The 72,089-nt window shown below is 31.1% G+C and overlaps 2 protein-coding genes and 1 long non-coding RNA gene across 4 annotated transcripts; 2 read left to right on the top strand and 1 right to left on the bottom strand.

The window, feature by feature from the left end:
• Nucleotides 1-8,922: 8,922 nt before the first annotated feature.
• On the top strand, nucleotides 8,923-11,802 carry LOC139907355 (uncharacterized). Its single transcript, XR_011783905.1, has 4 exons — nucleotides 8,923-9,031; nucleotides 9,174-9,479; nucleotides 9,533-10,290; nucleotides 10,421-11,802. It is a non-coding gene; the product is annotated as an uncharacterized lncRNA (long non-coding RNA).
• Nucleotides 11,803-25,257: 13,455 nt separating this feature from the next.
• On the top strand, nucleotides 25,258-34,784 carry LOC121130228 (uncharacterized). Its single transcript, XM_040725981.2, has 3 exons — nucleotides 25,258-25,581; nucleotides 30,379-30,749; nucleotides 33,650-34,784. The coding sequence occupies exons 2-3, from the start codon at nucleotides 30,388-30,390 to the stop codon at nucleotides 34,491-34,493; spliced, it is 1,206 nt and encodes a 401-aa protein (XP_040581915.1). The 5' UTR covers nucleotides 25,258-25,581; nucleotides 30,379-30,387; the 3' UTR covers nucleotides 34,494-34,784.
• LOC121130229 (uncharacterized) lies at nucleotides 27,714-41,263 on the bottom strand. 2 transcript variants are annotated; one of them, XM_071893694.1, is made up of 4 exons: nucleotides 41,095-41,263; nucleotides 40,959-41,010; nucleotides 37,096-37,357; nucleotides 27,714-28,013 (listed from the first exon to the last, which is right to left on the bottom strand). In XM_071893694.1, exons 1-4 carry the CDS (start codon nucleotides 41,240-41,242, stop codon nucleotides 27,966-27,968), a joined length of 510 nt encoding a protein of 169 aa, XP_071749795.1. In that variant the 5' UTR covers nucleotides 41,243-41,263; the 3' UTR covers nucleotides 27,714-27,965. The 2 variants fall into 2 exon arrangements, with proteins under 2 accessions (XP_071749795.1, XP_040581917.1); XM_040725983.2 differs by lacking the exon at nucleotides 27,714-28,013 and adding an exon at nucleotides 34,698-35,259.
• Nucleotides 41,264-72,089: the final 30,826 nt, after the last annotated feature.

Genomic DNA, 72,089 nt, shown 5'->3' with positions numbered 1-72,089 from the left:
TCTTTGATACGACTACATTGTTATTTCTTAGCAGTCTAAAAATATTTATGATATTCCTACATGGGAGAGCACTATATTTCAACTTTTTTTTCAAATTTCGGAAAAGTTGTCATATGGTCGGAAAATTACCCTTGCAAACTTGTTTTATCCTTTGAGCTAATCTTTTGGTCGCACATCTTCATCAAATGAGGAAAAAAAAACAAGGTAAAAACTATTAACATAGTGAACATAGAAACCAAGAAAACTTTTGTAGTTCTTTTGCATAGTCTAATTTTAAGAGAGATTTTTGAACCAATTAAAAGTAAGTAAAAAAAATTTCTAAAATTTTCCTATGGCGAAAAAGTTTGATCCTTAGAGTTTGCTTACTATAATAAACATGAGGAGTCACTTTATACAGTGACTCCTCGTTGATTTGTTGTCATACAAACAGATAAAGTTTGCTTTATTAATCAAATTAGAATTATGGAAATTTGTAATTCTCTAGCTTTTTTATGTTTGAAAAGAGGTCTTCCCTACATTTCACATCATTATTATATTAAAAATTTGTGAATGGAAATAAAATAATTGTAGTACGTAGTGGGGGCATTCAATAGTAACGTGTTCTTTGATCGTTGATGGTACTACATTATAAATACACATACATACCATACATACATTTCTTCAAATCCTCGGTTTTAAAAATTATATATATTTTTCAAAAATATGAAAAAGCCATGAAAGGCCTATTATTTATTTATATTTTCTTTCATTTTCATATTACACACATATAAGTATATTATATTTATTTAATAAAAAGGATCAAAGCCATATATGAAAACATTTAATTATGTTACTTCATCACAGTGGTATCATATAATGGTACTCGTATTGGTTGACAAAGCTATGTATTAACTCGTTTATGTATGGTTCTAATCAAATTACTCCCAGGAATATTTCTCTCTGGAATATTGTCATTACAATATTTATCAGTAGGAAAATTGGAACAATGGAAAATTGCTTGCAATTTTCAATATATCTTGTGATTTATCTTCCCCATCTGTCCCATCTACAAATGGGACTGGCCCATCCCAGGATCCGTCTGCAGAAAAACTAATTTACGAAAGATGTGATTTTTGTAAAGTAAAAACACAAAAAAAACAAAAAAACTCAAAAACCAACTTGTGATATTTTTTAATTAGTGTTGCGTTGGTACTTATTTGTTGGGTCAAGTCCAGACTTAGGATTGGTCCTTGGGACTGTCTATCATTAGGATCGGTCCTTGGACTTTTTCATAAAAATATTGATGGATGATTAAGCCAAATAATATATATGAAATATGTATTAAGATTATTAAACATATCTTGCAAAAAATAATTTTTTTTTCCATTATAATACGAAAATATAACATCATTAGTTACTTATTATATAATTTATTCTATTATTGGAGTTAATAATTAAAATAGGAAAAACCCACTAACTGACGTCCAGAGGGATCGATTTTACTTTCTTTAAGGACCGACAAAATTGACTGGACTTGACCGCAGTCCAAGGTCCTAAATAAGGACCAACACAACACTATAGGCCTACTAGAAGGTGCTGAGGTTCACCATACTGCCATGGCTCAAGGCCAGCTACCCATAAGACAACTATGTGTGGACCCAAAATGGTGCACTCTCACACACATCGGCCAAATGCCAGAAGTTCTGCGCCGACAACATGGGGGATTTTTAGCCCAAGGACATGTGGCCATCTTCTTCACTGGAATTGAACCCATTGGACTTTGCTGTGTGGGGCGCTTTGGAGAGGAAGACATCTCACCCGAACGTGGACTCCCTGAAGGCCGCCATTGTGAAGGAGTGGAGCAACTTGTCCGATAAGTTCATTTTCAACTCCTGCAAGGCTTTCCGCCACCGTGTGGAGGCTGTGATTGCTTCTGAGGGCGGCCATATTGAGTGAACATGTTTACAAAGGTCGTGTCTCAATGTTTTGTTTTAAAAAAGTTTAAGATTATTTTTCAAAAAGTAAAATTAGTGACATTTTTCTAAAATCCGTCATTCAGTCCACGTTTTGCTTCCGAACCCAGGAAGTTTTAATACTATATTTAGCTATATCTTTTCTTCACAATATCTTACTTCACAATCAATAATAACCTCGACACGTGTGCATACAGTAGGGAAGCGATTGACGATAAAGGTCGTATTTAAGGGGTACCAGACTGTTATGAAGGCAACTCAGAATCCACATTTGGATGAGAGGTCCAAAATACATTATTCTCTCAACTGCAAAGTCCAGGGAGTTGATGCCAGGGCTAGAGGAGGCCCAGAAGTCATATTATTGCTGCAACAGTTTTTTTTTATGTCGTAGGGTGTCCGGTCTCTCCTATCTCCTCCAGAGAGCAATTTTCCTGCTGCCAATCCTCCAAGCACAATTATACATTGTTATTTGTTTGTATAAAAAATAAATCAAAATGAAAATCGCCGAACTGTAAGGATCTACAAAATCATTTTTAAAATAAATAGTATTAACAAATAACAACAATATTGGCATTGCAAAACAGAAAAGAAAAATATTTTGTAAATGGTTCTGCGTTGTATTTTTAAGATAATTGTTAAAATTTGCTGTATAGATCTTTAAAAATTATTTTCCGATTCTCCTCTCTCAACAAAAAATGAAGCTAGACTTTTTTTTCCTCAAAACTCCGTTAGACGGATTTGACTGTATGTATACATATATCTTTATTTAAGGGAAAAATTCCGCCAAAATTTGCCTAGAATTCTTCTTTCAATACCATTCTTCTTTTTTTCCTTTTCGAATCGGTAGACTGTGTTCTTTTTCTACAAAAATCCCATACCGAGAAATATGACCAAAATGACTTCAAAATAAACAAGCAAACAAATTATTTTGATAGTAATGTTTTTGTTTGACTCTATGTAAGGTCAGAGTGTTGTTCCTTTTTAATGTTGATCAGATAAGATAGGTTATTTTTGATAAGATGGACCTTTTTTTATTTTTCAAAATAATACGAATACAAAACACATAGTTGGTAACCATTAAAAATGTACCATTTTTATTCTGTTCTTTCTTTTTAAAACACATTAATCTATTTTTATGTTTCATATATGTACATTTGTGTATACTGTAGTATATATGAAATAATATATAACTTTTACGAAGGGTTATTATTTAAAAAAACGAACAGAAAAGTTACATACGAGAACATTGGTATTTATAAATGCTGGTTTACTTTATATATAATTTGAATGTACATTATTAGACTGTCCCGAATTTGAGGAGGGGGGAAGGTTAACTTTATTTATCTGTCCAAAACTTTTCTGCAGGAAATCATTCAAAACTGGCTTGGCAAAGTTTGAAAGTCATTTTAACTTGAAAAAAACAAACAAACAGGACTTGGTCATTTTTAAGGTAAGGTGTTAATTCATAAGAATGAAAGAATGAAATAGCCCAACTGTTTGGATCCAAAAATATCTTGTAAGCATTCCAGAAAATAACAATAATAATTTCTGCCCAGCCCCACCCCAAAAATTACTTCTTCACCCATGAATGCTAATTTTGTTTAATTAAAAATAGTAATTAGAAACTCGCGAATGCTGAGATCATTTTAAGATTAGATCAATTGTTATATAACATTATAGGCTTATAAAGTATAGTTTTAAGGTCACAAAACAGATCAAAGGTCACAAAAAGGTCAACTTTTCTCCATCTTTCTATTTTAGGGCGTGTACTATGATATCAATTTTTAGGGTGACCTGTTCATTCTATCTCCTGTTGTAGGTATTTTAATTAAAAAGTTATGTTTGTAAAGTTTTATTATTCAGAAGGCGTTTTTTGACCTCCAGAGCCATTTTTTTTAAAAACCTTAAAACTTGTAAGATTGTAAAAACTCTATTTGTAAATGGATTCAGAAATTTAAATTTTACAGTGATGGGTAATTTCAAAATTCTTTTTCTCAATTAATACATAAATTTTTAAACATTATTTATAATTTTGAAGAAAAAAAATTGTACCCCAAAGAAATACTTTGGATACTGAAACAATCAGAACTGATTGGCCGGAAATTAAAAATTATTTTTTTTAAGGTACTTAAAATATGTTTTTGTATCCGAAAAGTAGGGCTAAAATAGAAATTGATTTTAACACCTCCCCCCCCTATTTTAGGGCCTCTTGTACCATTTTAAATATGATGTTATTTAGGCCGGTGCTCGAATTTTTCTGAATGATATCTCTTTTTTTTACTTTGATATCAAGTTACATTTTTGAAAATAAGATTTTTTTTTTCATTTTTAATAAATATTTTAGGTCATTTTTAATCAATAACTTACTAAGATTTTTTAATGATCTTCTTCTGACTTTTTTGAGTAGAAATGGAGATTTTTAAGCTCCTTCTACGGTCCAACAAATGATATGCTGGGATTTTTCTTTGGGATAAATTTACTATGTCTTTTAAAACTTTTAGAAAGACATTTTATTTTCCCGATGGGGTTAATTAAATACAAAAAAAAAAAAAACCCACACATTTGGCGCTATTTAATATTTCTACAATAATAATAAAAAGTCCTATTTGATATATAATTTGGTACATTTTTTTGATCGAAGGATGTTTTTTTAGGAAGTAATGTTTTTAACAGATTTTTTTTTGTCCTTTTAGAGTAGAAATTGGGGATTTTGTAATATTCCAAAATTGATGTTATGCAAGGCAGTGCTTTGATTTTTCTTTGGAAGGGAGAAGTGGGTGAATATTTGCTTCAAATTATTCAACTGACATCTTGTTTTCCCCAAATAATACTTTACTTTTCTAGGATGAGATTGTGTTTTTTTTATTCTTTCCTAAAAATAATAATGTGGCCTTTCAATAAATAATTTAGTGCATTTATTAATTGAAAAACGTTTTATAAAAAGTAAGATTTTTTATGCATATTTTCTTTAGATTATTTAAAGTTAAAATTAGATCTCTTATTTCACCCCGCTGACACTTTGAAAATGAGATTGGGTCTTTGATTTTTTTAATCAAATTAACATCCAAGCATTTATTAAAAGAGAATTAACATTCTCTTATAATAAATGCTTGGAAACATTTTTGATCGTTTTTTTTTATAGTAAGATTTAAAAAAAATACTTTTTATCAATATTCTTGAGTCAAAATGAGCCATTTTTAAGCTTACTGTAATGTACAAAATATGATGCTATAAGATTACTAAGATTTTTCTTAGTCGGAGTTGAATACTAGTTTTAAATTTTCCCATGAACTTTTAATTTTTTCCAACATTGATATGCGGTTAATTCATGAAAAAATGTGATTGGGTCTCATATATTTTTTTTCTAAAAGTAATATAAGACCCTTTTGATAATTAATTGGCTACATTTTTGATCTATTTACGTTTTTTAATGACCTTTTCTTGATTTTTTTTAAAGTCCGGATTCGAGATTTTTAAGCTTCTTGTGCCGTTTCAAAAATAATAAAATACCCCTTGGTACATTTTTGATGAAATATTTTTTCTGATTTTTTTGTGTCCATTTGTCACATACCACCCGTTAGAACGGCTCTGACGCTATGAGACAAAAATGGTATTCTAGATTATTTAGTATTTTGTTTATTAGTCACCAAACCCCAAAATCTGTTCTAATCAAATTAGAAAGGCCTGTTTTATAATAAAAATAGCCTTAGGGCATCAACCTTTGCATAGTTACTCTTCCATTGTTTCCAGCAGAAATGATTTTTAACGTAGGTGAAAAAAAATATAACCCCAAAAAACGTGACAATCTAATGTATACAAATGAAAATTACCCAAAACCATTTTATTCCCCTATTATATTTCTTCGTAAGGCTTAAACCCATCATCTCTTTAATCATATTTTATTGCATTAAAACCTTACATATACGTAAGTCCAAAAGTTTTATGGTTTGAAAAGAGAAGAACACATTCCAGTAATTTTTCATTCAAACTGCTCTAGGGGATAAATTTTATGACCTTAAATGAATTAAAAAAAGTTATTTTATTGTAAGTTTCATAGGTGATACCCGACTTTAACTGGAGTGATTAGGCGCGTCGACAAACAGACACACTTTGCTTAAATAAGATAAAAGTAAACTCCTCGAGAAATTGTCGGTCTTACTCTCCATTTTTAATGAGCTCACTCACACGTAGTTACTCAATATTTATATGTTCTCTCGTCTAAAATAAAAGAATGATAATAACAGCTGGATATTTTTCTAATATCCCCTGATGAGCCATAAAGTACTTTATTCTAGTGACTAAAATACTTCTTGGTCGAGCTTTAGCTACATGTGCGTGTTGCTAAGCCTCTTCTATAGTCAAATTCAGAAAAACACCATATAATGTACTTCTCTATTTTTTCCTTTTTTAAATGAACTTTTGCTCAACACATTCGCTGTTAAAAATGAGTCCTCAACTCATATTTTATAGTATGAAGCTGTATGAGATGAGTGACAAGATTTCATTCATTTTTATACAACTCTTTATATATTAAACTGCACTAAAATGGCTTAAGTTAGGAATTTGGTATCCCTAGATATTTTTATATTGTATTTTATTCCTCTAAACAAGAAAATAACCATCAAAGGTCCATAATTAAAAAGAATATCTTGATCCGGAGAATCTGCTCATTGGTAAGCGATCATTCCAAACCATATTCCCGGAATTCTTTCATCCATACACGGATTCAATCCATATCATAAAAATCCAGAGCACCTGCTCGTTGAAACTTGAGGAACAACACCTTTTGAGTTTTTTCATCCATAGGAATCTGGAGCATACACCTCATCGTTGGGAGATGACTTCTCTCCTCATCAACACGGATGAATGGAGGTAGCACACACAGTTCGATCCAAAATGGCATAGTTATCCCTAAGCAGAGAACCAACCTCATCCACAGCTTCATCCTCCACAAGACCCAGCTCTAGGCAAAACCATTTCACATCCTTAAATAGATACGTCTCTGCTGTTGGACAACTCCATCAATAAAGATACCACAGACGATCCAATACCAGAGAGGCCACGATGATCGGATCCCATCCTCGTTGAAAATGTTGTGTCCTGACGAGGATGCTAGACACAATCTTTATAAATAGCAGGATTCCAGTAGGACAAAGAGATACTCCCGTAGATGGTGCATACAATCTTTCGCTACCTTGACTCAGGATATGAGTATTTTTGTTCCAAACACTTGAAATTCTCAAAATAACCATGCCACACACAAAATTGTGAACGTGCAGAAAAAGAAGTAACCCACCCATCAGCTAAAATTATGAGCTATATCAGAGTAAAATTAAAATTGCGTTTAATTTTCCCTATCAATGAAAAAGAAAAGGATTGAGGTCAGGGCTCTCCAGTGCCCATGAACTCTTGTCCCAGAATTGCATGTTGTTTTTAATTTTTAAATGTTTTTTTTTCAAATGGGCCTCTGTGAGGAGAGGCTGCAAACGAGCTTGTAAGGAAGTTCCACCCTCATTCTTGATGGACCTGGACACTGTAGAGTGGCCGATAACCTTGTCCTTGGCAATCTTGGGATTGGCCTGAAAAGCTTTCTTGACCACTTACGGGATTTGTGATTGTATCGTGGCCATACTTCAGGCATTTCTGGACTCGAAAAACAGAAGCCTTGATGACATCAGTGAAGGGGAGTCCGACGCATACTAGACCTTAATCCTCATCTGTGTATCAGCCATGGTCATTGACTTGATTAAAAAAGTTTTTATCACAAATAAATGATGACAGTATAAGCTATCTGGAACCATCGGAATTTTTTATCGACAATCTCCGAGCTATAAGTGATTAAATTTGAGTATCAAATCATTTGCACGGACCGGTATATATTGGAGGAAAAGTTGATTTGTTTTCGTTTGGATTTACGTGAGGCTGCATTCGAATATAAATTTCACAATTGTTCAGGAGGGACCAAAGAATTAAATCTTTTAAAACTATGTCATTACCTTTTAATAAAACATTGATAATAACTACAATAATAAAAGTGTAGAGCGTTTTCACACGACGTCAGCATTGATAATATTGGCCATTTTGAAGGCTAAACAGCTAATTTTTATTAGAATGTAAACTATTGGTTGTCAAAATGTTGACACATATAAAAGGACTTAAGCCTTACTGTCTATCAAAAATGTATCCCTCTAATGCCTTGTTATAGACCCTAAAAGGTATCAAAATAAGTTATTACATCGTTATACAATCTTATTTTCATGTTGTAAATAAAAACTAACCCTTATAGTTACAGAAAAATACGTTGTTTTTCTGTAATTATCCTACTTTAAATATTTATTGGGATTTTCAGAATATATTACTTTGATCCTCTTCAAGGATCATTGTTTCTTATTAGCAGTATTCCAGGGAAATGATTAATCTTTTACTTTGATACATTAAAGCCACTTGATGAGATTACATCAAGATTTATTGGAAATTTATCCATGTTATGTAAGTTGTAAATAAATCAATATAAGCCACCACGACGGCGTCTCCTCAAGATTATGACGTCAGTGGATACTTTCCATTAACAATTATTTTTTCATTCTATTCATGATAAACTGAACATCAACACAGGAGTGATAATTAAAGTTTTAAGCAAAGGCAACGAAAAGGTGGCTTCACTGATATGAGCCAAGTATATAATTACACGCAAATCTTCTTCCTTTTTTTTAAGTTTTTCTGGCGTTCTTTACAATAACTGCCCTTCGAAGTTGCCTGGAACTTTTAACGCACATAATTTTGATGGGAAGAAAATGAGAACGTACGCAGAATCGTGAGGAAGTTGTTTCAACTGTGAATTTGGATGTGCCCAAAGGAGTCTGGAAGTATTTGAAAGTATAGCTGAAAAAAGTTCGATCCATATCAAAAAAACACCATATCACTACTTTTTGAATCCGACATATTCAAATGTAAACATTGAATGATATTGGTTTTGATTAATGATTGCTTTTTGTAGGGTGGGTCATTGGACTTTTCTTGGAGGATTGCAAAGAAAGGAGCATTTCGTCATAGGATATCAGTTACTTAAGTTAATTGAGGTAAATAATAATTAATTATCACGTAGAGTCCGGAGCCGAATCCAACAATGGTAATTAAAACAATTTGACTTGCACTGTCTGTTAGTATTTTATTTGTTGAAATTTGGTTTTATTTCCATGAATATATTTTCTTGCTTTATAGGAGAAGTGGGAATAATTCCATATACAGATTGCAAAGCCACGTCATTGCTCAACATTTTCATAAATCCTTCAAATTATGAGACAATTGGTTAAAAACAGTCTAAAGTCCATTAAAGCCTGGAGGTTTACCATTCAAATCCCATTAATTACAAGATCAATTGAGTCATACATTTTCAAAATATGGACTCAAATCCGAGTCGCAAGTAGCGAGTCCAAGGATGCACTTTAGGAGTGACGATTATGTATCGGAATAATATTTTACATATTTACAATTAATGAATTACTTATGCTTCATCATATAATTAAGGTAGTCATGTCACTCATGAATATAATTTGTTATAATTCATCTTTCAACTATAGGCATTTTAGGCTAAATATTGATATGATATTAATCTACTCCAGATTAATAGGGATATGATAACCTTTGGATACGTCTAAAAGTCTTCCCAATCCTGATGTACATAATCAAATACTCTTCTATGTATGACTCTAATATCTATGAAAGGATTTCATATTTTTTTAAAGGTATCATTGTATTTTTAGAATTTTGTCACCGAATTAGAGGAATTGAGATACAAGAAATACTTTATTTTGATAAAAAATATTTTTTGGATTAAACATGGTGAATAAACGTCGTAAATACGGAAGATGTCAAAAATATATTGCAAACTTAAATATCTTTTGTGATTCATATTCGGATGCAATCACTCACCGCGAAGAAGCTGCAGATTTATTATTATCATGTCCTGATTGTCAGTGATTATCCAATTCTTATGAAGGGCTTTGTGTAGCTTCAACAATACTTTTAAATCAAAAAATTACATAAAAAAAACACTCTCACCGCTCCGTAAATTACTGAAAAGTTAAAGACACCCCTCATGCATTATAGTAAATATAATCATGCTTGAATCGTCAAGACTGAAAGCTCTATCAAAGTAGTCCTTGTTCTTAAAGACGTTAAAAACTACTTACTAGCTACTCTCATGATTTAGGAAAAATATTTAGCATATCCCCTTAATAATGAAAGACGCTAAAAAGATTTCAGCTCATTATAGGTTATACTGCGAAATTGGTTCACAGAAGAAACCCGCCTTCTTTAATAGAATTGGTACAATGAGGTGAATAGTTAAATTTGTTAATATTCTCATATAATTTTGTATCTATATAGTTTATGAGTTAAATTCCATTCTTGCTGTAATATATATTTCATAATACTCATGAATATACGTAGTCTAATTTTAATTCTAGGTGAGCATTACCCCAAAATCATCTACTACAATGTTCTTTATCTCATTAATTACTACGTAAATGGTTATGACTTGGAAGAAATAGTTGAAATATTAAATAAATGCAGCAATAAGATCTCACATGTCAAAAGAAGTTGGTCATATCTACAAGTGTAAATCTTACAGGAAACTGTTGGTAATGTCAGGCGAACGATAAACATTTATGGCTCAATCAATCATATCGTTTTATTGATCGAAACCCAAGGATACAGGGATATTCTTGCTCATTTTTTGGTTGAAGCTCGATATATTCATTATCTCAGTGCAGACTAAAATCTACTTTTACAGAAGAAGATCGTTATCATTTGGTGACGAATATTTAAGATTATCTCTAGAAAAAATTAACTTTAGTTTAAATCCTTCAATCAATGCAATTGGAGCTGATTTCTGGAGAGGAGACGAGAATTGAGGTATCTCGTACTAGATGCGTGTAATTTAACTAAACTAGAAAGTGTCTCATGCATGAACTTAACAAAGTCCTCAAGTATGAGCCTCTAAATATTTCTTGTGTTCCCCTTTATATACCAAAGTTGAAACAGCCCATTACAGAGGAGATAACCTCAGAGTATCGATCGAATAGCACAATATGCCGAAACTAAATGTGTCTAGTAGTTGGCTTTCAATCTCTGATGTGCAACCGTCTCCTTAAATGAAAGTACTTTTTTTTTTCATATCACTTTCGAGCTTTTTAAGTCGACTAACATAAATGGGATCATGTACACTGGTTGTTGACTTGGAGACATAAATATTTAATTTTAGTATCAAGAAATTATTTAGTGGAACAATATAAATTCAAGTATATATTTAAAATGAGCTGAAATAAAATAAAAAAATTATTTATTTAAATAAAATTACATTGAAAAATTAGATGTAAATTATATGGATATAAAATGTAATTTATGGTTCCTATAAACTCAAAAATATTTATACTGAAGTTTATTATTATTATTTGTAAGGGTAAATTGATAAACTCCTGAAGTAGAAGGGCTTGACTCCAACATATTTTAATTTATATTAATTTCAATAATTGTATATTAATTCAAATAAATTAAGTAATATAAGTCTATATTTACAGTCCTGATTCGATCCCGTTTATCAAATTATGAGCTAAGTTAATTTAAGTATTCAATGCAAAATTTGAATGATTACTATTAAGGAAATTTTATATAAATTTACTTATATTCTCAGCTATATACCTGTTGTGCCTCAATTGGCTTTAAAAAAATATAGATTTGTCAAATAATGTAATCCACTGAATAGCTTGCACTCACTCCTAAGCTTCAGTTCTTTAAATATTTTGTCTTAAAGGTATATCTATTTATTTATTTCATCTACATTGCATTTCGTTTGTAGTCAGAAATGGAACCTTTTAAACAATATATGTATCACACTTTTCATAAATATAATCATAGAAATTTCTTGGCAGAAAATGTTTTTAATAAATTTATCTTTATAAAGTAGACTAATAACATAATCTTTACTCCTAAAGTGCATCCTTGGACTCGCTACTTGCGACTCGGATTTGAGTCCATATTTTGAAAATGTATGACTCAATTGATCTTGTAATTAATGGGATTTGAATGCTAAACCTCCAGGCTTTAATGGACTTTAGACTGTTTTTAACCAATTGTCTCATAATTTGAAGGATTTATGAAAATGTTGAGCAATGACGTGGCTTTGCAATCTGTATATGGAATTATTCCCACTTCTCCTATAAAGCAAGAAAATATATCCATGGAAATAAAACGAAATTTCAACAAATAAAATACTAACAGACAGTGCAAGTCAAATTGTTTTCATTAGCGTTGTTAGATCCGGCTCCGGACTTTACATGATAATTAATTATGATTTACCTTTGAGCGACGGATATCCTATGATGACGAAATACTCCTTTGAGTTCTTTGCAACTCTCCAGGAAATATGAGACGACCCACACTACAAAAAGGTAAAAATAAATGAAAATAAAAATCATCTAATGTTAACATTTGAATATGTCCAAATCAAAAGTTATGATATGAGGTTTTTTGGATAAGGATCGCAGCCTCTCTATTCGAAGTATTTTTGTTTTAATTCAATAAGTTATATAAACCTTATCTTTTATCGTCAATTATTAATAAATAAATATTATTTTGCTTAGTAATTGATTATTCTTTCTAGAAGTGAAACATGCCTTCAAAGTGTGTTGTTCCTAGTTGCCACAATTGTAAACATTATTATTTTATCCGTTGATAGTTCTAAAAACGTTGTTTTTCTCCTCATTTTAAAAATGAAGATGTTGAAATAGAAACTAAGTTAAAAAATGGAGAACTAAATAAGACGTAACTTTAGGAAAAGTGCTATAGGATCTTTTGGATTAAAGACAGAAGTGACAATTAAACAAAGGAACAGTATAATGTCAATGGCCCAGGTGAGGTGTATACGGAAAAGTGATGAAATATGATTAAAACTGCATAAGTTTTTAAGAGAAGATGATTAATTGGAGCTCAAACAAAAATTAGATATCAATTGTGTCCCTACAAAGATAAGAGTAGATTGAATGGAAGATGAAGATCAATTACCGTAATTAACAAATTAATGTATTTTGCGCAACACACAAAATTAGTGAATTGATAATTCTCTTTTTGAGAAGATAATCAATTATTATTTTGATTTAATAAATATATTTTTATTTTATTAATGATTTATAACTAGTTTTAATTCATTTTAGGTTGTCCAGTTATTGGATTTAGTGTAATCATTCAAAGAGACTTGAAATATCAAATGTGGAATATTACAAAATAGATTTTAATCAATAAAATAAGTCATTGGTGGCTACAGAGTGAATAAATGTATGTAGCAAAGTTTTAAATTTACTTGCTTTTCTGAAGACTAAGAATGATGACGTTACAGAACAAGATGCAATTATTAGAATAAACAGCTTCAATCAAACTATTTCTGATCTGGGTTAATTAATTTCCTATGAAAAAATATCATTTATTCCGAGCAATACATGATAGGAATTTCCAATATAAATAATGATTATAGAACGGAACAAGAAATAAGTTTATTTGTTACTTTATAGGTGAATTACTCTAGATCGTGTTATAAATGTACTCATAAGTTATTCCCAATTAAAGATCCATAGGATTCATATCTAAATATTGTGTAATACATAAATATACGGGAGTAAAAGTTGAACTTGCTGTCACAATAAATTATCAGAATCAATTTGAAATGAAATAAATATCAACCCAAATTCATTAGATCTTCGGTTTGAGTAGTTGCGATAATAACGATTAGCTGCTTTAAATATAGGCAAAATATAGACTAATTCATGCTTAACATGTTGAATAATCCACACTGAGGTTTTGTACCCATAATATAAGTTAAAAATTTCTGAGGTTTAAGGTACATGTTAAAACAGATATCGTCTATATATGTGTATGCACGGGGGAGAATGAGGCATCCTTGATAATAAACTCTTCCAAAATGAGCCCCAAAGATATCACAATCTAGGAAATCAAATGAGACAAACTATTTTCAACACTTTTAATCAATTAGAAAATGGGAGATCAAATGCAAAAAAAAAAAAAAAAGAAGCTAGACATGAATTACTTAATGTGAAGTGATTTATAGATGAAAACAGGTTCATCAAGAGACACTTTTCTCGAATACAAGATAAATAAGATGAACTACGAAGGAACTGACAGTCTCCTAATTATGTTATGGATATTACCTTAAGAAATGTCTTCCTTCGATGTGATTTAATAAGAGGTCCTTCCACCATACTAAATAATAAAGGCAATCTCTAATTTAAATTTAGATCTAAAAAGAATAAAAAGAAATCCCAAATGAGGGGTTTCAATGGGCAATCGGATAAATCCCTATCTCTGCGTGTAGTATTGATTAATCACTCTTTATCCTTATAAAAACGAATTTCTTTCAAAAACGGAGACAGATACAGACTTTATAGATAAAATAAAAGTTGTTTAGTTACGTACGTAAGGCTATGTTTAATTCTGATCAGACCAAATTCCTGGGGTTTGTAGATAAGTTGACTTTTCCATAAAAAAGATGGATTCCCCGAGTCCCAATTTTTTTTTAAAGTATGAGTTGTCGATTCGAATATGAACAAATAAGGAGAATTAAAAATCCAAAAATACGAATTATCGTAGTAAGAGAACAAGGAAGAACGTTTATTAAATACGAATTAAAAAAGAAATTTGGAAGAAGATGAGCGAGTTAATATTTTAATATGAACTCTTCAATCTTCACATTGGTTGAAGAAAGAACATGACAAGTTATCAATGGGAATGCCAGTAAATGAAGGGGGAAACATTTTAAATCATTGTTATATATTTACCCCAAATCAGTATTTTCACATGGTCAATTATATGTTGTTTTTTCTAAAGTGACAAAAGAAAGTGCGGGATTTACTTTATATTTACATTAAAATGGAAAGAAACAACAAAAAATGTTAAAAATAAAGAGGCTTTACAAAATATATTTACCTATTATATCATTATAGTTTATCGTATTTCGTTTTAGTTTATAAACAAAGTAGAGGTTAATAGTCTTTTTAATTTCATTTACATTGTCAGGTGATAGGATTGTGGGTAATTTGATTATTAAACATTTCATTACGAAGCAATGGGATCATTATGGATTTGATTTTTATACAATTTCATTACAATCAATTTGATACTCTTGTTTATTTCCATTGAAATTTATATTGTATTCATACAATATACATTATTATGTGATAATAAATTGTCACGAGCGACTCAATTCTATTTTGCAAACTATTCCTCAGTCAATAAGTTTTACAGGAGGACAGCTGGCCCCTAAGGGGATCAAAACCTATCGCCACCACTATCTTGAGGAGTGTCAAGGATCCCTTCTAGTATATTATAATACATCCCGACCAACAGGTTACAAAAGTGAACCACTCGTCCAAAATGTGTATCATTACACACTACCACCACTTCCCACGAGCATTAAAGATCCCTTTTGATATTCTATAATATACCCCACCCACGGGTTGTGCAAAATAACCGCAGTCTCAACAAGTGGATAATTACCCACTGCCACCTCTTCTCTGAGCATGAAGGAACCCTTTCAATAATCTATAATACACCCTTGTTCTTGGGTTGTGCAAGCGAATTACTCGTCAAAAAGGTGGGCCATTAGCCACCACGGCTGTTTCATTGAGTATCGAGAGCTTTTGTTATTCACACATCTATAGGGATTGAACTTTTTTTTGATGCCATACTTAGTGGGGTTTGTTAAGGTATGTGTAACTTTGATGGGGGTTTATGACCGTCATGCGATTCCTCTGCAACTGGAGGGCCCAGGTGTTTTTAAATGCTAAAATGTAAGATCTAATAGAAATTTACATTATAATTGTTGATCTTATTTAATCATATTCGAACTGCACAGTTGTATAGTTTCTATAAATTTATTAGTTTCTTCAAAATAGATATAAACCAGATACTTATTTAAATATAATTTTCAAATTGAAATTTAATAATTTCTAAAAAAACATCTTATTGAACATACCTAACATAGTTAATATCACCTAAATATTGTTCTCGTTAATCCTAAACATAAACATATTCACCAAATAATCTATATTTGCAGCATATTGTGCTATTATGACATTTGCTATTACAAAGGTGTCTTTCTTTTTAGGAGATGGACTCAATTGTTTAGAATCTGTGCAATTGCACCACTTAAAGCCTTGTTCATTTCCACCTGACATAATTGATGCGTTAATGCTCGCCTAATTTAAGAGAGAAAGTGGGGATTCTTGGAAAACTGTACAAACCACTATCCATTAGCAACTTACTTATCTTGTTGTCACGTTGACACATCATAAGAATGTCTTGAATGTCTCCATTTTCCCTCTCATATGATTCCTGTGATTGTGAATGATTGGACTTTCCATGCTTCAGTTCACTTGCACAACCCGCGGGCTGAGGTCTATGATAGACTATTAAAAGGGGTCCTTAATGCTCAGCGGTTCACTTGCATAACCTATGGGCTAGGAAATATTATAGGATATGAAAAGGGGTTCTTGATGCTCAGGGAAGCGGTGCCGTTGGGCAATGATCCACTTCTTGAAACTGCGGGTTTTTTGCACAACCAGGGGTTGGTGTATATTATAGGATATTAAAACAGGTCTTTGATACTTAGGGAAGCGTTGGCAGTGGGTAATAATCAACCTTTTGGACCAGTTGCTCACTTACACAACCCCTGGGCTGGGGTATACCATAGGATATTAGAAAGGGTACTTGATACTCAAGATAGTTGTGGCGATAGTCTTTGATCCACCTTAGGCATTACCTGTACACCTGCACAACCTGTTGGCCTAAATAAATTTCGCAAAATAAAATGAAGTCTATTTTGACAATTTCTTGTTATACTATCGTTTGATTGTCTGAATGCAATATAAATTTCTAAGAAATCAATAGATCAAGGATATCTATCCATTTAATATAATGGGTCGCATTGCCACTTGAAATATTATAATGGGATATTAAGTTAAACTTCTTGAAAAATGACTATATAAAACAAAAATATCAAATACAAATTTATTTCAATTTTAGGCCAAATAATAAAAAAAGGCTAAATCTAATTTTTATAGGCCAAACTGCTTAAAAAGCTAATCTGGCTACCTCGTTTGAGTCTCATAAAATACGAGATACCGTCAAATATTTTTTAAATGTTTATACGTATTATGAGCGTTCTATGTGTTTCGATGATATTCCAACAATTTTGCTAAACTAAGTGAGAATGAGTACAATTCTAACAAAAACTGATCAAAATTGATTGATGATTACGTCAATGTCTGATATTTATTATGACTCTATTTAGCAACAATTTTGCAATTGAGAGCTTTTTTGTCCGAATTGGCGGCATTAATAAAATTTTGATATCGGACGGAACGCCAAAATTTTAGAACCGCTACGTCTCCAATAAGCAGTGACCAAGTTGTAAAATGAAACCGTGGAGGATGGTCAAGGTTGGATTCTGATTATTGGGGCCTTTAGGATTCCCAATAAATTTTTGACAAATAGTTGATTAAAGTGCAATTTTGACGCCATAAGTAAATATATATTGCCTTTAAATGAATATATATATCAATAATGAAATAGTTTTTTAATTTTTATATTAGGTTAAGTAATAATTTCTGAGGGTTTTTTGCCTGACATCTTTAGTGAGCTATATTGCACGATTAATACATGACATCAAAAAAAGCTGTAAGTATGCTTAAAAGTTAAGTGTACGTTTTCAAAAAAAGTTGGTTTACAGTTTTATGTTTAGTGAAGACATAGGTGTGTTACAGCGTTCTAAAAAAAAGTTAAAAAAAAAGAAGAAAATTCGATATCTTCTGTATCACTACGACCAAGATGAAAAGGCGGAGTAGGTGGTCAAAATTATTTTTGCTGTTTATTTACCCAATGCCATGTGAAATAGGAAAGCGGTGTTTCCAGACGTCGAAAATGTGAATACAATATCATCGAGTTGGACTTATTCCTTTGCCCAGAAACTGAAGATAAGCTAGAAAACCATTTGAAACCATCTAAATAAAGTAATCCTAACTATGTTAATTTTATTGTCAACATAAATTGAAAAAACCCTCGCTCAGAACTTTTTATTTCATCTATTATTAAATATGTTGATGACAGTTAGACAAACTCTTAACATAGAAGCAGAGTCCATATTCATTGTTTAAATTACTCAAACGTATGGGTGAAGGGATGGCTGTTTTAGAGGGGGGATGACTTTTGACCCTTTTCAGGGAGGAGGATGGCATTCCCCAGCATTCCCTACAACTCTAACAGTAAGGGCTAATGTGTAATATAACAAATACAATTGTTTGATATATTCACTTATGATAATTACATCAATTTATTTCATTTATTTGACAAAGTTTTACTGGTGATTGGAAAACACTCTCAATACGTATAGACAGTAACTCAATCGATTATTATTACTTGCAGCCGAAAGGAAGTTTAAAGATGATACATACTAATTTTATACATGTATGATAAAATAATAAATATGTCAAGTTCCTATTTTTCGTTTTTATTCTTGCGTTGCTGTTGTTTTTTTCCACCGGAAATCATTCAGGTAGGAGGTAGGGAATGTGCTTGAAATCTTAATTTACTCTGACAAATTGTCTGACTGATTACTTCATATATAATGTAGGTATGGACTAGTGATGGAGGGATCCTCTAACTGCTGTTGGGGGTTCGAACACCGCTCATCGATTATATTACTACATAGGTGATAATAGAGAGGATAAGGAAAGGGTTTAGGCAGTCCGTTACCTATTGTTAAAGGTTAGTTAGGCTTCGTCTAGAGCAGCAGTTCCCAAACTTTTTTGAGTTCGACACTTAGAATATGTGGTTAGACAATGTACGACCCCAACACACCTCATTGAAGGCTGGATATAAAATTTAGAGTGCATTTTATGCAAATATTTGACTTAAAGTCCATATTACCCCTATTAAGTTCAACCCAGAGACAAATAATATTATTTATTTGACTATATTAGTTCTACATACAGGCTCTGTGGGATATTCATAGCGCAAATATAGTGTATTTTCTAATAAACTAGGTCCTCCTTCACAAGGGTTCTCACAAGCCAGTCAGAGTAGCCAGCCTCTCTTGACATGGCCCTCATGGACACCCTTGGGTTGGTATCAACCGTGTCTTGGAGTACCTCCACCATGTCCTCCCTCTTGGAGTCGCTGCCGACTATCTTCTGCGAAATACTTTTTAAAATGATCCAGAAGATAGTTATAAAAATATTTACTTTCATCCTTATCTAAGTTTTAATAACACAATTTAAATTGTATTCTTCTTTTTTGTATATAATCTTGCAAGGCCTTTGTTGTGGCCCACGACCCCCACTTTGGGAATCACAGGTCTATTGCAGTATTCTCAGAAAAGCCGTTATAAAATTATTTGTAAATTAAGTAATTTGTTATTTTTGTCTAATTTTAAAAAGGTTAGTTATATATTTATATAGAGCGGCAAAAAACGACTGGCCACCACTGGGTAGAAGGTGTTTGATCTGGTTCACTTTTGTCTGTAGTGTGCAAAGTATTTTCTTTCTATAAAATTGATTTAAAAAATCCAAAGCCCACAATTTTTTACTTTTGTCAAACGGCGGAGTTTTTGAAAGGGTTATAAATAATTCTAGGTATTGTATAAATAAGTTCATTATTTTTAATGGATTTAAGAAATCATCCTTAATATTTATGAGTTTGGTAATCAAAACAGTGCTTACAGGACAGTTGGACTCGACAATTTCCATTATTTTTTTAACATTTTCGAATAATTGGCGTTCCAAAGCGTTTTGCATCATTGACTTCAAAATTATCGGAACGGATTTGACAAAGCCAAAATTGAGCGTCATTGACTTTTCCAGTATCCAGACCATACACATTATGTACATTTTCAGGCTCCTGGCTACGTTTTCGTCTTGTTCGAAGAAACACAATAAAATATGTCGATTTTTCTTTTTTTCGGGTGTCCACCTTTGACTATTATAGGATGCAAGATACAGTAGATTAGAAAACCCATCTTTTTGGAAAAATAAGGAATTTTTTTTTACCTGAAGAGAAAAATAATTCAAGGTTTATTTTATGTTGACGGCTCCCACATATAAATTACTCATTTTCACAAGACTTATGTAGGATTGAGCAGATGTAGCAGTTGACAAAAGGGGGTTTCTGCCTTACATTAATTATATAATTGGTAATTTCAACTGCAGTAATGATATTCTACTCTGAAATTTATCAAAAAGTTCACCAATCAATTCGATGATTTATCAGCTTTTTTAGTATGATTCACGAACCTCTTCTTTGACGTATTTTAAGACAGACTCTTTAAGGTTGAGTGGCTTGGGAACCCGTTTGTATTCCCGATACGTTACACCACTAGTCTGTATGTAAGCTATGGGGGGGGGGGAACGACAACTCTAAAATAACAACATTAATTTGTCAAAATCTAATTTTGTGGCTACAAACATGGTATACAATATGTAGCAAATAGAATCAAAAGAGATTCTACGGTGGATATCACAATCAAAGCACTCTACTCAATGGAGTGAGTAAGTCAGTAAAAAAGAAGGTGTCTCTAATTAAAACCTGCGGAAATAGGTAAAATATGAAAATAAAGGAGAAGGCACTCAGCAAACAATGTCAAAAAGATGATTCTCAAAATTGTTCATCTCTAAAGCATATTATACGAGTATGTACCTATGTAGGTACATTAAGAGAGATGAGATGTGTTGAGTGATAAAATTCCTATTCTCATTAAAGTATGAACGTATGTTTGCTTAAAATGAGAGAAATGGGATCAAACAAAGAGTTTTGTATTGCTTGTCAAACTTCCGAGCAAGAATCGTACAGGATCAATTAATGGCCCAGGCTCTGGCAGTAAAATATTAAAAAAAAATTAACAAGTGTTCTATTGATTTGAACAACATTGAGCAATTTGTTTATTTCCTTATATTAATAACAATCAGGCTAAAACACAGAAATGACCATTATAACCTTCAACCCCAATGGCTTTGGCTTTAACCCTCTTTTAATGAACTGGGATATTATACTGACTCATATTAATAAAAAGGCTTAATATTCCTTAAATCTACCTCTATTTTTTCGCCATTTATGAGCCTGTACCCGGCTTGTATGATTTAATAGCTAAATAGCTTAAATTGATCCGGGTTTCGCGACACCCGGTATAAAATGGTACAGACAGGTCAGTCATATTATAAATTTTTGAAGTTCAGTGTTGAAGGGTTCTTGGTATTTAGAGTATAAGTCTAATCTTTCCTAACTTACACAATGGCCTGGATGCATTTCTGGTTCCCGTTAGATTTGCCTTAAATTATTTTGTCTCAGGACATTTTGCCTTAAACAATTTCCCTTTTGATATTTCGTCTTAAATCCATTTTGCCTCAAGGATATTTAAATAAATTTGATTTATACAATGTTATTGTTTATTTTTGGTTGAAATCGATGTTCCCTTGGAATCAAAATATGTCGTGTGTAATACTATAAAATTTACTAAATGTTTGTTTTCTGTTGCAATAATGATGGAATTATGCGCTTTCCTCGCATTAGGATGGTTCGTCAATCCATAGTCTTGTCTAAACGTATAATCCATCTTGTCGAATGATACTTAATAACAGAGTATTGATGCACACTTTTTCCATTCGAATCGTTGTCCTGTTTTTTTTATAAAACTAATTTTATAATCTATTTTGTCTCTGGTTCAAACTCATTACGCTATAAAATTTCGATAGTACATATGCATTGAAAATGCCCTGAGGTTAAACATTTTAAGTTAAAAGTACCTCATGCCTACATTTTTATCTCTCCTTGAGATTCGATTGAACTTATATTCTCTGTTGTCTTTTTTAACCGCAAACGGATTGGCAATTTCAAACAAATTAAAACCTAAAGTTTAATTAATGTTAAAATTGAAGCATTTCTTCAAATAATATATTATTTATTTATCGTACATTCAAGGGAGTAAGTATTCAGTTACTGAAAAGGAGAAGGATAGGTTATGACGACTAATGTATAACGCACAGATATAATTGTTTTCCCCCCGTTCATATCTTTATTTTGTGTAGTCCATAATAATTGATCCATTGATGTCTCTAACCCCTTTTACTTTTACTTTATTTATGGCTAACTCTGTAGATTTATTCATAAAAAAATTTTATAACGTTAAAATAAAAAAAGGGTAATTTTTAAATAAAAAAAAACAAATGGTTTTTATAGTTTCTTAATCCCGATCTTCACATGACATAGATGCACTCGTATAAAGACTTTTATACTATGATTGTAACTAAGATTGTAGAAAAGATATAATTTAAACATATGAATTAAAATATACTCATATCTCTTTTTTTTTTGTTAAAAAATTAAAAAAAACACACACACGTAATTAAATTTGTCACTTTGACTAATAAATATATACAATGTTTGATAAAAAAGAAACCGTTATATTCTAGTCCGACTCTCAAATATTATTTTATTAGTATTTTGGTTCACATGTCCACAACATTTGCATTGTTAGTTGTTTTTTTTTGACAGATAAAAAGGTTAGACGTTTTGTGGTGAGCTCTGCAATATTTTATTATAGAAAACAAAAAATTTAGCTTGAGATTCTATAAAAACTTTAGAAGGATTGTTTATTCCTCAAAAAATAAATTTTATTTGTTATTTTAATGACTTTATTAATTTAGGGAAGTTAGATACAAAAAAATAAAAATATAATTAAACATTCTAGTATAAGATTAATTCCCTCAATCAAAGTGAAACGTCCTCAAAAATAGCTAAATATGACATTAGTTATTAATTTGTTTTCAACAAAAAGTTCCTTCTATAAAATTTGACTCTAAATGAATAAATAAACAAAACAATACCACAATGTAGCTAAAAATTTAATAAAAAATTATGAGCATAGTTACATAATATTTAAATAAAAAGATAAAGGAATAATTATTATTTTGGATATCCGGAAGAGCTTTTAAATTTCTTATAATTGTGCATTAAACGGCGCAAGAATTATAAGTTTTTATCTGACAATGAGGTGAGGTAGTGTAATATGCTCCCAGCATAGTTCTATGAAGACTTGATCCCCCGTTGGAATCCAAACAGTGAAGGCAGAATATTGGTCTGCAGCTGTGATCAGAATAGCTCTGATTTCTTTGACTCTGGTAGGCTACAATACTACCAACTTCTATGCAATCATGCCTTTACAGCTTCATAAGGCAAACTCCAAGGCTTTTGTTTTTGTTGGTGCACTTTGAATTTGATAGGAGACACCAAATAAAATTAAAGGCGTTATAAAGTTTTCTGTAATCCCAGCAATGTTCAGTGTGATAAAATCTCTCAAGATCTAGAGTACCAGGCAACTTCCTAACTGATGCATAACTGTATGGAACATTTTGCCACAGTCCTTATAGGAAGTATTAAAAAATAGACAATCCGAGGATACTTGAAATTGAGCAGTAAGTACATCGCTTTCCATATCCCCTTCTTCATCAAAATTTAGCCTTTTGTAAAAAATACATATTCAAAAAAAAATAAAAAATAATAATAATAATCTGTCAAAGGTTTTATATGTAATATTACTCTATTATTGACTTATTCCTTCCATTTTTGTTTTAATAGGAGAACAACGTGGAGCAGGAAAAGTCGTCTAATTTTATATTTGTCGAAAAAAAAGAAATCTATAATGTCAAAAATAAATAGTACCGATGCATATGAATTGACCTTTTTTTAAAGTATCAAAATAAGTTATCGGTCTTGGCTCAATAACGCCGATTCCACCAATACCTCTGCTCTCTTATTTATGAACATTCTTTCGCAAAAGCTCTAAATAAATATCTTAAAATGGCCAACAAATCAAAGGAAGTGAGGATAATTGTTTGGACTAACCTAGATTGAAGATTAGGGCCCGACAAAACATGATTTTATATGTTGTTTTATATTTTAACACATAATTATAATATCCATTGAAAGTCTACTCAGTAGTGCGAGCAATATATATGAGCTAACTTAGAAAATACTGACTCATAAGTAGTTCACATATTTTTTGAATTTTTTAAATCAGACGATAAATGTCATCGCAGCGAGATTCAAGGCTTAGGGCATCAACTTTTCTTTGTATGGGTCACACTCCAACATAGATGGACAGGCTGGTAAAGAAATAGTTCGTAAGAAGATCTATAATGTTAAGTAAATGCCAGACTTTAACGAGACGATAGAGATGAAGGAGGCTCCGGATAATAGCCCATCATTAATGCAAATGCCCTTAGGACCCCCTTGATTGTGTTCTTGGAGGATTAAAGGCTCACAGCAGCCATGTACACCAATATTTTCAAGGCTAACCTACTCCCCTGGGTCCACGCAAATTTCTCCAATGGTAGCGTCGTGTTTCATCAAGATGGGCCCCCTCTAACGCTGCAAAAAATTATTCAGGCCTTCTTAGTTAAGAACATCGCCTTCTAGGACGAATGTGGCCACTGTAGTGTCCAGATGTCAATCTCCGAGACTTCTTCCTGACTGATCATCGAAAAATGGCGGCCTGTAGCATCTGTCACAAAAACGTTGAAGCCCTTCGTCGACGAGGATTGGATTGCCATGGATCAGACCTTCATTCCCAATACTTGCAACTCTTTTTCTAAGAGGTTTGTAGCCACCTTTGAGGGTGATGGCGACCAAATAGAACAAACCAATTATAGATTGGCTATATATCAGAGCAAAATTAATTTAGATTGTTGTTAAACCTTTAATTAAAGAATGGTAGGCTAATTACTTTTTTCTTTCCAAGATTCCACCCGGTACAATTAATGATAATCAAAATCCTAATTAATACAAAGTTAAACATTAAATGAAGTAAATATTTTTTTTATATAATTCTCTTACCCTTAATATTAATAAGGAATAAGAATCCACATAAATTTTGCTTTCTGTACATCTCTAAAAATATATTCATTCGTTAAAAGGTTAAATCCTGAACGTGAATTGGTTTCTTTTTGGTCAGCGTATTATATAGTCTAAATAATATCTTATATATCTACATATCATATGAAGTAGTAATACTTGAAGTATTATTATTAGATATTACATTTGTTATACTAGTGCTAGGTAGTAGAAGGTGATAAGAAAAATGCGAGACGACGGCGTCCTCTCTCATCCTTTCAAAACAACTTACCGGCGAGGAGTGATTTGAAGGCGTGAGAGAAGCATACATAAAATAAAAAAAACCGAACGCGTGTTTAGTAATAGAATTATCTTCCATGGTTATAGATGGTTAATTCTTAGAGCGAGAAAGAAAATATAATACTTTTGAAATATTAACATGTGAACATTTCCTGTTACTTACCGTTTAAAATAAAAAGTGCATTCATCTTTGATTTACAAATATATTCCTTGTGCTTTTTTGAGTGATAGTAAACAACACCGACAAAACTTTATTCAAAATGGGCTCTCAGAAAGAGAGTCCCTTATTATAAGAAGTACTTCTTTGACATAATCGTCTACAAAACACTATTCTTGGGATTTGAACAATCAATGGAGACTCTCTTAAACTTTTCATTTTAATGTAAGGATCCTAATTTATATTTTACAATAAGTGATTTCTTTTTGATTTATCAAACATGACATACATTTTTGGGGGATTTTGTCTAAAGCACATTTAAACACTTATGATATTTAAACGCATTCATTCTAATATATGTTTCACCTGAATATAAAATCCATCTGTATCAAAATTCAAGAAAAGATAAATATCAATATGTACTTTTGTAGTTCATATACAGCCACATATTTCATGGACTCATATGAGTCTTTTATAGTCGAATTACTCACATTTCGGGGATGAGTTCAAATAGTCAAGAATCTAAGCATTAAAATAAAAGGTTTATTTGATTTAAGAAATTAATATTGGTCCCAATTTGGGGTTTCAAAGAAAATCCATCAATTTCTCATTATTTGGTATTTTGACGATCCTTTTGACGTAAGTAATTTGCGGCACACCCAATGAGCCTATAAGAACAATAATTTATCCAAAAGTAAGATTATAATCCAGAATCAATTTTTGAAAAAAAAAAAAAAAAAAAAAAAAAAAATACAACTTGCATTTTTTTGACGGCCACATATTTCATAGACTTATATGATTAACTTATAGACATATTACTTAAATTTCTGGGATGAGCTTAGATACTCAAGAATCTAAGCTAAAAAGGTTTATTTGATTTAAAAAACTTACATTTGGCCATATACGGCCTTTCAAATAAAATCTACCAATTTCTCATTATTTTATTTTTGCGATCATTTTTGGCGTAAGCCAGTGTAATTTATGGCACACCCAAGTAGATTACAAGAACAATAATTTATCGAAAAGTAAGATTGTAATCCAGAATCAATTTTGGGGAAAAAAAGTACAGCTTGCATTTTTTTGACGGCCACATACTTCATAGACTTATGTTATTCACTTATAGACATATTACTTCAAAAAAATTTCTGGGATGAGTTTAAAACTCAAGGATCTGAGCTAAAAAGGTTTATTTGATTTAAGAAACTTATATCTGGCCCGATACGGCCTTTCAAATAAAATCTATCAATTTTTCATAATTTTATTTATTCAATCATTTTTGGGGTATTAAGTGTAGTTTGGAGCACATCCAAAAGGCTTATAATAACAAGTTGTCGTTAAAAATGAACAATAATTTATCGGAAAGTAAGATTGTAGTCCGGAATCAATTTTGAAAAAAATAAATTAAAATAATTATAGTACAGCTTGCATTTTTTTGACGGCCACATATTTCATACACTAAACAGAATGACCAAATATAAGTTCTTTGTCTATCTAATGTTTCTTCAAACTTGTAGTCCTTTACTTTGGAAGCAATTTGTCCGTCTTCCTCAACACAATAATATTGCCCATCATAATTAAAAAGTGAATGCTTGAATAGCTTATAAAAAAATAAAATAATAGCTCACCTTTTTCCTGCAAACTGATTTCTTTGAATGATTTATCATGAAAGAAGTTGAAGTGCAAAACTCAGAGTATCTTCTTATATTTATGACTTGACATGAGAATCCGAATGCATATGGAGTCTCATTTCTTATGGTTTCATTTATTCGTAATGTATAGTCTTAAAAATGACCATCAATAATTAAATTGAAAGTGTATAAATAAAATATAAAATCATATGAGATTATTCTGAAACAGGATTAAATCAATATTTGTATAAAGAACTACATATTTTCTTAGATTCATCTCCTCTCAGTACTTTTGAAATCCTCTTTTTCGAATATTAATATGTCTAAAAATCATGTGGATATTATCTAATGATTGTTGGGCAAAGTAACATATGTTGGTTATAAAAAAATTGATTATATGTTAAAATATATCAAGCAAAAATATTTGGACTTGGAGTTAGGGGCTAAGTAATTATAATTAATGCTTATTTGTAGTGCGTCCAAATGAAAACAATCTTGAATAAAAATAGAAAGAAAATGAGAAAAATCATAATCTATTCATTCAATTTTAATTTTACATTCAGATTTCTGGAACAGTTAAGTTGGCCAAAAGTGTTATTTAGGATTTTTATGAGTTATAAGAAACTTATATTAACTCCGATTTGACGCCTTTCAAATAAAATTTATCAATTTGTCATTATTTAATATTTTGACGATCATTTTTGGCGTATGCAAGTGCCATTTGGGCTTATTTATCGAAAAGTTGGATTTTAATCCAGAATAAATTGTGGGAAAATAATTAAAAATACAGCTTGCATTTTTTTGACGGCCACAAATTTCATAGACTTATGTGAGTCATTTGTTGGCGTATAACTCAAATTTCTGGGATGATCACAAATACTAAATAATCTAAGCTATACAAGAAAAGGTTTATTTGATATAATAAATTTATATGTAGCCCGATTTTATTTTTCAAACAAAATCTATTAATTTCTCATGATTTTATTTGACGATCATTTTTGGGGTAGGTAAGTGTAAATTGGAGCACGCCTAAAGGGATTATAAAAATAATTTTGTATTAAAAATGGAAAATGATGCATCTAAAAGGAAAATCGTAATCCAGAATTAATTTTGAAAAAAAAGAAAAAAAGAAAAAAAAAAGAAATACAGCTTGCATTTTTTTTACGGCCACATAATTCATAGACTTATATGAGTCTAGTATTATTACTCACATTTCTGGGATGAGTTCAAATACTCAAGAATCTAAGCAATAAAATAAAAGGTTTATTTGATTTAGGAAATTAAAATTGGTCCCAATTTGGTTTTTCAAACAAAATCCATCAATTTTGAAAAAGAAAAGTACAACTTGCTTTTTTTTGACGGCCACATATTACACTTTTCTATGATTAAGATCCATTTTTGTTAATTGATTTATAACTTTTCAATATTAAATTGCAAACATAATGAAAGGCTTAATAAGAATTGTATCGTGATTTTATATTTTATAATTGGTCGAAGAATACAAAAGTAATTCAGAATCAACTTGGCCATATTTGTATTAGTAAATCGTAGCAGGCTCATTTTTTTCATGTTATAATGGCTTATTTAATTACATCATCAGTCATTCTAATTACTAACTACATTTCGATCTTCTAAAATTATTGACTAATTATAATGATGTAAATTGTACAAAATACTTATGAACTAGTAATTTTCATTAAAGAGTTAAAAGTTTACGATTAATATATAGACTATTTAATGAATATTCAATTATTGTATTTTTAACTAAATTCTTCGTTTAAAAATAGTCATATTTTTTTCTGTTGTAATTTCAACAAGTTCTATAAATTACAAATTGTGTGTAATATACATACTATGAACGTTTTTATGATTAATCTTTTAGAATATCCATGGAACCAAATACCCAGACTGCTCAAGGTAGTACTTTGTCATAAGTTGACATCTCTCCGTCATGATTTTTCACATGCCATTTGTAAATATCTAAATGATTTTTTTTGTAAAGAAAAACTGGATAAATATTAGAAAAATGGGAAAAGAAAATTCGAGCATATGAATGGAAACCCATTATTTGTCAGACAGACGGGATTTGATCTTATTTGAATATGTGCTCATATTTGCTCACATATATGTGTTTGTCATTTTTTGTAGATCTTAGATGGATAGCAAGTTCTTAATAGAAGGCTATAACGATCCGTCATCAAACCACTTTTTAAAGAAGAGATCCGTATCTGAGAAAAAAGTAAACTAAACCAATGGTTTTCTGAATGATGTATTTTTACAGTTTTACCTTGACATACGATTTTAGTTATTTTCTTAAGAGCACGTAAGTCAAAGCAATTCATCCTATGATAAATAACTAAAGAAGGTAGCTTGAAGTGTCTCTAAGGTTCCGTTACAAACTCTCAACCTGGTCGTATTTATATTTAAAAAAAGAGTATGTGTTAGGTCAACATAAAAACAATATATATCAAGCTAATGAGACAATCCTAATTAATTATTTTAACTCATATATACATACACCAAAATATTTGATGGACATTTTGGAGTCCATTAGTGGGGTTGTATTAAAATTTGTGGGATGAGTTAAGATATCCAAGAATTTAAGCTATTATTGCCTCGGATATAGGCCCTTTTAATAAATTATATCCATTTCTCATTTTTTTATTGTTACAATTAATTTGGGCTACTTTATGTGCAGATTGCGACACACCCAAAGGTTACTAAGAACAATTTGTTCATAGAAATATACAAGTATTATTGAAAGACTTCAAATGTAATCGACTCACAATTTTGATTGAAAATATTATAGGTTGCTTTTGTGTTGACGGGCATCATATGTCAGATAATAATTTTTTTGCTCAGAATCTTGCTCGGATTTCATTTATTATTGTACATTGAGGTAGTGGACTATAAGTGTGTGTGCAAGTATTATATAGTTTAAAAATGTCATATTAATGTCTCCATTAATTTTTTGCTGAAAGACCTATAAATATCAGCTATAAAATTGTTTGATTCATAGTTTAAACGAATCATTGGTGAATACGTTTCATTAGGGAGAACATTTTTATATTTATGACGTATATATGTATGAGTAGAAGAGGGTCATCATTGAACAAAAAAAGTTCTTAGACATTCCTTTTTGTTTTTTTATCTAAGTGCTTTAGAAAAATGATCCAAGCAAATATTTCTCTCTTTTTCTGATAAGTTAATGTCATTAAGTTCTGGGTGGTCAGTATTTTGTGAGCTCATTCCATAATAACGATAATAATTGGCGTTTAATGGATCAAATGAAAAAAAATCAAGAGTGAGTCTTTTTTGTTGCAAGAATCTTTGTTTATATGTCCACAAACTTAATTTATGATTTGACTATATTTATTATTTACTGTATTTCCAGAGTGAGATCATGTCTGAAAGAGACTTAAGACGCACATTTTATCGATTAATTGATGATGTCGTGGAAGAGCCGTATTTTATACCCTGTTCCTCAAGACATGAGGAATGCTATTTCAAGCCCCCAGAATTTTTCATTCCACCTCCACCAATTCCTCCTTGGATCTCAACCAACGATGAACATCAAAGCAACGACGATGACGACAACTGTGATCCCAACAATAATTACCAGATTCAGACCTGTGATAATTCAATCCTTGTTGACTCCACTTCACGACTCCAGCATGATGATACTCTTCAAAATGTGCTTGTCATTCTCGTCTGCTCAATACTTTTAGTCGTTATTGTTCTATCTGTTGCCATTGTCATTTGGAGGTAAATTATAATCTTCTTATTCATGAAGCAGTGTTGATCTGTCTGAATGTAAGAAAAAAAGTCAGAGGGTGTATATCATAGACATATATATTTATATCTAAGAAATACAATGTAGTCCCATATCACTGTACTTTAACACTTGTGATCGTCGTGGGCCAAAAAAATCAACTCCTTGTATGATAATGTTATTTAATAATAAAAAAATAATAAGTGTACGTTTCTCGTATTGAATGCGCCCTGTGCCATTTTTTTAAACCATTAATTTAAGCGAAAAGTTGTAGACTTTATCAATACCTTGCAGATAATATACTTTTTTTAGTTTCTTATTCCCTATTATAAAATATGTTACATGAAAAAATAATTCCCTTTTTGTAATCCTCAGGTAAAACAATTAGTCAGCTACTTTGAATATTTTTTATTTTATTTCTAACTAATAACTCAAAAATATCTAGCTAAAAGAATAAAAAATCTTTGATTTTGACAGAAAAACAAATATTTTTGTTCTTCGAAAAGATTAAATAATTCTTATTTAATTTTTTTTATAGAAAATCTGAACTATTCGCTAATCAAGTTGGCGTTATATAATTGCAATTGAGATTTTTTTACTCAATATTCTTTGCCTATTAATCTACAATTTTTATTAAATAAATATTTAAATGAGATTCCTCTTTGAATCCGTAAAATGTATTTAATACACCTCACGAAATCCTTTGAAATTGGAAGGGATCAAACTAGTGAATCCCCATCGAATAGAGGCTTGGGCTCTGGAGCAAATAATTACACAAGGTTCTTATTGAATAGAAATAGGTTCTTAAAAATCTTCGTCAAATCTGTTTGTATTTATTAAATTGACATAGTTTGAGGGGTCGAAATTTTAAAAATCAAAATGCTAGCCCTATATGTGAAATAATTACTGGCATTTTTTAAATATAAAGTATGTTTGATTCATAAGTAATTAAAGAATCAACCTAGGAATCATATATGTGTATAAATATCTAAGTGTATTTAGTTTACACAAGTTATATTCTCTAATTGATTTACAAATCCAATAATAGTCTGGAATTATTGAGTTTCAAAAAACATGTGGCGTAATTTGAAAGACATTGTGGAGTTATTTTATCGTTGCACATCTGCAGATGGTAAACATATCTACGGATCCGTAGATGGGTGAGTTTTATATGTCGATTGGATAGATTGGTTGGTAAAATACTACATCTAAAGTATAATTGCTGACAATTTTTCGTACATACCAAGTTTCCTTCGGACAATGTTCCATTGATTGTAGGTAGTTTTCCTAAAACTTCTCTTTCAATGACTGTAGTATCTTCCGATGTCAATATTTCTGAGGGAAATATTCGAGCGAGCAACCTTCTTAGAATCTAATTAACCCAATCACTTATGTTCCAATAAATAAAAAATATTACTTATGACTACAAGCACAACTAGGTACCAGGTATGCCATTTTGCCTTCCAATTTAAGAGAAACATTTAACCTAAAGCTATTTATTCATTTTAATAACTAATACAAGAGTTCCCAATCTTTTTCTCATTGTGAAATTCATTGAAATACTAAATACTACAGTCAGTAAAATACCATAAAAAATATTAAATAACGCCCGGGTTTTTTCTATTGTGTCATATTTTTCTAAAAAAAGAATGCCATCATTAGCTTCAAGTTTACCTATGGAAACCTACAATAAAAGTCATAAAGTATTAGGTACAGAAAATCAGGACTTATTTTAAGGAGATGGGCATGGGGGTATTTTTGCTTGATTATAAAAATAGGGGCCTCTTAGGTAGATTTTTGAAATAATAAAAGGTTATTTGAAAATAAAGACAAGAATATTAAGTATAGTTTAAGAAAAGTACCTGCATTTTATTAATTCAAAATAATTCTATTTAAAAATGATTATAAATAAATCTGATACAAAACACAAAATTCAAAATATTTTTGTTAAAAAAGATATTAAATAATTTTCCTTAAAAGTATTCGAAATAAATTTTCTAAGAAACACGAAATTAGAAACTAAATTCACTTTTGTATAAAAATGAATGAATGGTGTCCCGTAATTTATCTTTGCTCTAGAACCTGTTCACAGTGAAAACGGCCCTCAATGAACTGCTAGTTTTAATGTTAAATTTAGTTAAAGCCAGTTGCTTTTATTATAATGATTTTTTTCTTTATTTTCTTTTTCTGTTAATTTCCAAGTTTTTTTCAAACGAATATTTTTTAAATAATTAAGTAATTTTCTTAAAATCTAAAGATCTTAGGTGCCCTTGTAATTTCTCCAGCTGATATTCTCTTACTAAAGTCTACAACTAGTGTTGTTTGATCCTTATATACGATCAAAAAATGTGGACTAGTTCTGTTCCTTTAAGCCGGGTATAGTCCAGCCCTTCAGTAGTTCATATAAAGAAAAAAAACTCTCTCTCTAATGATGGCATAGAGGTGTTTCTTCTTTATAAATTAATACTATTTAGGTGTATTAAAGGAATGTTCTCGGAACAAAGAAACATGGACAGAAACAACACTTCCACAAAAAAATTTAACTTACTCTCAATTTAACAAATTAACAATTAGCTTACTCTCAGATCATATTATTTTCATGGCTAAGTATATCCTAAGTCAGACTCTGAATGGATCTGTCTTTTACATACTTTAAATTACTCACCTTCGTTAAGATGCAATAAAAGTCTTGGATATTTAATAATTAATACTATAGTTTTTTTATTTTAAATTGTATTTATTTGTAAAACATTGATTTGGATGTATTTTCTTACCTTTTTTTTTTTTGCGTGTGAAGGTGTATAAAAAATGGATAATCCAATATGAAAATTGATTAATATTTTATACATGAATTATAGAATGAATGAATGATTAATTATGATTCTAATTTCAGAAGAAGAAAACGTTTTCTCCGTTCTCTCATGAATGAAGAGCACAAATCTGGAGAGGATGAAGACCATCCCAAATTACCTCCTTCGAATGATATCGAGCTCCATGAAAACCCTGATGGCGCTAAGCACGTTTTCTCTAATCCTAACTACCCTCAACAAACAATAAATATCGGTGGCCTTCCTTTTTATTTACTCCCTGCCACAAAAGACTCAAATGTGGACGAATGTGAAGGCTCCTACGTATCCTCATCAGTCCTCACAGTAGGGCCCATCTATGAAGACATAGTTGAACATAAAACACCCGACGTCCTCTACTACAACTCTCCAATACAACCTTCTTCTGAGCAAACTCCTCCCCCACCTTTACCCTCAGGACCCCGAGGACGCTCAAATATGAATATTAGTAATGCTTCTCCTAATTTACCACCAGATTCCGCTGGCCCCTCCTCGCATTGTACCACTAGTTCCAGCGAAGTTAGCATCGATTCCAATTCCTCACCCATCAAACATGTCGTTCTCAACCCAACTAGCGGATCACATCATCACCCCCATCACCATCCTAGTAGACCCTTTTCAACCCCTCGAACTCCACCTGCTCGCACAGGTGGAGTCTATTACTACAGTGATACCCTTAGAAATAATCACAAAAATGGCCGGAATCCCCAGGAATGTGAGTCAGATTCTGGTATAAGCAATAGTCGGACTAGCACGGAAGAAGGAACTCCTCCTTCTCGCCATGCCCTTCGGGGGAGTGGAAGGAAACACCCGCCACCCCTTCCTCCTACTCGTAGAGCAGTGGATACTGAAGTCTCTGTTAAACCACATAAAGGCTCAGTGCAAGTTTAATAATTATCTCTCTCTCTTTTCTTTTCTTATTTGTGATACTATCAATCTACTATTAATCATACAATCAGCTTATACAAAAAAAAAATATATTTGACAAACAACATACCTATGTACTCATAATAATAACCTTTTTTGTTATGACCTTATTTTTTTTTATTCTACACTATTCATTTAAAAGAGGAAGAATGAAATATTTATCTAGTCTCAATTTTCCAAGTTTATTATTCCCTTTTACAAATTATGTTCTTATTTTTAAATGACCGAATTTAATAAACAACGTTTTATGTAGAATTTCAATGGTGTATTAATTTAATTTCAATCGTGGATTCTCAAATATAGGTCCACTCAAAGACCTTTTAAACGTGCCATTTGTATTTGTTTCCACAATAAATGTCACCTTAAGCATAAACTTGACCAAACTGCTTCTCCATAACTCATCTAATTTCCCTTTAGAAATATCCATCCTCACATGAAAGGAAGTCTCATTTGACTCACATGATTGTGTATAAAAACTCTTCTGTTCCCTCCAAAGGACTTGACTCCCTAATGCCGTCTTATGAGATTGTACAAATAGCTTTATTCTCATAGTTAAGCAACACACTCCATGGACAATATTGGATTCATGTTGATTGTAGAATACTTGGATTCTCGCCTCAATGAGGTCATTTAGAAGGAGCACGCCATTATTGAAGAAAAGATCCATGGTTTTCATACTTCCAAACATATTTTTTCGACCATAGAGGTTTATTTTCCCTTTTTCTAGTTTCTAGGAAAAAATGTACAAAATAAATTCGTTAATTTTTTGTGTCTTTCCTGGAATTGATACTGTGTCCGCTTTTATTTATTCGATCCAGTCCAGTCTTACAACCAATCCTATGACAGTTCTTAAGACCCTCGGCCCTTTGGACTGTTATTAGTAAAACAGATAAAAAAAAGAAAAGAAATGAAGTTCAGGGTCCTCATCAAGGAACGAACTTAATAATTTATAGGACATGAACGGGACAAGGCCGAGACTGAAATAGACGGAGTCTTCAGTCCTAAATAAGTACCGACCGACACAACATTACCAAAAATGTACACTGAAATGTCCCGTTTCTCACATGACTAAACTTGTTTTGAATTTAATTCATGGCTCTATTAGAAACAAAAAAATATTGGGTCAAAAAAACCATATTTCCGCCCTCTTAGTACAAAAATTATCTACTGTGTTATATAATTTTTTAAATACATAGGTCTATTGTTATATATACAAGGACAGGGTTCCCATACTCAGGGCTGAATGAAGGAGAATCGAAACAAAAAAGGAAGGTAGAAGAAAAGAGAAGGAGAGAAAAACACAGATGGAGAAGAAAGGAGAGTTACATAGAAAGAGAGAATGAAAATGGAGTTTTATTTCTAACAAACTCCCGCTTTTAATGATCTTGAAGTCCCCTTGGTTATTTTGTACGTCTATTGCTAAATTTCAGACTCATCCGTTCTACAATTTTGGATTCTATCTGGTCTGTGTAACTGTAAAATATAGTAACATTTAGGAGGGGGGGGGGCTTCAGAAAATTAGTTTTAGGAGGACTCGAGCTTCCCGAAAAAGGGTTGTCAACGCCCCAGGTTACTACATTTATGATTCATGTATAGGTAATTTATTTATAAAAACTTTACATTTCATAATCCTCAACCCTCAGCAACACACACTATCAAAATAAAGTGGTTTCCTGATTTAAAATGTCTATTACTTGTAGGAATGAAAATGCTATAATCAATGTCATTATGTTTGCACAAAAAATGACTAATATGCCATTTTTTCTCTCCCAAAGAATGATACATTTGAAGTCTAAGAACCTCTATATTTTGACAGGAGAATTGTTGAAGTTAGTTAATATATAAAGTTTGTACGAATCATTTGCGTGTAAATTCACAATAGATGTGTCAACTCGCCTTTAGTGTGTTTTGAGTAGTTATATCCTAAAAAAAATTATGAAGCCATGTCAATTGTTGTATCGAAAATTTCGAAAAGCCATTTCCTATATTTGTTGACCGAGTATAAAAAATCAAAATCTTGCACAAGCCCTGATTTTCGAAATAAATAGTTTTTGTTTTATAAAAATAAATAGGACGAGTACTTTTACAAATAAAATGTCTATTTTACTAAACTTTTGGACAAAGAGGGGTGAAATGGAGTCATTTTTGTTTGGCGTATTAAACAATTATATGTATCTAAAACGGGACAGTGTTCATTTTAAATAAAAAATACGATTGACAAATTTAGAACCCTTTTTAGGAATATTTAGATGTAGCTGCATGGCTCTAAATATCGTTTAAATATTATTAGTATTCTCTTGGAGTAGTAAATATAAAGTGCTCATAAGCATTTATAAAAAAATTGATAGCAGTTTTATTTAACTACATTTGTAACATGATTAAATATTTACGCATGTTATTGAAAGCAAATCACGCTTTAATACTCAAAAATGTAAAATTTCAAATCTTTTGCCCCATGGACCTACCTCCTCTAAACATAAGGTGCAGTAGAAAGAAATCAAATTTAAATTTGTACTTTTTTACAAAAAATGAAATAATTTACATATTGAGTTTTACAATAACCTACGTGTATTAATGTGCAGACTGGACTTCGAAGGTTAACTACGTCGAAGGACATAGGGGATAATTTTTCTTTCTTGCGTTTTGCATTCAATACCAGAGTGAGAGAATATCTTATGGATCCAAAGCTTGTTCGAATGGAAGATGGAAGTGCAATTGGTAGCTTAAAAGAAAAAAAATGGACTCGTGTTCTTTTTGACTTGATCGTAGTGACATTCCTTTTATGCAATAATGGAATTGGAACTCTCTGTTTATAGAATACATGATCTCTAAGAAATACATAGTTGAAATGTTATAAACATAAAAAAAGAAGTACTTGAAAGGTCAGCCTTGACTAACAAAAAAACAAAGATAAGGTTCCACTATAAGTAAATGTATTTTCTGAAATATGTATATTAATAGAGCAAAGTTTGTACGTCTATATGAAAAAAAAGGCAGGGGTGCGCTGTGTATAGTGCTCCCTGATTTATATCATAAACATATTTTATCTAAAAAAAACCTGTGTCCGTATTAATGAACTGTTGCAGGCGTTTGCATATAGCATGGAACATGTACTACTAATTTAATTCCTTTATAAATACCAACGTTTATTGAGAATGAATATAAATTATAATATATACTTAAAAGAGCGTATATAGTGCTCCCTGATGTACTTTTCTCAAACACTGATTAGTATCCTTTTCATTCTTGAGGGCAGAACACAAATGAATTCATTTAGAATAATTGAGTTGTTACATGTGAGTGGGGCTATACAAAATGAAGAGAGACACCGAGGATTTTATATTTTTAAAGCCAAATTTACTTTTATCCCTGTTCTAAATTCTCCAGGGAAAGCAAAGTACAACCTCTAGTAACTTATAAGCCGAGTTGCCATTATTGTAAGGAAAAAAAGAGCGCAAGGAGAAGGCGAGAGTGAGACATGTAGTACACTTGAATTAAGACCTTTGTTAATATCAGCTGCCTCTGGTATGGTTTTAGAGGGAAAAAGTAAATACCTGTTATAAACACTCTACATTTAAAATAACATGAATACAGGGAAAATATTGTAATTATATTGAAATTCATTTTATTAATTTTCTTAAGTATTTAAGAAAAAGTTACTACAAAGATTAAAGTTATTGCTTACTTCAGAAAAAGAATTTGACAGAAGGATGACCTATGAAATAATGAACCAAAAAGAATTAAGAACACACGCAACAACTGTTTTTCCTTTTCTAACATTTGAACGTATTTTTTTCTTTAAAAACATTTGAATTCTACCTATAAGTCATTTATTTGTGAGAAACAATTGCACAAGAAAAAACAAACTTAAAAGTATAAAAGTATCAAGTTCAAATGAAAAATGTAACAATTAATTTTTTTTCTAACTAACATATTTTATTTAAATTAACTCCCTCTCTATCGAAATAATATTACAAAAAGAAATAAAGTACTTCTAAGAAGCATCTTCACTGATGTCATTGATTGCATAATAAGCATAATGATGTTATGTTTATATAGTTAATACGGCCAAACAAGGCAGTTGTCTATTCCATTACTTTAAATCAATTTAATGTAATTGCTTTACAAACTATTGTATAGGCAGTATCTATAGGTTTTATTCATATACAGCTGTTTTTGCTTCAAAGAAGATGACCAACTTGCAGATTGATGATGTCATGCTAAAAAGCTTTTTTAAGTTTTTGCAAAAAAACAAAAAACCAATATATGAAATATTTTTCAAAATTGTTTTGATAATCATCAATTATTTACACTAAATGAAAATAACATTTTAAATATTAAATTTTTTAGAATAAAATTTAAAAAAAAAATTCCATTATTTACAGCTATTCAAAAAAAATTTCAAATATGAAATTTTTTGGAAAAAAAATTAATGTATTGAAATCGTACGTTATTTATAAAAAATTAAATTTTTCGAAAAAAAAATTAGCTTTTGGAAAAAAAATTTCAAAAATTAAATTTCTTATATTAAATTTTTTGAGAAAAAAAAGTAACATTTAAATTTTTACGAATAAAATTTCAATAATCTGCAGTTATTGACAAAAAATTAAATTTTTTTTCGGAAATTTTTTTAAAAATCCAATGTTATATAAAAATAATTAATTTTTTTGGAAAAAAGTTTAATTTATGAAATCGTTTCCAAAAAAATTTCAATGATCCACAGGTATTCAGGAAAATTAAATTTTTTGGGAAAAAATTTCGAAAATTGAATTGTTAACATTAAATTTTTTGGAATCAATTTTGAAAAATCCTCAGTTATTGAGAAAAAATTAATTTAAAAAAAAAAAAATTTCAAATGATGATAAATTTCAATTATCATATATTTAATTTTTTTACAAAAAGCAAAAATTCCTTAACTTTGATAGGGATACATCTCCTACAACCCACCCCCTGGCGGACGATCTTGTCATAAAATCGTCAGACAATTTAAAGCATGTTTTAACGGAGGGCAGCAATTATCATTAGTTTAATTAGATCAGCTGTGAGCAGTTATAAGGGTAAAACTAATCCCACTCCTTATCTAGATATAAGGCTATATGTAGGAAAATCTCATATGTCGATCCTTCATTCAATTGTTAATTATCTCAACAAAGACACACTTTTATAAATTCCCAACAAGTCTTCAATGTAGGTTTAGTGTAGTTGTAGTCAGGGATGGTTAAGATATGGGCTAAAAGTACATATATAAAGTGAAATATATGAAACAATATAGACACGACTATAGTTCTAAATAATAAGATCTCCCGGTTTGTAAAAAAGAAAAAAAAAATACAGAAAATTAACGTGATCAGTGGTCACCCAGACAATTTGAAGAATGTTTGGAAAGGAAAAGCTAGCTCATTTGATTAGCTGGAAGGAGTTATAAGAAAAAGAAGGCACACTAATCCCACTCGTAAGGATCCGCTTCTGCAGGGTTATATATATATTTATTTTTTTTGGGGAGGAGGGAGGGGGTTGGGCTTTGTGTTTGGGAAAAAAAAATAGAAAAATTATTATTTTTTTTTTAACTTCATATATTAAATTAAAAAAGAAATTATAAATGAAATCAATTAGAATAAATTTTCAATAATGTAGAGCTAGTCTCAAAAAAAATTAATTTTTTGAATTTTTTTACTCCAAAAATCCACATATATTTATAAAAAAATAAAATTTCTTTAGAAATAAGTTCAAAAATTAAATTTCAAATATAAAATTTTTCGGGTTACTTGGTTCTTATGAAAAAAATTTTGAAAATTAAATTTCAAATTTTTAATTTTTTTTAAAAATTAACAAGATGAAATTGCTACAAAAAAAAAGTTCTTAAATATACAGCTATTTACAAAAAAAATTTCAAAAATCAAGTAATTTATAAAAAATTCAACTTTTTGAATTTTTTTTTTAAATATTAGATTTTTGGAAAGTAATTTCCATAAATAGATAGCTATTCACAAAATTTACATTTTTGAATTCTTTTTTTTTTCAAATTTATAATTTTTCAAAAATTAAATTTTAAATATTACATTTTCTAGTAAAAAGCAAAAATTCCTTAATTTGAGCAGCAGGGCTTAAGCTTATTTGGATCCTCAATTCTAAGTGTATTTAGTTCAACAGGGACTTCACTATCCATAAGATCACGCAAATTTTATTTATATGTATGTTCCCTCCTTCTGAATCAAATAAAAAGATAACATCTTTGGAAAATACAAAAAGTCTAACTACAAAAAGTCTCAAGTCAAGTCATATTTTCTATAACTATAAGAATAATCAAAGCGAGGCAGTTGTTGCTTCAGCTTTTTGATATTCCATAAAAATAGACGTTACATCTGTTCTCCGTCTCTCTTACATATTTAGCTTTCAACCTTTCAAGTATTCTTTCAAATTATAATTTACATCCAGTTGGATAACTTGCTCTTTTCATAGCCCATGACATTTATTTCAATACCTGGATCAATAATTATTAAATACATAATTAATAATGAAAAAATATGTAGTTCACTATACATATATTATAATAATCGTTCCTTACTTTTAATACTTGGGGGTAGAGAGGTTTGATTAAAGATGATGTAGCCTTTAACCAATTCTCCAGACTCATAGACCCGGAAAGGATCATCATCTAGTCCCAAATACACAAAGCTTTGCATTTTAATAAATCTATCAAAAATGTACACCATTGTCAGACCAAAAGCAAATAACAACTAATTCCTCAATTATTAAGTAAATCGCAATTTATATTTTCACCATTGCGTAATGAGTTTCTACGATATTTTTTTCGTTTCATGCAAATAAAACTCCTACATTTCCTAACATGTTATAAAGAAAATTTCCTTTATAGTGTTGGTTGCATTTATCCTTGTTGAAACCATTGCTAAATGAACTGATATATTAGTTATGAGTTTATAATCAAATTTCACGTATGGGTTGAAATGTAGTAGTAGAAAGTGGATTTATGTAGCTTCCCTGCATACATTTTTACATCTACTAATTTTTGGATGTTAAATTTTTTGCCGCACAACACATTTGCCGTCTTTTTATGTTATTATACACTATACAGGTCTAAAATAAAACACTTTTTTAAATGGTGCGCCTTTGTTCCATTTGTTATATTTCAATTTTTAACTGAAATAAATTATTGTAAGCAATTGCCTAAAGAAAATGTCAGCAAAAAAATAGCACAGTCAACATAGAAATAAGACCATCATAACCAAAATGATAGAACAACGCAGAGTTGCAATTCTGGAGCTATCGCCGCTTGAAAAATCACTATCAAAGATCTCTAAAGTGCTGGGCTGTAACCACTTTACTGTGTACCAGATAATTTGGTTGAGGAAATTAAAGGGACCCCTGAATGTAAAAGAGGGAAGGTGATCGTCAATGGCCTTCCTTGTAAATTTGACAGTAGCCAGACGTCCATAAGCCGCGTATTGAAGTAAGACTAACACCTTAATGCCTACAAGAGAACTCTCCTCAGAGTTTGAAGCCTTTGGATCGATTAAAATGTGTGACTTGGTGATAAATCCTCTTCAACATGCTTGAAACACAAGACTCTGGGGTTTCCTACAGCTCCAACTGTTCCCATATGGACTTTGGTATTTTTGGACACATCCAGTGGAAGCTTTCGGAAGGTGACTTGAGAAGGTTTTTTTTACACCTACAATCGTAGGATATGAGCACTCTAACATATTTTTATCAATAGTATTATGAGAGCTACAAGATATTTTTGATAACAAAAGTCCACCCTAACAACATCCTTCCGGGCCCTGACCTGGATAATAACCATTCCATCTTTGTAGCACATATATAATAAACTGTTGTATATTATTACAGAAACAATATTCCTCCCCAATCTTATAATCAAAATAAGTTTTTATCCAGTATGGCTTCACTCTCAATCAGGGTTCATAGAAATTTCTGTTAAATTAACTATGTATAATATAGTTATATGTAAAGTTGCATGATATTATCTTTAAACAACAGTTTTGAAAAAAATAACAGTTTTGTTAACCCCAATGGAAGTCAAGAGAGAGGCTATAATCAAGGAGTATCTGAAACTGCAAATGTAGACCAGTCATCTTGAGGAACCGGAAGAGCCTGGAGATCAACTCCATGCTCATCTATAGAATCATTGAGAGGTACAAGGAGACTCAATCTATCAAGGAAAGATCCAAATCAGGCAGACCAAGATCTAAAAGGACGCCCGTAGTCGTCAGGCAAAGTTTGCTAGAAATTTCATGAGGAACACCACCAAGATGGCTAAGGATTTCAACATGGATAGAAGAACAAAAAGATACCTTATCTGAGATGACCTTGGGATGTACCCTACAAATGGAAGAGGTAACAGCAGCTGTCAAATAAGGTCAAAGTTAAAAGAATTCAGAAAAATAGTGTCATTTTTCAGATGATGAGGACTGCCACGGCTTCCAACAGGATGGTGCCTCCTCCCGCACATCCAGAGAGACGCAGGGGTAGTGTTAGGCCAATTTGAGTGGCTTCTGGGACAATAAAGCCCCCTTCCCCCAGCCACTATCTTAATGCATGGATTACTCCATGTGGTCCATTCAAAAAGCAGAAGTTGTGTGAGCCCCCATCAAGAATTTGGACGATCTGAAGGTCAAACTGGTGGCTGCCTGGGACTCCATCCCCGTGGATATGGTGCGTGCAGAATGCAAGTCCTTTCCAGATAAACTTATGGCTGTGGTAAAGGCTAAGGGTGACCATTTCGAATGACCGTTGTATCACATGGTTTTGGAACTTGTGATGACTCATGTCTATAATTATATGCAAATCATATAATGAGTTATGTAATTAGTACTATAATAAATATTTAACAGAACTTTCCGTGGGCCCTGTAAAATATATTTAATAAAGTAAAGTTGTTCTGGATGTTAAATCCTTCCTCCTTTTTGAGTGTTACAATTTGATCCTAGAAATAATAATGTACTCTACGAGGGTGTGTGGCTTAAGCTCAGTGCGTCAAAAAATAATTATAATAAAAATTCATAAAAATGGTCAATTATACTTGGGGTGCTAAAGAGTTGATATTAAAAAGGGCTTATATATCAGACAGAATTCCTAAAATTATAATATTGTTTAGAAGAAATCATTTAGTATCTTATGTACAATTTTTTAAATTTTTTGCAAATTTGAAAATAAATATTCTCTTAATTTCTTTTTAAATATTATAAGCCATGCCTAGGGCGTATCTTTATTAATAAAGCAAAATTTATTTGTCTATGGATACCTCATTTTGGAGTGTGCGCTTAATATTGTTAAACTGCCTGCTTATTTGATCTAAGAAATAACAACGTAGCAATGAACATATGTAGCTAAATCTTTTATCTATGCCTTTTTAACGTTCAAAAACATATCTAAAAAAAATGACCGTGTGTTATATAAACATAGGTTACGAAAATATATAAATTGATGATTGCAATTTTTGTCTCAATTATAATATAAGATGATATTCATAGATGCCTCCGCGACAAAATTAAGGAGAAGTTATGCTGAGGTTTGATAGTTTTACGATAGGATTACGGCAAAAGTCACAAACTTATAATGAAGATTATAAATGGAGAGAGTAAAAACCCAAATGTCAAGCCAGCACACTACGTAAAGAGTGCATAATTGACTAGAACTTTAGAATAAATTGAGATATGTAACCATGTGCTCATTCCAGTCTCAAGCTGATGTTGTTATTCTTAAAGAGAGAAAAATAAGTAAGAAGGTATCCTTACTGCATAAAAGACAAGGGATACCATTGATGATTTTTTAAAAGAGTTGCAAGTATGAGACTTTGTTGGAACATGGATTACAATTGAAGTATCGAGATTGGAGTAATTACTACTTATATCATTGCTAGTTACGGAGTAGTTTATTTTTATGTCATAGCTGCTTTGAAATAATATAACGTCATAAGTTGCTTTTCTACAAAACATTTTTCAAAGAGTCACCATTTTCATTTTCGTTATTTTTTCAAATTTGAAATACCCTTAGGTTGGTATTATTGTAATCTAAAATAATGGCAGCTAACCTACTCTCGTCCTAGACATTCTTCATATGGTCAAAATGACCCGTAAATTTCCTATTTCTTTTTATTTAGCATACCGGCAAGTCATAGAATTTACAATTCGACCCTGAATGCTGCAGTTACCAAAACAAATATATATTTTCCATAAATATTGTAAATATTTAGACATAAACTTTGTTAATATAACAATAGAAATTCATTCGAATAATTTAACCATAATAATGCATTGAGATTAAACATGTATTTGTGTATTTATTTAACTTATATTCAACGTTTTATTCATTTATTTACATATATTACACCATTGAGAGCATTGTATTATTGTTACAAGCATACATACATTAGGGTGAGTCTGATGGCTCAACTTTGTCGAGCACGATTAATCCGGTAGCAAAATTATTATTGCACTTATTAATTTTTTTTTAAATTATTATTTTTAAAGTCTAATATTGTAGGTTTAGCAAAAAGTTCTGAGCGTTTTTTCGCTTTATTTTGATAGTAAAATTAATATACAAAGGACCATCCTTATGCAAATGGTCCTCAACGGATTTCTGACTAATTTTCAGTTCCTGGGTAATAGAATAAGTGCTCATATGCGATCCAACTTGACGATTTCTATTATTTTATCAACATTTACGATGATTTGCCTACCAGTGCGTGTCAAACCTCGACGTCTATATTATCGGAATGGAATCGTTAGAACAACCGCTTTGCTGCTGCATTCAGTACTATATTGCATGGATTATCAACCTTTTTTTATTGATGTACCACTGGTAAAATATTTATTTCATCCAAGTATCCCTTCCAAACAAAAAGGATTTTCAGTGACAGGATTTTCCGCAGGATTCTGTTGTTTTTTTGTTGTTTGAGGGATGGCTTTGCTTTTAAAATTTGATTTTAAAAAAAAATCAAAAAATTCAGAGTAATCATTTTTTTGGAAAAAAATTTACAATCCATAAAAAATTTCACTTATAGAGTATTGAAAAAAAATTCAAAATAAGAAATTTTTTGGGGAAAAATTTAAAAATCCATACCCAGTTATTTGAAAATTTAAATATATTTCAAATATTAAATTAAAAAAAAAAAAAATCAAATATTAATTTTTTCTAATAAAAACAAAAATTTGTTCACTCCGGGCCACACCCTGCAGACACCCCTGAATTATGTACCACTTGTAAAATTTTCTTACATAATCTCAAGTACTCTTGGAGTGCCTCCAAGTACCCCAAAAATGTTTACTTCCATTTGAGAACCACTGCTGTATTGTGTCCATAAAGCTCACAATTTTTTTTTTCCTCCGCCTTTTCACCTTGGTCGTAGTGATGCTGAATAATTTATCGAATTTTCTTTTTTTTTTAACTTGTATTTTTGAACACTGTTACACACAACTGGCTTCACCAAACACAAAAACTGTAAATGAACTTTTTTAAAGTGTACCCTAAACCTTTGAGTATACTTTAAGCTTTATTTGATGCAATCTATTAATTGTGAGATATAGTTTTCTAAAGACATCTAAGTGAGAAACCCTCAGCACTTTTTAATAAACCTTCAAATCGAACTTCCCTTTTTTCCCTACCATTTTCTCTTCGAACGTCTTATCAGTGAGGATGCCATTTGTATACCGAAATAAAGGAGGTAAAAGCGGGAACGATACATATGATGTTCCTAAATGAATACCCTTATTACTATCAACTACCTGTTACATGATATCGGAGGTAGGAAATTAATAATTACTATAAGGAGGATAACTGTCTACATTTAAAATAGCATTTACGGAGGGAAAATACTATAATTATCTTGAAATTCTCCAAATTTATTTTATTAACAATTTTTAAATCAATTTACCCCAAAGATGGGCAATAATGCGGAAAAATATGAGGGAGATCTTAACACACCCACGATTTATTAAATAATGAACAAAGAGACACGCGCAATAACAATTTTTCATTTTCATTACCTAAATTTATGTTTTTCTCTCTCTAAAAAAAATGACGTATTCAGTTGTATTCTTGTCTTATGAGACATTTTGTGGATTTACTTAACGTTCAATTTTTTACTTTATGAATATTAACCACCATCGAACATATTTAAAATTTATTCATGACTGATTTTACGACGAATTTGGTAAAACTTCTTAAAAAGTGATATATGTTAACAGTAAAAGGCACTATACAATTTTGCTAGCTGAGAAATTTGAAACTTTGTTTTAAATCATACAATTTTCGTTATCTTATAGTTTTCAAGGATAATTTGGGGGTTTACATAATCGGCAGCCTAATATTTTTATGACTTTACTAAAATTATTATGGTGATTTATCTACAGATCTGTCCCATCAATAGATGGATTTGACCCAACTAAGGATCAGCTGATAGTCTTCCAATCAGCTCATGGGAGATAATAAACTAAACTATATATATATATATACATATAATAGAGGAGAAGGACAATGGTTACTCTCTTGAACACAATCGAATGGAGGTTCGCGTCTGAGTTGTTCCTAGAAAAGAAAATGTAGTTTATGTATATATATGGACTTAAAAGACAATTGCTTCGTCAGTTTTAATACTATAAGGTTTACTGATACATAATCCCCCAAGTATATCTAACCCATTTAAGGAACAAAATATAAATTAATGATAACTTCCCAAATTTCAGACACGCGGGATTTGTAAAGAATAATCGTGGGACGTCATATACAGGTTAAAAAAAACTATATGACTTTGGTTATAGTTAAGGGATTGTGAAGAATAAGCTGTGGGCCTTGAGGCAGAATAAAATCCACCATCATAGTCAGCTTAACGACCATAAATAACCCTATTTTATTTTGCAAATTACTTTTCACAACGGCATCCATCTTCGATGGCTGCTATCTGCAAGACGGGCAAAAATCAAACTAAATGACTTGGATGCAGATTTACAACATCTGGCAATTCTTTTTTTCAGTTATACTAATGTAAACAGAAATTCTATTATTATTTTTTTGCTTAGTTTAGTTCAGATAACAGGGAAAATAAATTTGCAAGAACAAAATCGATAATCATTGATTTTCGATCACAACTACAAATTTGCAAAATAATGGGCTTGAGAAAAGCATGGCCCTTTTTCATGTCCCGACCCCAGCACTCTGTACTATTATTGGTGGAGCACCTTGGATAACAAGTCAAACATCACACATCACAACAGCATTAACTCCCACAAGTCAGCCATCAGGAAAGCATGGGGGCCTTGTCCATGGAAGAGATTGCCTCTGGTTCCTCTTTATTCGGCGACATTTCAAGGATGCTATTGCAGATGAAGTGAATTTACTTTCTTAACATAAAAGAGTAGATTTTGAACTCTCAATTTACCAATTTTCAATTTGTATAAAAATAATAAATACTCAAGTTATGGCTGTAAAACTATTCTTAGAACTTTATAAATATATTTCCACCCACATTGTTTGTTTAACAGTTTTTCTGTAGATGCAACGCATCCTTCGATGGTGAAGATATGTCTAAGAATCATAATATAGGGGTGATTGCAGAGTATGGGTTGGAGGGGCTATAACCCTCCAAATAACGAAGTTTTTGCTTTTTACTAAAAAAATTAATTTTTCAGAAAATTTTATCTCTGAAATTTAAATGAAAATTTCAAAAAATTTGAAATGAAATAATTTGTTTTGTTAATTTAGAATTTAGTTTTAATTTTCAAATTTTTTTCCAAAAACTTTAACTTTCTGTGAACAGCTACGGATTTTTGTTATTTTTCTCTTAAATATATAATTTTTAAATTTTTATTCCAAAATGTATAATTTTTAAATTTTTATTCCAATATATATAATTTTTAAATTTTTATTCAAAATATTTTTTTTATTTTTATTCCGAAATATATATAATTTTTTAATTTTTATTCCAATAAATTTAATTTTTTGTGAACAATTGTTGTTTTTTGAAATTTTTAATAAATAGTCTTGGAGTTTTCGAAAATTTGTCTCCAATAGATGTAATATTTAAAAAGAATATTGGAAAATTTAATATTTGAATTTTTTTTTCAAAAATTTAGTGTAAGAATTTTTTTTCAAAAAAATCAAAAAACCAAGCCCCTCCCCCTTCCATTCTTCCAATATAATCCTTCAGACATCCCTGCTATTTATTTAAAATAATTCTGGCCAACTTTCCTCTGATGTCAATTTACCTAAGGTTTTTTCCAGGCAATCCGGTTCATTTTATCCTATCACAGAAACAACAACAACAAAAAAAGAAAAAAAAGAAGCGTTAATTTTCTTACTGTATAAATATGTTGGGGCACCCCCACCCTAACGTACAAACATATACAATCCATGCCTGTTTGTTTGTTTTTACATAATATAACGAAATGTTTTCCTATTGGGAATAGAAACAAATTCTTTTAATATACATTCATATGTACTTTGTAACAATAGGGGGAAAAAGGTTGGATACATATCATTTTAGTTGCTTGAATATAGGGCTGAGTGTAATGCTATTTTGGCCTTTATTTAGCATTAATATGTAATGAAAATATTTAAAAACAAACAAGGCCTGTCAATGCAATAATAAACAAATCATTATCCACTATGTCATAATAGAGATCATGTAAAAAGCTACCATTATAAATATTTTCACTAAGGTATAGTATATTTTGAAGGCTCTAATAACAAGGAAGGGGAAGGATATTGGAGTTTAAAAGTCCTCCAGTGTCCTTTCCCTTCCTTGATATTTTAGCCTTCAAAATATACTGTGCCTAAGTAAGGATCCCAATCACTTTTTGACTGTCATTTTCCCTACAAAAATGTCAAATAGTCGTTCCTTTGGACCTTACACACAAATTTTTTATTAATTAAACCGAAAAAACGTCTATATATAACACATGTACTGATAAATTACAGTTTTCTCAAATTAGATGGCGCTATTTTTTAAATTCCCCTGATTTTCATTGTTTAACAACCTTCAAAAGAAAGCTGCCATAAATTAATTATAATCTGTTATTTAGTTTGTTAGTTGTTGTGGTATGGACGATACTTTTGTTATTTCCAAAACAATGGCTCAAAAATAATTTCTTTTTTAATTGATGAGAAAAAGTAAGGTAAAAATACCGTTCAAGCTACGCAATGGCTTAGAGACATTTAAGTCCAGCTGTTATTATATCTTAATGAAAATAGTCCCAAAAAAAATGTGTATTAGTTTCCATTATACTACAAAAAAGGACATTCTCCGAATTTGTATATAATAAATTTACTCCCAACTTCCAAGTGCCGCATAATTTACTATATGTAAAACATTTTGGTCTCTTTTAAATCGAGGGATTTTAAAATGTATCAATCAGTACCTCCATTGCTTCAAAAGGAAGGGAATGTCAAAAAATTGAAAATACCTCCTCTTTAGAAAATTGGTCGAAATATTACCTCTTCAAAAAAGAAAATTATGAAAAAAAATATTGACAGAGCTGTTTAAGAAAAGGTATCTTAAAAGTTAAAAAAGGTAATGATAATAATTTAAAAAAAAACAACCCAAAAAAACATGAAAACGTCATTCCATCTAAAATGATCCAAATTATTGATCAAAAAGGCTGTTTTATTATAAAAACTAACATGTCAATCAGAGAAATGAAATGTCCATGAGTAAAAATGAGATGAAGGAAAAATCCTGCCACCTGCCCTTTTACGGATATTAAATTGCAGGTTGTATATTAACTTTTTATATAGCTTTTTTGTTTTTTAGATTGAGCTAAAAGATTACCTTGAAATTATGATTCATGGTCTTATTATGGTGGTTTGTGACTCCAGATTCCTTATGTAAAGCTACGGCCAAGTTAAAAACAAAACAAACGAGAGTGAGTAAAATGTAGCAACAAAGAAGTAAAATTTTGAAGCTTTCATGCTCCCAGAAGACGGACGATCATTTGAAACGGTACAACTATTTATCGTGCCAGAGACTACTTATCCAACGCCAACATGGTCTGCCTTCCCATTTTGTGGAGGGGAAGAGGAGGCTCAGTCCAGATGCACTTATCAATTTCTGGATAAGAGAGTGCTACCTTAGGCCAGAGAAAATTTTGGAGACGACTTTGTTTGTATTCAAGACGTAACTCCGTATCATTGGCCCGCTAAGAACCAGGCGTTCCTGAGAGATAACTTTTCAGACTTTTGGTACCTCAAAATGTAGTCACCTCCTCTCCAGAAGCTACCCCCTTGGACTAATTTATCTAGGTGCGTCTGTAGGAGAGAGGGTGTGCTGCTCCTAACAGCTGTGCCCAGTCTCTAGAAGCTTTAATCAAGAAATAGTGAACCAAGCTCAAGTTTGACTTCATAGTCAACACCTGCAAGGAATTTAGGCCTCGTATTGAGGCAAGAGCTAAGGGCTCATATATTTGATAAGAATTGTGCTCTGCACTATTTTCAGGTAATTTGTATTAAATAAATGTCCTCACAAAACCTCTTTTTTTAAATTTAATCTTGAAAAATTGAAAATAATTAAATGCGTACCATTGTATAAGATCAACCCTGTATTTAATTGACTACTGGAATTGGGGTTCGGTCTGAAATCCTAGACCGGCCTGATACCGTTATAAGTTTTCTAAAACTAAACTGATTTGGAAGCTCTTCTTCTCCAAATGAAATTTGGTCTAATCAAACGACGGTTACTTATAAAAAAGTTTGAGGAAGAAAATAAATATATAAATGCATCATTGATGTACAAAATCCCATTAATTCCCAAATCAAAATATTCAACGAATAAAAAATATTGGAATACTGTTTGATTTTTGTATTTATGTTATTCGATCTTAAGCCTACAAAACGTGTAAAAAAACTTTAAAAATTCAAATTGAAAATTGTCGAAATGGTTAGGGAAAGACGAATAATAAATTTCGTGAGCATAATTCATGAGCATGGTTTGCTAGCATTTATAACTAGGTAGATCACATGCGTGCGTGCGTGCCAAAAGTTTGCATAATTTCTTTCAATATATATATACATAAAGAGTATCATATGTCAACATCTGCCTGTTCTTAACAAAATATAAATAAATACAAAAATTTGAGCTCTTTATAATATATCCATGATGAAATAGATAAAATATCGTTTAACGATAAAAATAAAAATGCCATGTTTTCCTAGATAGTTTTTTTTTGTATATCATGTACCTCTATTCATTTACAGGGTGTTGCAGACAAATCAGAATACAACTTTAACCCTTTCAGATCCCTTCATGTTACAAATCTGTATTTTTAACACCCATGAGAATATGTACAATGCCGTTTTTATTTACTTAAAAAATGCTAAATTTGTTATATATATATTTTTTTAAAGATATAATTTCAAGGAATAACTTTTTTGGAAATAGACAAAATTTTGTAGAAAAAAAATACTTTATAGAACTGATCAAATAATGAACAAAAACGTTAAAGTGAGAAACAACTGTTTTTACTTTCCCAATTTTTAAAGTATTTTCTACGAAGGCTAATAGAAATTCAAGTTTAGACCATCATGTAATCGGGGTTGCTAGAATTTTGAATCTGATGTGCTGTACCAACTGCTTGGCAAGACAGGCAGATTTTGACAAAATATGTAACCACTCAGAGCCACTGACGTCACTATTGCTAGAACAACAATGTATACAGATTTAATGTATTGTACCGTCATCTGGGCCAGAAAAGCAGATTTTGACAAAACACTCAACCATTCATTTACTATGACGTGAATAATAATAGCCTGATGGAAGTCAAACATCAGTCGTACACGCCTTATGGTAAACCTTGTATTTCTATTAATCTTGTTTTTTACATTATATGCAATTCAACTCTGCTTATTACTAGAGCTAATAAAAATTCATGAAAAAAGAGGACGAGGAAATGTGACAGAGAGACATGTTGATGAAAATTCTTTGTACAATTGGCATGTTAAAAAAGTAACCAAAAATTAACATGGTAATGCTGAAAATTTGATGAGTGTTTTGAAGGAGAGAAAAAATAATGCTCATGACGTTTGATTAGATCAACTACAATCAACTGTGACAAGAGAGGAAGGAGAAAAGGTTATAAACAAGGACATTTGCTAGAATTACTATGCTGTAGATCCCCAATTCCACTCCGAGTCTAACAAGGACTTACAATTATAACACCGCAAAAATCCTCAAGGTTACACTCTGTCTGTTATGAGCTCACACGAATGGCCAATTAGGCTTTAAATCTATCATTGAGTCTATTCAGAAACAAATGTTCAATCATTAGGAATTAAATAATAATGAAAACTGTTTAGCATAAGAAAATTCATTATTCAGATTACCAATTCTGAAAGAAGGGCCGCCTAAAAAATTCACTGTCTTTACATCCCTGTATATGATACCACGCCCTTATTACTCTTGCTATAATATCACCTGCCTATTATGTGATTTTTGAGGGGGAACCTTCTACATTTAAAATAGCGTTAGTCCAAGGAAAATATAATAATTCTATTTAAATTCCCATATATTTATTTTATGATTAATTATCAAAACAATTTACACAAAATATGGGGAAGAATGCTTACTTCAGAGGGAAAAGTTAACACCACGATGACCTATTAAATAATGGGAAAAAAGAAAAAAAAGCACACTCAACAACTGTTTTTCCATTTGGAATCCCTGAACTGTGTTATTTTTTCAACACAACCTTAATGACATCCTTAATAATAGATAAATATTAGTATATTAAGATTACTTCATGGGACTAATAATTGTCTGTTGAAGTCCATATATATAAGGTATATTTCCTTCTTGAGTTTAATAGAATAATTTTTCCCAAGTGCGTGTTCCATTGAATTACCTTTCTACATTTTTTTTAGTTATTTTGACAAATAATTTAATTTTACTTTTAAAGAAAGACAAAATAATTACGGAAGATATATGTTAGATTTTAAAGTTGTCAAATTATAATTGGCCAAAAATGTAAGCTTATTCACAAAGCTTTTAGTTGAGAAGGTGGTATAGCAGGGTGTATCCACTCCGTTTTAGTGACGGGACTATTTACTAAATGCAAATTACAATCCTTTCTTGATAAGTTAATAAAAAAATTTAACAACGATGCAGTTTGCCAAAAAATATAAATATATTTGCTATAATCAAACGCATGGGCCAGTATCTGGGGGACATTAGCAGGCACTTAAAATATCCCAGAAGAAGTGTTTTTGATTTTAATAAGGTTTTTGGTCATAAGAGCAGAATATAAGTTGTGATGAAAATGAATGGAAGAAAATTTGCACTTCTTTTGAAAATCAAATTCCTCGCCCATTTATATATAAACTCATGTGTCTTTTATTTGCGAGGAAAGATAGAAATAGAAAGGTTTATCCCGTATAAATTTGCCCGCACATCACACTTTCTCTTTCTATCTCTAAATTGGAGACAGCGTCAGAGGATAGTTGAAATTCAATTATCGCAACCTTTTAAGAATAATGAAATAACTTACGTACGTCAAACGAAGGAACACGAAGTGAAGAGAAGAATATATTGACGGACGGAGAGAAGAAGGATCCTGACCTTTTGGTGTTATTCGGACAATTAGTGAAGAAGGGTATAACTTTAACAGGAAGCCATTCAGATTATTTAATTGAGAATAAATCTTGAACGGATCAGTTGAGTTCAGTTTTAAAAGAGACTCCATGCGGAAGCTTTATTCATATATTATTCATGTTATCATTAGTTTGTATGTTGATTATTTAATTGATGACGGGTAATATTTAATTTTAAATCTCTTTTAGCATGTAATCATCATTGAAATATTATGTTTGTTATAAAGGATTTTTATTCAATTAGGACAATAATACACATTACTTTCATTTAAGAAGAAGAAGAATATCTGAAATATTATTTCCAAATTGAACTTATTCGATAGATTTGGATCAAAACATTTTCTTGTGCATTAAATGTAAACGAATTGGAAATTAGGACTGCTTGAATTTGTTTTATAATTATTTTTTCTTTATTAATGTATGTCCTTCCACCAATGAGACGGCCCATCTAATTTTTGTGACCCTTCAAAGTGCTAATTATCCGAATAACTCGAAAAAGTCGAGATCCTTCTTTTCGCTTTGCGTTCCTTCATTCGGTGTACCTAAGTGGTTTCCTTATTATTAAAGGATTGCAAGAATGGAATTTCAACAGCTATCCTCTATCACTGTCTCCAGTTTCGAGAATGAAAGATAAAGTATGATGTGCGGGCAAACTTATTCAGGATATCCACATACTCTTCTCACAACACTAGGTGTAGGTAAAAAAACTATAGGCAAAGAGTGGACACGCAAGGCAAGGAGTGTAGGATTGAGTAGTTCTCAATTATGATTAGCTTAAAATTAGAAGCTGCTAAATGTTCCTCCAGGCACGCAGCCAGTTTGAACAGGCAGTCTCCCCCCCAGTGGAGAGCGAAGTTATTTTTCCTTATTCTTCTTCTTTTAATGTGCACTTCTATATACGAAAAACATGATATATGTACATGACGTCACTCCCATCTCTTTGACTAGAGCTCACCCTTTTTCCTTTGAAGAAGGAGTGAAGGATGGATATTGATACAAAAAATATGCAATTACATATTAGATTGCCCATCAATTCTATCATCTTCAGAGGCGTTTATTATTTTCTCATTTTTTTAACCGACCGAGTGAGTTTATCAGGTGATCGACTTAGACCGAGAATGGATCTATCCAACACTACCGTATATAGCAATGACATATAGACTCACATTATTATTCCTATTTTGATCCTCAGTTATACTTTGAGTCCAACAAGGACTCAAACTGATTGCTCCTGAGCAAACCCATATTGTTATTCTCTCCTTTCATGAGGACACCCACTAGTTATTACTTTATACTTAGATATCCTGTCTTCAATAACCTTCAATAAGAATAACAACTTTGGATATTAAAATTCCTGTTCAGATTGCAAACTAAAAATAGCTGTTCCCGTTTTCTAAGACATATTTTATACACCTATGGTGTACCTATGGAATAGAAGGAGAGTTGCAGTTACGTAATTAATTAACATTGAATGGGTTTGTTCGGTGGGGTGCTTAATAAGTGACCCCGACCTCAATTTAAATCAACTAATTCATTTGAAATCAATGGGGATAACATCATTGGGATGAGACTCAAAATATGATAAGGCAATGGCGGTATTTATGTCGCTCATATTTGAAATATTCCTTAAGAATATAGATTCCATCGTAAAGACTAAAGTAAATACAGGGGAAGGCCTCAAAAATTAGAATCCTCTTCGAGGGCGTCTAGCTCAGTTCCAAAAGTCTGATATTTTTTTTTACTTGGCACCATTTGAAAGAACTGACAAAAAGCTACAATTGATGTTTGTTTTGTTTTTGTGCCATCTAAAATCTTAGAGCAGCAAGTAAAACAGTAGAGGGACTGCAAGACAAGATGATATTTATAGGAGAAATGATCACTTCTTGACTGAATCAAGAGCTCAGGTCGAGGGAGCCTTTAGGATGAAATATCCAGCTCAGGTCATGTTCTTCGGGTTCGTGGCGTCCTACGGTAGCAAGATTCCTCCCTTCTTATTCAAGGCCAACAAGAAGGTCAACATGGATGTGTCCTGAAGTACCATATTTTGCCATGGTTGAAGAGTACGTTCTCCAGGGATAACTATATGTTTAACCAGACGTCCAAGAAAGTGGATCATTTATGCGGGGAGAATATGACTGTCTTCTAGCCGACAAACTTCTGCCCTTCGTCCTCACCCAACGTGAACCTCCTAGCTTCGCTGTTTGGAACGTTTTGGAGCGCAAGAGCAACAAAACTTTTCCTTGCAAGAAAACTATCAAATATGTCGTATTTTTTCTTTGCTGGTGCCTCTCTTTGACCACCACCCAAAAAGCCTATCTAAAAGGATCATAATAGAGTATAAAAAGTTTTTTTTTTTAGTGCGAACCCTTATCTCTCTAATGCCATCTTATCTAATTAAATTGAACCTATACAGCCAAAGATACACATTACTAAAGCTTTCTATTGGAAAAATAATGAATTTTCTTTCACTAAATCATTTAAATCTTATGATATTAAGTAATTGCTGATAAAATGAAAATATTCTAATTGTAGTTACTTTTTAGCTAGAAGGCTTTAAAGTATGTGCAGATTTTACTGTCGCACCCTGTACATAGTACTCCAAACATATTTAAGCAACAATATATACCTATAAAGAAAACCTGACAACATTTAAGAATACAAATTAGAGAGAAAATAATGCTAGTTTTTATTAAGTGTTTCATATAGATAAACAATAATATGCCTTTGTAAATATGCAGCAATAGATGCTTCAGTTCTTTGTTTGTTTGCTTCTCAAGTGACTGATCGCCATTGCTTATATATATTTGTAGTGTGTCAACATAAAAACAATCCGGAACAAAAAATAAGAAAGGAAAAAAATCCCCATTTGATCGAAGAGATCCGTCTGAAATTTAGGTAGTAGACAAATAAATAACCAAGCAATAATAGTTCTTTGGTCCTCATGTCAGTAAGAACCTATTTTTTAAAGCTCATTTGCCTTCTTTTTTTATTTTTTTCTCCCTCCTTATCTTTCTACACATGTCTCAAAATTTTCTACCTTCATTCTTTGTTTCCTATTTCTCTCTATTCAGCATTGCACACTCTAATATTATACGAATAAAAGAAACCTATTTACAAGATTGTGCCTTTACAAGTATAGCAGTTCAAGCAGTTCTTGAACCGCTTGAACACTATACATTCTACGTCTAAGGTAGCTGCGGCCCTGTTTGTATGGAATATCATATCTTGAGCCCAAACTTTCAAGTGACACCCCTTGTTTTAAGTGTCTGTTATCAAATGATGTGATCATATCCTAATTTATAATTATAATAATTGTTAAGCCAGAGTTTCCCAAACTTTACTATGCCACGCCCCCTACACACTAATAGATTTTTAATTTTTAGCCAAGGCCCCTTTATACGATACGTGTGTACAATGATAGACTGAAAGCAATCCTCAATTCTCCATCTTCCTGTCATCTCACCATAAATGTAACTCAGATTCAATTATGAGAAAAAACCTTGCCTTTGTATTGATGAGCTATATATTAACTTGTTACAATTCTTTGTAGATAAGGACCTTGATGAACCAAGACTTGGTACTCTTTGAATAGATAAGCGATGAACAATAGTATGAGTTTGCAATTTTTTCCTTCATTTTATTCGTAGATACAAAAAAAAAAAAAAAAAAAAAAGAAGTCAAGTCATTAAATATAAAAGTTGAATCATTGATAAGGAGATGATAAGATCTAACTTTATTTGAGAGAAACATTTTTTTATTCAATAGATAAACAACCATGTTACCTTAGCATAAATGAAGTTATAAAATATATAAATGATTTATTTGTCTATATTTTATTCAATTTTAATTCTTGTAAAAACGAGATAAATACAAAATTCAGTTCTTATAAGTTGATTGTTTGTCAAGAAACACTTGGAAAAATCTACAAATAATAATAAAGTAAAGTTTGGAAAAGAGGAAGGAAGGGCCAACGTCATTCCTACAAAAACCCAACAATTAATATATGTAACAAGGACTAAAATCAGGACGGATAATTTTTCTTTTTCTTCTGTTTTTTTTACTTTATTTTTAGTTTGATAATTTTCTTGTTTTTTTTTTTTGTTTTTTTTTAAGTTTAAAATTTTATGTTTTATGCAATGGGCTCAGCCTTTAGTTTATTTCTTCTCTGAAAAAAGTTACGCCATGTGGGCAAAAAAAAATGAAGTAAATTTTGTATGTATCTTTGTCTGCAAATGACTTATATTTGAGTGTTTTCTTAATATTTGAAATATATATATAATTATATATTAAATCAATGAGAGTTTTTAATGATCGCAGAGTCCAAATTTATTGGAATTGTTCTTCCAGCTGAATTATATTTTGGAGTGGTCTTGGTTTTGGATTTCTTCTTTGTAAAGAAATCCAAAAATTAATTTATTTTTCAAAAATCAAAAAAAGTAATTTTTTTCCATCCTTTTTCATAAATCTATATCTTTTGTCTAAAAATCCACAGCTGTTAAAGAAACATGAATTTTTTTGGAAAGAAATGCAAATATTACATTTTCTAGTAAAATAGAAAAAAAACCCTTAATTTTTGGGGGTGGAGAGGCTACAACCCTTCAAGTCCAACTTCTGCGGACACCCCTGAGTTATGTACCACTTGTAAAATAAGTGTAGCTCCCTTCAAATTGAGCAAAATATAATCTCTCATTATTTTATATTTAAAAATATCTTTTAAGTTACTTTTAGAACTTAATTATGAAATCTATTTGATTAAGACATGACAAAATTTGATCCATGAGATCATATGTAAGATAAATGATCCTAATAAAGCATAATGGCTATAAAAAGTGTTTTACCCCTTTGTAGTCCATTGAGATTTGAACATGTACTAATTCGACAATTAATGAAGGTTGATTGATTGAAATTAGTTCATATTTGGATATATTAAATCATAAATAATTAGTTACAAAACAAAACTAGCCTGAGCTCTCTAGCATACGTAAAATTATGCAAAATGCTACTTGAACGTTATTGGTTATTTCCATTCGCGTACTACTAGGAGTTGGGCGTCTCCAAGTTCAATGTCTACACCGTCAGTAAGTTCGAGACGTAGGAGAGGAATAAGGGCTCTCCCAAAAAAACTCAACTGTACTTGGAAAATTTATAGAAAACAGCACAGGCCAATCTCCTCAAGCCCATTAGGGTCCACGCAAGAGATCTCGGGGTTTCACATCAGACTGTCCAGAGATCTATCAAAAGAGCCTCGTGAGTGGGAAGGAACCACTTTTGACACCAGTATGAAAGAAATCCCTCTCCTCCGTTTCAAAACTCTTTTGAATTAGTATTTTGAGTTCTTTTGAACTCGGTTGTGCCACTTTTGACCCTCCCTGAAGATCTGATGCCAAACTCTCCGACTTCTCCTTTTGGGTGTATATTGAGGGGACAACCTGCAGTGTCCATCATCCAAACACCAAGGCCCTCAAAACCTCTATCAACTAGCACTGGAACACATGCTACAGATAACTACATCTGGAGCAGTTGCCAGGCCTTCCCTCGCCGCCTGAAAGCCATCATTGTCAGTAAGGAGGGCTACATTAACGATTAAGAGAGGTCAGACACACATCTATTTTTAGTAATAATTTTGTTGATATTCTATAATTAATTAATAAATTCTATCTTGTTAAAGTTTAAAACTCAACGTCTTCAAATTTTAATGGAGCACTCGGTAAAACAAGCTGGGAGTAAAACTTTTTTCTTTTATATTTTTACTACGCAGTCATTCACATTACACATGGTTACACATAGTTTTTAAACCCTAGAACCAATTGTTTTAATGAAACGTAATGACAGGTAAGCTGCTCTCCTCTAAAATATTCTTCAGATTGTCAGAGCAACTCTGCTAATTGTCGATTTTTTTTACGCACCAAAAATGCTTACGATTGACAACCCTACTGATCCCGTTGGAGTAACTGGGGTAATATGGGGTGCTGCGTAACATGATACTGATTCCAGAATTATTTTGTTTCGATACGTTTAATTAAATGACATCATCTTTCATCCATATTGCGTTGAAGCTAATTGTAATTATTATTTTTATATTTTTTTGACAGATTTCTTAATTTTTTTAATTACACTCAATTAGTGAATTAAAATTGTTGTGCAAACAAGAATATAATTGTACGCATAGAATACAATGTGGAGAACCAACTCGTAATTTAAGGATTAATTTCTAAGATGATAAATTTTGCTGTAACATAACAAAATATATGACCTCATTCTGTGCCGAATATTAGACACTGATTGAAGTAATAGTGGCTTTGACTTTTGTGTTTGATTCTCATAGTGTCATGAGGCTTCCAAATCCTCAATTTGTAAGAATATATGCATTAAAATTCAAAGTGTAGCCAAGTATATAAAGTATAGTAAACACTTGTTGACTACATTTTATCTGCTGTCTAAATCATTTTACCAATCATAAAATACTGAATTAGTATCTAAATATATATACCAGCATACCAATTTAGTTTCATCTATATTCATAAAGCAAACTCCGTCCGTTTGTACGTAGCTATGTTGAGAGTAAGTCATTTTCAAGGGTAGACACTTGATCTAAGAAATAACAATAGAATCGAGCGTGAAAATGAAAAATTAAGGAAATATCTTTATAGAATTATGTACAAATAGTAATTAAAAATGAATTAAATCTCGCATGTGTTTAGGTAATGTTATATAAAAAAAAAACAGAAGCACTTTATATATATATAATGAATGTGCTAAACCTGAGATGAGGTTTAGCAACCAATAAAAGTACATAATTTTTTATTTTTTTCAAGTTGTCATTATTATTATTTTATTCTTGAAGAGAAAACCTCCAAGTATTGAGAAACTGCGTGTGAGTCTGCTTATGAAAAAAGGAGACTCACACTGTGAATTTGTAAGGAGTTATTCTTTATATTATTAAAGGAAAATTTGTCTGTTTTTCGACGCCTACTACCGCATATTTATAGTCATCCAACTTTGATGGCCCGCATTTCCTTGGGCATGGTGTAATAATGGCCAATTGCAGGGTTTCTAAAAAGACTTCTAGCTTCAAATATTGTGTGTGTTAGAGTATCGTGCTCATAATTTTTTAATGCCAAATAAGAAGATGTGTTGCTCGCAACATCACAAGGGCATTGCTAGCTTTCATCATTTGACGAGGCTTAACCCCAAAAAATTATGAACACGGATATAAAATTACACATATCAATAAGTAATTTTGATATGAGACTATATATGTTACTAGCAGGGGGTGTCTGCGTTGTAGGGATGCATATAAAGTAATATAAACAAAGAATGGAGGTAGAAGAAGATAAGACTGGAATTTCCATGGTCCACTGATCGAATTCCATCCCCCTCCTCCTCGATATAGTCGGATTTTCAAGCAACTGATGAAGCAACGATGTCGATCTATCATGGATGGTCCACCATCTACTGCTCCTCAAGAAAGTTAGCAAGTGGGATGCTTTTCTCTCGGAAAAATCATCCATGAAATTAAATACCAACTCTGCTTTAGTATTTATTGTAAAATTTCTAATAAAATTCAATTCTTAAGCCGACCTTTCATCTTTGACAAATACAAATATATGCGAGAAACACATATTTGCATTTTTTAGTAAAATGTACTCTTCTGACTGCACGCTAAATTATGTTACTACAAGAATGTTGCACAATTAATTTTTATCTTTTTCCATGAACTGAGTTATTACCAAGAGGTATAGATTACATAATTTGGTCTGGTGACTTATGTACAACTGTGTGCATAATCTTTCTTACTGCTCAATCGTGTAAGACTAATCAGATTTAGCAATTAGCAAATATATATTGTAAGAAGCATGCAAACCGTTATTAGCTTGTTGTGAAATGATCAAAACCTTATTTCCAATAGTTTTTCGTGCCTTGAATTTTTTATAAACGGCAAACAAATCTTTTTTCATGACTCTCAAGGACTTTTGACTTAAATAGTTACAGAAATATATGATTATTGATGCAAAAAATATTTTAATACATTTTTATAATTACTGTACGTCTTTTAAGTACTTGCTTGAAGTTTTTAGGTTACAGAGTTTGGACTTTAGTTTAGTTTTTAATTAAAGTATAAGTATTTATTCTTAGTAGTCTGTTTGTATTTGCAAATAATAGATTTCTGAGCTTAGGACAAAATATTAAGGCACTAAAGTACACTAATATAATCTTAATGTAACGTATTTTTATCCTTTTAATCGCATAATATTCAACATATTCATTGCTGCTACATTGTAGTCATAATTTGTTAAACTTTGTACATCAATTTGTTTGTGTCATGTTCTAAAATGTATTCACTGCTTTTTTGATCTACCGAACCAAATTTCCCTCTTTCGCAGTACTGCCCCATAGATCAAAGCACCGCCATAAAGGGTCACCTACTTTGGGAAACACTGCTCTAGAATATACCTGAAGAAAGAGAAAAATAATACTATTTGATCAACCATAGATAGAATAACTAGTCATTTTGGCTTATATAATGATCTTCTTCGGCCTTTTCCCATAGTCTACTGATCGAATCCCATCCCCCTCGACATAGTCCATATAAGATAAATTCACAGCCTCTTCTCCGTTATTAGACCTTATATCTACTTTTATGATCTTCAAAAGTCTTAATTAGTCCAAATATCTACTCTCATACAATGCAAAGTTATTATCTTTTTGTTAAAAGGATGTTATCATTGAATTTCAACTTTTTGATGTTGTATTCTCTAATTTTATGATTGAAAGAAAAAGTATAAAGTACGAGCAAACTTATAAAATGTACCCCCAAAAAGTATTGTCGGTTTGATAAGAAATACAACGAAGCACAGTCGTGAAACCAATAAGTGAACCTGCTTTTGAACTTTATTTTTAGAATTATCAACCTTTTAACCACTGAGTGAATAAAAAGGGCGTCATAGCGCTTTAATAATAGATATAATTTCCTTACAATTCAATTTAGAGCAATGTTTCATACAGACTAATCTGAAAGGGTGAAGAGAAGAAAAAAAAAAACGTGATGAAAAAATAGGATTAAATATTTTCATAAAACTATTATTTTTTTTTTTTAAATAATACTTTTTCTTATCAAATTAATTTATGATTATTTCAGCTACCTACGGTAAATCATGATTTCATTTCTTGGAGACCCCATGCAGATAAGTAAAAAAATGAGCCAACCCAGATTTATTTCCATGGCACATGTACATATAGCAAAATTAAAATATTTATTTATGTGATTGAAAAATAATTATTAAACCAACCTTTGCCTCACTGCAGCTATTTAAAATACCCATTAGGGTGGTCTTAATAGTGTGGACTTTCAAAACAACAATATTTTATTTATATTCTCTAAATTAGTTCTAATATATTCCGCTTGAATTTTTTTAAAACATATGAGTGGCATTCAGAAGTGGTGGCCTAGATCCCCTCTTAACTTTTGACGGCCCATTTTGAAACACGGATTAACATTTGCTGAGGGTTTGACTATTAAACACAAATGAATCGTAGAGTAAATTAATATGTATCCACTAGCCAAAGAATGTGACTTTGCTACAAAGTTGGTCGCACCATATTCAAAATAATAGAGGAGAACATATATCTAGAGTTGTAAATCGTAAGCAATTTTGTTGTTGGCAAGCTGAGCAATGTTTTATTATGAAGGAAATAAAATAAAAGTATGAGCCTAGAACAGGTAGAACATTCATTTTTCAGGTCTTCTCTAATTTAAATAATTGTATATACCATTTATGAATATATGGCTTAATAAAGCGTATTTGTCCTCTAAGAAACTTTAATACAGGAGCAATCTTGATTTGATTTTAATTTTTTAAATATTGAAATGACTGGAGGTTGATATAATAATAATAACACTGTTTACCTGCGGTGCTCCAACATAAAAAGCAATATTGTACATAAATCAAGAAAAGGAGAAACTACCATTGAAATTTTTAATCTCATATATTTTATAAGACATATTTGAGTAAGTTTTTTGCTTTGTACTCAAATTTGTGGGATGAGTGTAGATACCTAAGATTTTTTGCTACAGTTTATAACCTTTATTTGATTTGTGGGACTTAATTTGGCCCCCATACGCTCTTTTTAACCAAAAAATCTATCATTTTTTCATTCTTTTACAGTTACGATCCATTTTGGCTACTTTTCTACTAATAAAAATTAAGGATAATTCGTCAAAGAATACAAATTTAATTCAAGCTCCATTTTGATAAACATTCATTTTTACTTACTTTTGTGTTAACGTACTGGACATATTTATATTTGTATACCATATACCATGGTCCAAGTTGTCACTTGTATGAGCCGATTCTACAAGCTGCAACCAATAAATAGAATGAAGCAATTACCAATGCTGAGGATTCTGAGATAATTAAATATTCTATTTTAATGAACAAACCTACAAAAATGATTGTATCAAATCATATCGGAAATTTTTGTAAGCTTTATTTGATACAAAATAAACCTAATTAGAGATGTGTCATCATACATAGATATGGATAGTGATGAAAATTGTGTGTATTTCGGAGATGTTAAAAAAAAGAAATCGAAAATAAGGATGGCCACCCTAACTATTTGAAGAAGGTTTTGAAGGAGAGCAGCTTAGCTGCCATGCCGCAATCAGCTGTGCTAAAGGAAAGGGGGAGAAGGAACGAAAAAAGGGCATTGGCAAGAATGACTCCGATGTCCATCCTCAATTCTACTCGGATTCAAACAAAGACCTACAACTTTAACCCCGTAAAATATCATCAGGGTACACTCCGTCTTTTATGAATACAAATGAATGTTTAATCAGCTCTTGAATATGATTGAATCTATGTTCCCTACCCAGGAATTAAATAATAAGGATAACATCTGAGGAAAAGAAAATTCCTTTTTCAAATAACCAATTCCAAAAGAACAGTGAACAAAAAAATAGACACAGAGAGGGTTTATATAACTTCATATGGAACGTACAATATTTATTCAAAGTAAAGTTATGCTGACCTGTGCAATCTGTCGATATCAACATTTGATGCAGTATCTGTATTTTAGTAGTATTTAAGCGTTTGAAAAACTTTATTCAATGTTCAATGTAGAATCAGATATAGGTAGGCCCACTAAAACAGGAAAGGGAGTTACCCACATGTTTCTGAATGGATGTAAATATGACTTAGGTATGAATATATTAAACATTAATTTGTTTAATTAATTCTAGAGATATGAGCGTTTGATATACACAAAATTAAATCCATTCCCAAATTTGAGTATATCTGGAGTTTTTATGGAAATTTTCACAAGTTATTGGGCTGAAATGACTCTTATGTGCAAGTATGTCTTTCAATGCTTTATAAAATATGGATAATATCTGAATACTAATACGAACATTCAACGCTTCACTAGTCAATACTCACATGTAACAAATATCTCTTATTAATAAAAGTATAAAAGTTACAGAAATGAATGAAACCAACCAACCAACCAACCAACCACAGTTCTCACAAAAATAAAAATTGGAAAAAATTGCCGTTATGAAATTAAAATGTCAAATGAATAATAAGTCGTGACTTTGAATTTGTTGAGGTTCAAAAAACAAAAAATATTAACAACATATATTTGGATTTAAGTCTAGGAGAGCGCAGGGGTACACCTATAATAAGTAAGTATTGCTTTACATACCTTAATGCAAAGAAGGGGGGAGAGAGTTATAATCCATGGAAGAGTCCACAACATGCGGATCTCTTAAATTAAAATATAAAGCATTACATTTCAATAACGAAGGAACCAAATGGGTTATTTGACCCATTGTTTTTTCCCCGTCTTTTTGCTAATATACCTATAACATGTAAATTTGAAATATGAACCGTGTTTGAGAACTATAAACGGAGTTTAAACAACTTTTTAGTATGGCCTTTAAAAGGGATCGAACAATATGAATTGTACTCGGAGGAGTATTGATATTTTGGTTCTAATTTATTTGGTAAAGTTCAGTCTAAGATCGGTCCAAAGGATATACAACTGAATTATATTAATTTATAAGGTAGAAAACTTCAATGACGTCAAGAGAGATTAGTTTTCCTTTAAAAAAAAAAAGAAATAGTAGTTTGGAATGGACTAAACCGGACTGAACTGGACCCAAACAGCACTAGCTAATATTGCTTTCTGAAAAAAAAACCTGACAACTCATTGGCATTCAAACGAAGCATTAATAAGCTAGTAAAGATAATTGGAATCAAACTTGGGAACTAAATTAAATTCATTCATATGAAGAAAAACTTCCAAGACGTCATGAAGAATTACTTTTCCTTTTTTTAAAGACCAGCAACTTCAATGACATCATGAGGGATCATTTTTCCCCTTTTTGAAGGATTACCAAGTAGGACTGTACTAAACCGGACTGAACTGGACCTAACCGCAGTTCTAGTTCCTAAATAAAGACCAACACATCACTCGACAACACTTAATTGTGTAGTTTTTACTCCACAATTAAGAGTTGTCTATTGATATGTCGGTCTACATACAAATATTGACCAATTATATCAACTCTTAATAAACTAGTAACATTTATTCGAATCAAACTTGGCAACTCCGGTCCATGTTTCATAGTATTTATTGTCTGAATAAAGTAGCTCATTATCATCTACGAAGATTTTGAAATATCCTTAAAATTTTTTGTAAATAGTTTGTTAATTTTGGATGATTCATTTTTAAATAGAGAAAAAATACATTTTATATATTTAATTGATGACCAGTGTGCCTTGTTTGGGAATTAATTAATTTTTTTAATAGTTTGATTGACATTCAGTCATTCAAAAAAAAATATATTGTTGATGGATAGTGTATTAAACAGAATTGATGGTTGCAATATAAAATATATTAGTTTAAGGATTGAAAGAGGAAAGGCAACCTTCAAAAATTGCAGTTTGGGCCAAATTTGGGTTTCAAGGATTTAGTACCTTACAAAGTTGTGATTTTGTGTTTTATATGTTATCTTTTCGAGAGAAAATATACATAATATTTGGCGTACTTCAACAGTTACCAACTAATACTAAATGTTCAGCAAAATTTGTAATTGGTTTAATTCCCTGCTATCCAAAAACACTAGTTACTCACCATATGGAAGAAGTACAAGAGTTGAGCAGACGTGATTATAGATACAAAAATTTAGGGAAGGGCTTAAAAATAATCAATTGATTAATACTCCATTATACATGTAATATTTCATCATTTTAGGGAACTATGAAAATATTCTCAAGTGTCGGTGCTTAAGTTCCCAAAGCCTCCTTTACAACTATCCCTAGAGATGCGTCTAAGAAAGTTTGTACACCCAAATTATTCAAAGTCTTTAACATATACTGCAAGTCCAAGTCAAGTATAATGCCCTTCATGGAGTCCAGTTGGGGTCTTAAAAAATATTCATAAATAAATATACTTAATAAAGTATATTATATCCAGTGAAAAAAAATAAAAAGACTCTCGAGTTCATTTCGAGTGGAAATTCTTTGTTTATATAATCCAGTCAAGTCACAATTCTTCAAAATAAGGACTCACGCGCAAGTCGATTCCCAAGTCTCAAGTCCCTAACTGTGTCCAAAAGTCATTTAAATACTTACATATGACTGAAAACTACGCTTTCTTGTATGAAAGAGATTCGAACCGTTTCCAAAATACACTCTTTAACACATCATTAGAGATGGTAGTCGGCATCGATATAATCATAAAGTTTCATTATCCATAGAGCAACACTTGTTAACGATCATCCATTCCATTCAAAATATGTATGTACATGCAAAATACCCATTCAAAGAGGGGCGCCAAGAGGACCCCCTGAAGCGAACACAATTATGTACATACTCTCTGATATATCTCAATTTTTCATTAGTATCGTCATATTTTTATAATTAATCTCTTAATGAAAATTATAAAAACTATTAAAAAAATTGATTAATTAAAATACAAAAAGTCATTATTTTCATAGATGGCGTTGTATGTTGGTAAGGTTATTGAAGCAGGAGCAAAAAAACTATGTACAATGAAAGAGGAGTGTTCCAATGTACCCCCGTGGAGAGAGAGTAAACTATGGGCAAAAAAAAAAAAAGTTGTATGAATAAATTATGTTGAAAAAAAAAAAAAAAAAAAAGAGATGGAAATTAGATATAATAAGGTAAGAAATGAACACAGAATAACAACTAAAAATACTAGTCCATCGAATGTCACAAACCAAGTAAAGAAAACGACAAGCTCTTTTTTAGCTTTGTAAAATAAAAATATCTTAGAAATCTTGTCAAGATAGTTTCCATTTATTTTCTTCTGTTGTTATTGAGAAAAGACGAGGCATAAACATGTGTCATAAATCTTTTAATTAAATCCAGAACACACATATATATTAAAAGATATGTAGCAATAAAAAAACCTATGGATAGAAAACAAATAGCACATAGCAGGTGATGGATTAAAGATATCTAGGATTTTATTACAGTATTACCAACATATACATACATGAAAAGCAGAGAGGAAAAAAAAAATTAAGTTATCAAAGATAGGGAGCGTTGGTTTTCTTTAGTTAATGGCATGTTTCAACTATGGAGTAGTATAGGTCAGTATATCAATGTGCTCTTCGATAAAGAATTATATATTATATTTGTAAAAAGTATAACATTGCATAGGCATGGTACTTTTTGTAGGTACAACCTGAGCTGTGTGTGTGTGTTTTTTTTTAAAGCAGTTAGCATTATTTTTGAAGAAAAAACGTTGAAGTATAAAGTAATCACGATAGACGAAGAGTATCACCATCACTGAGGATTTGTTGGAGAGTTATAACTACGAGGAGGATGGGTTGAAAGTGTCTCACCTCAACGTAAATATTTAGCATCTGTTGAATGTATCAATGATCAAATTTTGAGCAATTTTGGACGTGAAGTTGTTAAGTAACAGTCATTACGAAATGAGCAAAATTGAGTATGGAGCTGTCATTAAATAATTGTTTTTAATATAGATTCAATCCACGGCAGACATATAAAGGTTAGAATATTTAAAATTTGACGCCTGTAAGTCAATCCACATTGGAGTAATTGAGCAAAAAACAAAAAGGGTTTTGTGAACGATTTTGTGCAGAGAAAACCCACGATAACTACCTATAGCGACGGCTTACAGGGATAGGAATATCCTTTGGATAATTGTTTAGAGTTACACGGAGACTATGTAGAAAAATAAACATAAAAGTCAGATATAAGATTTTGTACCTTTGTTAGGTCGGAAAATTTTCAGATCACCCTCGTATAATTTCTTTTTTTTTTTTGTACTTGGAGTAGAATTTAAGAACTACAACGCTTTAATTCCTGCATGTACCATTGGTAAATACATAGTAGGGCTTGTTTTTATTTCTTTCATCTTATAGCTACTTGGAGCTAATTTTATGAAACGCCATGGTAGCTAAGGTAAACATTATTTTAATTGTCAGGGTTACCATATTGATTTTGAGTTTAAAAAATGCTTACAATTTATAGCTTTTAATATATTATAATCAATCTGGGACATTTAAAAAGATGACATGCCACATTATTTGAATTTACTCAATGTCTCTAAGATTATGAGTCTAGAAAACGTTTGAGCTAAAGACTTCATCTTTTATTTAGTCATCCATTCTCTTCTGCTTGCTGCTAATATAATTAAACAGCATGACTGATAAACTCTTCTCCTCCCTAACATTGTTCAAACCATCAGGATTATAATGCCATTTTTCTGTTTCTTTTATTTATATATACTGACAAATCCTGTTTAGTACAACTCTATACGGACTTCAAAGACAATTCCTAGGTCGGATTTAGTATTTGTTATACAATGATATTTACTTATGGTTAATCAGTGCAACTCCAACTGACCAATTAAAGGAACTATACAGATGATTAAATTTAAAAAAAATGAAATAGTTGTCCTCCAGCACCTATTCTTGTTGTATTACCAAGAGGTTTTGAGGGTGCTATCCTTTGCTTAACTTTGGCATATTTTCTGATTATACAGTTTTGAAGTAATTTTCATTAATTTCCTGTGAAAACTACATAAGTGTTAGTTTAAATTCGTAAACTCCGTTAAGTTTATGAATATATAAACTTTTGTGATTAATATAACGGTTAAATGAAGTTAATTGGTTGAGTATTTTGATAAAGGTTAGTGTGAGTAGCTGGAGAAAATTCGGCTAGTCCTAGTAAGTCAAGCACAAATTTAATTACCAATTAGTCATATCATTTTAATTATGTTAATTATAATATATTAATTAAGCTTATGGTTAATTAGATTATTTAAAGTATTACATATATTTTATTGTTCAAATGAAATTTTATTTTAATTATAGCAATATTTTCTTTTTTTTGTCAATGATTACGACTGAACAAACATTACAATTGATATTACAGCAAAATTGCCCCAATTTTATGGAATGAAGTTGATGCTCAAAGCTCAAAAATTGTTTTGAGCCTTTTATGAAAAAAACTGAAAGCTAAATATCACTTGAACTACATGCTAAGTTATATCCCAAAAGTGAAAAGTGAGCCAACTACCCATTCTCTCCCCCTACATGAAATAATACAACAACCAAATTTCAAAAAGAAATATTGCAATATATCAAGACAAGAGGCAGCAGGAATTATTTTCCTGGATTACGTTTGTATTCTATGACAAATTATTGTTCATTCCTATACACTACTTAGTAGTCTTAACCTTTTTAGTGTACACCAAATTAAACTTCAATTACACTAAATTTATCGTTACAATAAATAAATATAAATTGATGATGGACTATACTTGAAAAGGGTCAATTTTGGGCAAATATAAGTGTTTACAAATATTTTCAAAGTTTCTACAATATTGCTAAAATTCTTAAGTAACTTAACTAATCCCACAAATTTGAATAATACACCATTAATGGACTCAAATATCTCTAGAATTATTAGGCTGTATGTATGGATAAGGTCAAAAATTAAAGTGGGATTTTTTCATTTTAATGGTATTTTTTTAAATTTGATTTCGTGTTGACGCATCAGAAAAGATGTTTCTGTATATTAGTGACTGTAAGGTTTAAATGTGATTAAGAAAAAAAGGTGGGATAAAGGTGTTTAATCTTAATTATTGGCAAGAGGAACCCTCCATAAATCGTGTATATTTTTTTTTTTTGCAAAATATTCCTTTTTTTTTTTTTTTTGCTTATCCATTAAGCCTTTTTAAAAGCCTATTGAGTATAAATCAAAGAATAATAAAGGGACTAAAAGTACATACCTAAATTTATTTGTAAATAGATTTTTGAGGCAACTGGCATGATGATGTCAATATAGACATATCCCATATATATATGTTGCTAAACGAACATTTCTTTGTGATCCGTGTTTATTGAATCTTACAAAAAATAGATACACTTATTAATCGTGAAGGGTGTTTGGAATAGTGAGTGGGACTTGACCGTACTTTGACTTGAGTCCATATTTTGAAGACTTGCAACTCGATTTGACCTCAAAAATCACAGACTCAAAACCGGAATTGGATTCGGAAACTAAGAATTGTTACTCGAATTGACCTCACAATCAAAGACACAAAACACGAATTTGAGTCAAAAGCTAAATGCTGGCTTACAATACGAGGTAAAAAGAGGGGTCGCGTCCCGAGCTTCATCAAGAGATGTTTTAATGTGCGTTTTGGAGTTTAGAATTTGCACACGTAAACAAAGTGAAAACGGATATCCTTTTTTTTTTTGTTTTCATGAAATGCTAAAGTAAATGCCAACTTTTTGGCTGCATTTAAAGTACTACTTGATGAGCTTGAAAAACCCATTCGAGAAAGAAATACTCATATGTAGTTATTCGTCATATATTTATTCAAATATTGAGCCCTATATAGTGAATTAATATCCCAAAGAGAGAAGAAAGTCAAAACGATCCT

Source organism: Lepeophtheirus salmonis, chromosome Z (genome assembly GCF_016086655.4).
Source record: "Lepeophtheirus salmonis chromosome Z, UVic_Lsal_1.4, whole genome shotgun sequence".
In the NCBI taxonomy this organism is placed as follows: domain Eukaryota; kingdom Metazoa; phylum Arthropoda; class Copepoda; order Siphonostomatoida; family Caligidae; genus Lepeophtheirus; species Lepeophtheirus salmonis.
This window is presented reverse-complemented; position numbering and strand designations above follow the sequence as displayed.

Bases quoted from the DNA above. Each gene is read 5' to 3' on its own strand.
- LOC121130228 (XM_040725981.2), top strand. From the start codon at position 30,388: ATGTCTGAAAGAGACTTAAGACGCACATTTTATCGATTAATTGATGAT. The intron at 30,750-33,649 runs GTAAATTATAAT...TTCTAATTTCAG, and splicing joins GTTGCCATTGTCATTTGGAG to AAGAAGAAAACGTTTTCTCC.
- LOC121130229 (XM_040725983.2), bottom strand. From the start codon at position 41,242: ATGGTGTACATTTTTGATAGATTTATTAAAATGCAAAGCTTTGTGTAT. The intron at 41,011-41,094 runs GTAAGGAACGAT...TTATTGATCCAG, and splicing joins TCTACCCCCAAGTATTAAAA to GTATTGAAATAAATGTCATG. The intron at 35,260-37,095 runs GTAGGTTATTGT...ATTTTTTCCTAG, and splicing joins CAGTCTGCACATTAATACAC to AAACTAGAAAAAGGGAAAAT.